We start from the raw sequence: 71,711 nt of genomic DNA, 5'->3' as shown, positions 1-71,711 counted from the left end.
TTGAAAGATTTGGCCGCTTGGAGAAATTTTTGGAGGTTGTTGTCGTGATCCTGCCGGTCGTGGCCGCAGATGGTGATGTTATCCAGATATGGGAACGTGGCCTTCAGTTGGCACTGGTCCACCATCCGGTCCATTGCCCTCTGGAAGACAGATACACCATTCGTGACACCAAAGGGGACGCGCAGGAATTGATAAAGCCTGCCGTCCGCCTCGAAGGCAGTGTAAGGGCGGTCCTCCCGGTGGATGGGCAGCTGATGGTAAGCGGATTTTAGGTCTATGGTCGAGTACACCTCGTACTGTGCTATCTGATTGACCTTATCCGTGATGCGGGTATCAATCGATCCCTGGAATCAATCTGGTGAACTTTCTTTGTATGTCCTCTATGGCAAGAATGCCTTTCCTCAGATTAGGGGACCAAAACTGCACAAAATACTCATGGTGTGGTCTCACAAAGGCCTTGTACAACTGCAGTAGTACCTCCCTGCTCCTGTACTCGAATCCTCTTGCTCCCAATGCCAGCATACCATTCGCCTTTTTCACCGCCTGCTGTACCTGCATGCCCACTTTCAATGACTGGTGTATAATGACACCCAGGTCTCGTTGCACCTCCCCTTTTCCTAATCGGCCACCATTCAGATAATAATCTGCTTTCCTGTTTTTGCCACCAAAGTGGAAACCCTCACACTTATCCACATTAAATTGCATTTGCCATGAATTTGCCCACTCACCCAATCTATCCAAGTCACCCTGCATCCTCTTAGCATCCTCCTCACAGCTAACACTGCCACCCAGCTTCGTGTCATCCGCAAACTTGGAGATGCTGCATTTAATTCCCTCATCCAGGTCATTAATTATATTGTAAACAACTGGGGTCCCAGCACTGAGCCTTGCAGTACCCCACTAGTCACCGCCTGCCATTCTGAAAAGGTCCCGTTTATTCCACTCTTTGCTTTCCGTCTGCCAACCAATTCTCTATCCACATCAATACCTTACCCCAATATCGTGTGCTTTAAGTTTGCCCACTAATCTCCTGTGTGGGACCTTGTCAAAAGCCTTTTGAAAATCCAAATATCCCACATCCACTGGTTCTCCCCTATCCACTCTACTATTTACATCCTCAAAAAATTCTATGAAATTCGTCAGACAAGATTTTCCTTTCACCAATCCATGCTGACTTTGTCCGATGATTTCACCGCTTTCCAAATGTGCTGTTATCACATCTTTTATTAGTGACTCTAGCATTTTCCCCACCACCGATGTCAGGCTAACCTATAATTCCCCGGTTTCTCTCTCCCTCCGTTTTCAAAAAGCGGGGTTACATTAGCCACCCTCCAATCCTCAGAATCTAGTCCAGTGTCTAAAGAGTTTTGAAAAATTATCACCAATGCATCCACTATTTCTTGGGCTACTTCCTTAAGCACTCTTGGATGCAGACAATCTGGCCCTGGGGATTTATCTGCCTTTAATCCCTTCAATTTACCTAACACCACTTCCCTACGAACATGAGATTCCCTTAATTCCTCCATCTCACGAGACCCTCTGTCCCCTACTATTTCCGGAAGATTATATATATTCTCCTTAGTGAAACCCGAACCAAAGTAGTTATTCAATTGGTCTGCCATGTCCTTTTTCCCCATAATCAATTCACCTGTTTCTGTCTGTAGGGGACCGACATTTGTCTTTACCAGTCTTTTCCTTTTTGCATATCTATAAAAGCTTTTACAGTCAGTTTTTATGTTCCCTGCCAGTTTTCTCTCATGATCTTTTTTCCCCTTCCTAATTAAGCCCTTTGTCCTCCTCTGCTGAACTCTGAATTTCTCCCAGTCCTCAGGTGAGCCACTTTCTCTGGCTAATTTGTATGCTTCTTCTTTGGAATTGATACTATCCCTAATTTCTCTGTAGGGGAATGAGGGTGGCGGGTCACCAGGATGTCTGTGGGGGGGTGGGGGGAGGGAGGGTTCAGAGTCACAGGTATTTCTGAGGTGGAGTGAGGGAGGGAGGGAGGAGGGTCACCGGGATGTCTGTAGGGGAGGGATGGAGGGAGGGTGGAAGGTCACAGGGATGTCTGTCGGGGAGGGACGGAGGGAGAGAGGAGGGTCACAGGGATGTCTGTAGAGGAGGGAGGGAGGGAGGGTGGAGGGTCACAGGGATGTCTGTAGGGGAGGCAGCGAGGGAGTGTGGAGGGTACGTGGATGTCTGTAGGGGAGGGAGGGAGGGTGGGAGGGAAGGAGGAGGGTCACAGGGATGTCTGTAGGAGAGGGAGATAGCATCTCTGAGGATTTATACTGGGCAACACATTGTCCCGCTGCGCTCTGTCTCTCTCCACAATAGGACTACAGCGGCTGCAAACTCACTCGCTCTCCACCGGGCTTTGGACCAACTGGGAAAAAACAATACCTACGTCACGCTGCGGTTTATTGACAGCAGCTCAGCGCTCAGCACAGTCACGTCCTCAGTTCTATCCAACAGGCTGCAAAGCCTGGGACAGGCTATCTCCCTCTGCAACAGAACGTTTGAATTCCTCATCGGGAAACCGCAGTCAGTGCAGGTCGCTCGTAGCATTTCCAATCTGCAGGTGGTGTTGAAGACAGATTAGGGAACTGAGCAAAGCAGTAGCAGATGGAGTGCAGTGTGGGGAAGTATATTGTCACGTACCTTCTTAGAAAAGAAAAAAAAAATTATAAACGTTTTTTTCTAAACGGAGAGAAAAAAAATAGCTGAGGCGCAAAGGGACTTGTGGATCCTGTTGCACGATTCTCTGTTGGTTCACTTACAGGAGTCGGTGGTGAGAAAAGCAAATCAAATGCTCGCATTCCTTTCCAGAGGGCGAGATTATAAATGCAAAGGTTTGATTGTAAGGTTTTAAAAGACACTGGTGAGGCCTAAGTTGGGGTATATTGTGAGTCAATTTGTGCTCCTTTGACGAAAAGGATGTGCTAACTTTCGATGCTGTTCCATGGAGGTGAACGAAAATGATTGCAAACGTAGAAACATTGAAAACCTACAGCACAATACAGTCCCTTCGCCCACAGTGTTGTGACGAACATATCCCTGCCTCAGAAATTACTAGGCTTACCAATAGCCCTCTATATTTCTATGCTCCATGTATCGATCCAAAAGTCTCTTAAAATACTCTATCCTATCGGCCTCCACCACTGTTGCCGGCAGCCGATTCCACGCACTCACCACTCTGAGTGAAAAACTTACTACTGACATCTCCTCTTTACCTGCTCCCTAGCACCTTAAACCCCTGTCCCCTTGTGTCCCTTTGCCCGCTTTCAGCCCTGGGAAAAAGCCTCTGACTATCCACGTGATCAATGCCTCTCATCATCTTATACACCTCTATCAGGTCACCTCTCATCTCCGTCGCTCCAAGGAGAAAAGTCCGAATACACTCAACCTATTCTCATTATGGATGCTCTCCAATCCAGGCAACATCCTTGTAAATCCCCTCTGCACCCTTTTGTTCCGGCATTGAAACACTTTTCACAGGAGGAGCATTTGATCTGGATCTGTACTCAATGGAATTCTGGAAAATGAGTGGAGACCTCACTGAAACCTATCAAATGTTCAAGATCCCCAATAGATTAGCTGTGGAGATAAGGCTTCCTACGTTGTGAGCGGAGGCGATAATAAAACTAGTCAACACGGCCTCAGGATGGAGGAATGTCCGTTTAAAAAGGAGATTGGCTCTCTTGGTCTAGTCCGTGAAGTCCACATTCCGCTTCACAGTCCGGTTCATCGTTCCTTATTCCAGGTTTTCTGGTTTTCCCTTTTTCTGTTTGCTGCTCTGATTGAAGAAGCTTATTCTAATTTTGGACTGGCTACATGAATAGCTCCTGGGTTCAGCTTCATTTAGACATAGACATAGAAGAGTACAGCAGAGTACAGGCCCTTCGGCCCACTATGTTGTGCCGACCATCAAACGCTGCCTCCCGTATAAACCCCGACTTAAATTTCATCATGCACCTGTCTAGCAGTCTCTTAAAGTTCAGGTGTGTATCTGCCTCCACCACTGACAGTGGCAGCGCATTCCACGGACGAACCAATCTCTGAGTATAAAATAAAAACTTCCTCTAATATCCCCCTTGAACTTCCCACCCCTTACCTTAAAGCCATGTCCTCTGGATTGAGCAGTTGTGCCCAGGGTAAAAGGCGTTGGCTATCCACTCTATAAATTCCTATTATTATCTTGTACACGTCGATCATGTCACATCTCATTCTCCCTCTCTCCAAAGAGGAAAGCCCTAGCTCCCTTAATCTCTGATCATAATGGATACTCTCTAAACCAGGTAGTATTTTGGTAAATCACATCTGTACCCTTTCCCATGCTTCCCCATCCTTCCAACAGTGAGGCGACCAGAACTGGACACAGTACTCCAAATGTGGCCTAACCAGAGTTTTATAGAGCTACATCATTACATCGCGAATCTGAAACTCTATCCCTCGACTTATGAAACATAACACTTCTTAAGCTTTCTTAACTGCCCTATCTACCTGTGAGGCAACTTTCAGTGATCTGTTGTCATGTAGCTCCAGATCCCTCTATTCCTCCACACTACCAAGAATCCTGCCATTTTCTTTGTACTATGCCTTGGAGTTTGTCCTTCCAAAGTACACCACCTCACACTTCTCCTGGTTGAACTCCGTTTGCCACTTATCAGCCGATTTCTGCATCCTATCAATGTATCTCTGCAATCTTCGACAACCCTCTACACTATCTATAGCACCACCGACATTTGGGTCGTATGAAAACTTGCCAACCCACCCCTCTACCCCCACATACAGGTCGTTAATAAAATGACGAAAAGTACAGGTCCCAGAACAGATCCTTGTAGGGCACCACTAGTCACAATCCTCCAATCTGAATCTACTCCCTGTACCACGACCCTCTTTCTTCTGCAGACAAGCCAATTCTGATTCCATCTGGCCAAACTTCCCCGGATCCCGATTCATGCCTGGCAACTGAAAACAGAACAGGCTTCCAAAACGATAAATGCAATTAGAACAAGTGCAAATAAAATTACTTATAAACCTTTAGAAATTAATGAAACATTTAAAAGTTTTTACTCTGAATTATATCAATCGGAGTCACAAAATGATGGTAATGAGATAGAAAGATTTTTATCACAAATAACTCTCCCACATTTGAATTCGGAAAAAACAGAAGTGATTAGATTTGCCTTTTACATTAAAAGAGGTTGAAGAAGCTTTAGGTTCACTTCAGAATAATGAATCTCCGGGAGACGATGGTTTTCCGCCTGAATTTTACAAAAAAAAATTAAAGCTTTATTAATTTCTCCTTTTATGGAGTTAATACGTCAAGCGGAAAGAACACATAAACTTCCAGAGTCTATTTTGACAGTGATTTTAATAGTATTGTCAAAAAAAGAGAGAGAGATCCTTTAAAACCAGCATCGTACAGGCTTTGTGTAATACGGATTATAAAATAATAGCAACAATTTTATCTAGCAGATTATTTAAATATTTACCAAAATTAATACAAACTGATCAAACAGGATTTACTGAAAATAGGCAATCGGCAGATAATGTAACTCGGTTACTCAGTATAATTCATTTGGCACAGAAGAGGGAGGAAATGAGTATGGTAGTCGCTTTGGATGCAGAAAAAGCGTTTGATAGATTGGAGTGGGATTTTTTTTTTTATTTAAAATATTAGAAAAATATTGGTTAGGAGTACCTTTTACCAATTGGGTTAAAACCTTAAATACTGATCCCAACGCTAAAGTAGTGACAAATGGCCTAATTTCAACACCATTCCAGTTAAAAAGGTCAACTGGACAAGCTTGTCCATTATCACCTGCTTTACTTCTATTGGCGATAGAATCATCAGCTGAATTAATTAGAATTGATTCAGATTTTAAGGGTTTTAGAGTAAATCAGGAGGAATATAAGACTAATTTATTTGCTGATGATGTTTTGATTTATTTAACAAACCCATTGCATTCGTAGCGGAAATTATCTTCTAGGTTAGAAGAATATGGGAAAGTTACTGGCTATAAAATAAATTGGGAAAAAATTGAAATTTTACCCCTTACTAATGGAGACTATAGTCAATGTGGATTAGCAACTCAATTTGGATGGCCGATAAATGGCATAAAGTATTTAGGTATTAGAGTTGATAATGATATAAATAAATTATATACATTAAATTATTTATCACTGTTGAAAAAATTTCAAGAAAATCTTGACAATTGGATGATCTTACCAATAACATTAGTAGGTAGAGTTAATGCTATAAAAATGAATATATTTCATAGATTACAGTCTTTATTTATTAGGGTTTCTTTATTAGAGTTAAATAAATGTGTGAAGAAATTTCTTTGGAAAAGTAAGATGTCAAGTTTATCGTTGGGAAACTTGACATGGAAATTTGACTTAGGAGGCTTACAACTTCCAAATTTTAAAAATCAACAATCAACTTTTATATAATTGGTATCAAAAAGGGGTTAGATGTATAGGAGACTGTTATGAAGGAGGTATATTGATGTCATTTGAACAATTAAAGAATAAATATAAAGTATAAAATAACACTTTTGTTACTTTCAATTAAGAGCTCATTTACGAGAGAAACTGGGTCAAACAATGTTATTATCGAAACCTAATTTAATTGAAACTATAATTCAAAAAGGAAAAAATTTTAAAAAAACTTATTTTATGTATAATCTGATTAAACAAGGAATCCATGCGTCAAGACAAAAATGGGAAAATTATTTGAATATTAATATTGATGAAGCAAGTTGGTCAAGACTATGTCTTGACAATATGACAAATACAATAAAACTTCGACTCAGATTAGTACAATATATTTTTTACAACAATTATATACTACACAGCAAACAAATAAGTAGATTAAATACAAACTTATCTGATCAATGTTTTCGGTGTAATCAAGAAATTGGTACTTTTTTACATTCTACTTGGTCTTGTTTCAAAATTCAACCTTTTTAGATAAACTTAAGAGTTTTATTGGAACACATTATTGGAACAGAATTTCCACATAATCCAATATTATTTTATTAGGTGACATTGAAGGGATAAAACCGGAACTTAAATTGAATGAAATTCAGAAAGAATTTATAAAAATTGCATTGGCAGTAGCCAAAAAGGCTATTGCAGTTACATGGAAATCGGATTCGTATTTAAGTATGGATCGTTGGAATAATGAAATATTTGGCTGTATTCCACTTGAAAACAAATTATTTATAATTGAAGGAATAAATATGATACATTTTTGAGTATTTTGCGCCCTTATTTACAAAAGATAGGATTATATATATAGGTGCTCTGATGATAAAGATGTTGGTCCATTGGGGAAATAAACAAATACATATATGAAATTTATTTCGAATCCCATGGAACATGTGGAGACCTTCCAATATCCAGGCAGTCTGTCTTTCTTTCTTTTCATTTTTTTCCTGTTTTTTTGTCTCTCTTTTTTTAGGTAGAGGTATGTAACGGGGGAAGGGTTAAGGGGAGGGGGAGGGTAGATATTATTCTATGTAGTCAAGTTTGAAATTGAATAAAAAAAAAGATGCGTTACCTGGAGAAGGCGGCATTCATCACTGAAGCCGCTCACCCCGGGACAAGCTCCTATTCGTTACTACCATCGGACATGAGGCACAGGAGATGAAAACTCAACGATTCAGGAACACCTTCTTCCCCTCCTCTATCATACTTTTGAACGCATGAGCACCACCTCGGCATTCTTTGTGGTATTTTTATCTTTTGGCATTTCATATTAATTTTACATATCTGTGCCCTACAGATCATTCAAAAAGATCAAATCCCAGGTGGTACAAGTCCCAGATAATAAAACAGACCGTGAATCCGGTGAAAAACCTGCGATACAGGTGGACAGGACATTGGACACGCTGGACGTCATCAGTCAGGACACTGAGTACGGGAGTCGGACGTTACGTTGCAGTTGTACAAGACAACGGTGAGTCTACCCTTGGAGTACGGTCTTCAGTTCTGGTCGCCCTGCTGTAGGAAAGATGCCTCTAAGCTGGAAAAACTGCAGATGGGGATTTCCGAGGATGCTGCCGGAACACGACGGACTGAGTTATGGAGCGAGGCCTAGAATGTTTAGGTTTTATTCTGTGACATTACAGAGGTGTATAAAACCACCAGCGGCACAGATAAGGCACTCTATTTCCCCAGGGATGGGGAATCAGCAACATTAGGACACATGATTTAGGTGCGAGTAGCTGAAAAGAGAAAAGGGAGGTGGAGAGGGATAAATCAAATGACAGAGTGGGATGGGGAGAGAGGGGTAGAGAAGGAGTAGAGAATCGGGAGAGAGAGTGTGAAGAGAAGAGTTGGAGAAGAGGGACGCAAAAATGCGAGAGGAAGGAAAATGCGGATATAATAGGTCAGGTGGGAGGGGAGGAGAATGGAGAGAGAGTTTGGAGGAACGAGGGTAAACGGAACGCGAGATGGCGAGTAACAGAGCGATAGAAGGAGGGAGGAGAATAGGACAGGGAATTGGAGAAGAGAGGACGGGTTTGTGAGGTGCGGAGAGGGAGATGGGGGAGAAAGAGGGTGTTGTCATCTGATTCAAGTCGGCCCCTCGGACTGATGACAGAGATCCTGGATCTTTTCACGAATATTTGGGCACAAAGGTGCCGACTTCTCACAGATGAAACGGTGCTGATCGTTTTTGCAACGGTCCCGTTTACATTCACTGCATTGGAAATTTCCAGCTTTATTCTTCTGCACGACATAAGAGGCCACTTTCCTGTCAAGGGAGGCGGAGGGGGTGGTGAACAAGTTGAGAGGGACTACTCTCCCGCAGCAGACAGCCCTGTGTTAGTACCCAAAATCACTGACACATTCCCTCACCATTGACCTGTGGCAGACACCCAAATCACCCACTTCCCCAATTTCCCAGCACAGACCAGTTTCAGTCTCCAGAGTACTCCCACTGGCCCATCCTCTCCCTGCAGCACTGAGTCAGCCCTAAAATTAATCCCTTGCACCAATCTCACCGCACAGACCGGTGTCAGACCCCAGAATAATCTCAGTACTCCAGCTGCTCCCCATAGGTCGCAAAATACACACATAGCGACACTCGCTCCCGAAGGCTCCAGGTCAGACCCTAAAATACTCCAACTGCTACACAGTCTCCCCACAGGCCTGATTTTACACCCCAAAGGACGCTGACTTCTCATTCTCACCCCACAGATCAGTGTCAGTTCAAAGTCCACACACTGCCTCGCTCTGTCCGCACGACCCCGTGTCGGTCCCCAAAATACTCGCACTTCACACTCTCTCCCTACAGCCCCGTGCGAGTCCCGGAAATAATCCTGCTGCCCAGCCTTCTTGTTCCAACCCTGTGTTAGAAACCAAAACACCCCCACTTTCCACTGTTTTTCCACAGACCGCTGTCAATGCCCACTCTAATCCCACTGAAAAAATTCTGTATCCACAGAACTGTGTCTGTCCCCAAAGAACTCCCGCTGCCGAACTCTCTCTCACAACCTGTGTCAGTTCCCAAAAGAGCTCTACAGATCCACCCACTCCCCACGGCCCCGTGCCTGTTCCGAAAATGATCCCGCTGCCTAACCTTCTCCCTACAGACCTTTCCCAATCACCAAAACACTCCCACTTCACGCTCTCTTCCTACATTCCACGTCAGTCCCCAAACGCATTCAACTACACACACTCTACCAATAGCCCGTGCCGGTGCACAGACTAAACCAATTGCCCACTCTCCCCCCACAGATGTATGTGCCCCACATTAATCCCAGTGCCTCACTCCCTCCCCACAGTGTCCGTCCCCAAAATACTCCTACTGACAATTTTCCTTCCCAGAGCTCTGTGTCAGTCACTGAACAAATGCAAACACCCCACTCTCTCCCCGCAGACCTTTCCCTGTCCGCAAAATACTACCAAATCCCACACTCTCCCCACAGAACCCGTCAGTCCGCAAAATAATCCCCCTGCTGGCTCCGTCTCGCCACCTGTGTCAGTTCCCAAACTAATCCCATTGCCCACTCCCTTCTTGCAGTTTACATCAATCCCCAAAATAATCCCACGGCCAACTTTCTCCTCAACAACTTTCATGACACCAACTCTCACCCGCTTTTGCATTTTCCAATCCAGTATGAACTACGTTGGTCGTTGATAGCTTTCTTGACTAGTCTCTGTGAAATTAAATTGCTATGATTAATGATTGAATTCCAGCACAATTTAAGGTTTGTCACGTTCTGTCTGACCCCGCGGAAGTCTGATGGGATGGTGCAGAAGGGGATTCACACTCTGCCTGATACAGGAAATGTTGATGGTAGGGATTGGAGGGAGCTGCACTCTGTGTCTGAATCCGGGAGTGTGTTATGACACCGTATGGAGGAAGCCTGACTCTGTCTCACCCCGGGAATGTGTGAAGGGATGGTGTAGAGAGAGATCCACTCTATCGGAACCCGAGAGTGTGTGATGGGACGGTGTGGAGGAAGCTTCACTCTGTGTCTGACCCCGGAAGTGTGTGATGGGACGGTGTGGAAGGAGATTCACTCTGTGTCTGACCCCGGGAGTGTCTGAAGGGACGGTGTGGAGGGAGATTCACTCTGTGTCTGACCCCAGGAGTGTGTGATGGGACGGTGTAGAGTGAGATTCACTCAGTGTCTGACCCCGGTAGTGTGTGATGGGACGGTGTGGAGGGAGAATCACTCTGTGTCTGACCCCGGGAATGTCTGAAGGGACGGTGTGGAGGGAGATTCACTCTGTATCTGACCCTGGGAGTGTGTAATGGGATGGTGTAGAGGGAGATTCACTCTGTGTCTGACCCCAGGAGTGTGTGAGGGGACGGTGTGGAGTGAGATTTACTCAGTGTCTGACCCCGGTAGTGTGTGATGGGACGGTGTGGAGTGAGATTCACTCTGTGTCTGACCCCGGGAGTGTCTGAAGGGACGGTGGGGAGGGAGATTCACTCTGTGTCTGACCCCAGGTGTGTGTAATGGGATGGTGTAGAGGGAGATTCACTCTGTGTCTGACCCCGGGAGTGTGTGATGGGACGGTGTGGAGTGAGATTCACTCAGTGTCTGACCCCGGTAGTGTGTGATGGGACGGTGTGGAGGGAGATTCACTCTGTGTCTGACCCCGGGAATGTCTGAAGGGACGGTGTGGAGGGAGATTCACTCTGTATCTGACCCTGGGAGTGTGTGATGGGACGGTGCGGACGGAGATTCACTCTGTGTCTGACCCCGGTAGTGTGTGATGGGACGGTGTGGAGGGAGATTCACTCTGTGTCTGAATCCGGGAGTTGTGATGGGACGGTGTGGAGTGAGATTCACTTTGTGTCTGAACCCGGTAGTGTGTAATGGGGTGGTGTAGAGGGAGATTCACTCTGTGTCTAATACTGGGAGTGCGTGAGGTGACGGTGTCGATTGAGCTTTACTCTGGTGTTGATATATCTCTCCTCGAACTGACACGTACCTGTTCTTCTGCTGAATTTATTTCAAGAAGATTTGAATCAGAATTTTCACAATGCAGCTTCGCCTCATCGTAGGATTGTTCAATTCTGGATATAAAATAACACCTGTCTTCATGTCTGAACCAGTCCTGGGAAAACGTTTGCTCTGAATATTCGGAACAAGTCACAGTGAATCTCCTTCTGTCCGTACATTGCATCCGCCGGGAGACAGACATAGAATAGGGATCCAAGCAACACGCACAGAAAATGCTGGTGAACCCAGCAGGCCAGGCCGCATTGCAATGAAGAGGTACAGTCGTCTTCTCGGGCCGAGAACCTTCGTCAGGAATAACCGGAAGAAGAGATTGTAATACGTTTAAAAGTGGGAGGGGGAGGAGGGATCGGAAATGATAGGAGAATACAGGAGGTGCAGGGATAGAGCTACGAGCTGGAAAGTACATTGGCAAAGGGGTACGAGGCGGGAGAAGGGAGAGGATCATGGGACGGGAGGCCAAGGGAGAGAGAAAGGGGGAGGGGAACCTAGAGGATGGGTACAGAATTATACTGAGAGGGACAGAGAGAGAAAAAAAAGAGAGAAAGAAAAAAAAGGCAACATCATAGTAATAACAAACAAACAAACAAATAAATAAATAAAGGGTAGGGTACGAAAGGATAGTGGGGCCTTAACGGAAGTTAGAGAAGTCAATGTTCTTGCCATCAGACAACCCCGGTAGAAGACAGATTGAAGTTCTCTCCTCACTCTGCGAAGACACGTTCCTGGGGTCAGACACAGAGTGGGGCTTTGTGCATAGCACCCCATCGCAAACACAGTGCGTCAGACACAGAGTCAATCTCCCTCCACACCTTCCCGTCACACACTCCCGGGTTCAGGCACAGAGTGAATCTCCCTCCCCACCGTCTCATCACACACTCCCGGGGTCAGACACAGAGTGAAGCTCCCTCTACACCCTCCTACTACAAAATCGAGGAGTCAATCACAGAGTTATGCTGCTGTCGCAGTGTGTAATCGCACACACCAGGGATAAGTCACAGCGTATCTCCTTCAGCACCATCCGATTATTGACACCGGAGGAAGACATGAGGTGAAGCTCTTTCTCACTTTCCTGTGACACAGGCGCAGGGTCAGAAACAGTTCCATCACAGGCAGCGGGAGTCAGTTATACAGTGAAGGTCCCCGCATGCAATTTAGTCACACATTTCCTGAAGAGTCAGACACAAATTTGGGTTCCATCCACAATGTCCCGTCACACACTCTCGGAAACAGGGGGAGAATGAAGCTCTTGTCTCCCGGTCAATCATACTCTCCGGGTGTCAGACGCTAGTGATGCTCCTTCCGCACTCTCCCATTGCACACTCCCAGGGTCAGCCTCAGACTGGAGCTTTCTCTCCACCACGCTATCACACACTCCTTGGGTCAGACCTGGAGTGAGGCTCCCTGCAGACTGCCTTAACTGCGGCAAACAGAGAGTAAATCTTCATCCACACTACCCCATTACATCCGCCCATGATCAGACAGGAAACGAAACACTATCGGCACCATCCCACCGCATACTCCCGTGGTCAGACACAGTACGATACTGCTTCTACCCTGTCACTTCACACAACAGGGGTCAGCAAACAAGAGAAGCTTCCTCCGCACCGTCCAGTCACACACCGCTGTTATTAGACCCAGAGTGGAACACCATCCAGGCACGCGTCACTGTTCATGGTGTCAGACACACACATGAACACCCATCCAAACGCACTCCCCCAACCCCCCCCCCACCCTCACCATTGCTTCCCATCACACGCACACTGTGTCACAAAGAGAGTCCAAGCATACACAACCGGGGTGAGACACAAATTTAAGCGACCTGCACCCCGTCGGATCAGAAACTGAAACGGTCAGACGCAGAAATATTCTGCCTCCACAGACACATCAGACACTCCAGGGTTTAGAGGTGGAGTGAAGCTCCCGTCCACGTTGTCCCATCACACACTACCGGAGTCAGACACAGAGTTTAGCTCCCTCTACAAAGCCAGGTCACTACTGCCTGGGTCAGACACAGAGTGAATCTCTCTCCGTGCCTCATCACACATTCCAGCGGTCAGACGTGGAGTGAAGTTTCCTGCACACCATCCATTTACACTCTTCCCTCTTCTCCCGGAGTCAGACACAGACGCTCTCTCTCTCTCTCTCTACGATCCCATTACACACTCCGGGAGTCAGACGCAGAGTGAAGCTACATTCACACCTTCAGACACTCTCGGATTCAGACAGAGTGAAGCGCCCTCTGCACCGTCCCATCACTCAATCCCGGACTGGGACACAGACAAAGATGTCTCTCCAGGATCCCATCACACACTCGCGGATTTAGTCCCAGAGTCAAGCCACCTCTGCAACGTCCCATATCTCACTCCCGGATTCAGACACAGAGTGAAGACCCCGCTACACCGTCCCGTCACACACTCCCGGATTCAGAGTGAAACTCTCTCTCTCCACGGTGCCATAACACTATTCTGGGTCAGTCATGGAGTGAAGCTCTCTGAGCCCTGTCCGATCACACAATCCGCCTGTCAGACACAGAGTGAAGCTGGATCCATACTGTCACATAAGAGATTTCCGGAGTGAGGCATAGAGCGGAGCTGTAATGTTATGTCTAACAATCCCGTCGTCTGACACAGAGCGAATCCACTTCCACAACGTCCCGTCAAGCTCTCCTGGGTTCAGTGATAAAGTGAATCTTCCTCCACGCAGCCCCATCACACACTCACAAGTCAAACACAGAGGGAATCTCATCCATACCATCTCTTCACACACTCCCGATGTCAAGCACAGTGTGACGCTTCCTCTCTCTCTGCCTGCCCTGTGATGAGGAGCGGGTTAAGGTGGGGGATGATGCCTCACCTCTTCTGCTGGTCAACAATTCACAGATTTGAGCCTTGGTTTCGTTGACAGATCTGAACTTCGTTTCCATTTCAGTGAACTGGTGACGGAGTTCAGTGTGCATTCGTGTAATAACGGACAGATTGGAGTTGAGCCCAGAAAGATTCCTGAGACAGGCTTTATGGGAGATATTCAGGTGGGAAATCTCAGATATCTTGGATTGAAGGGTTGAGTTTAACTCATGGTTGTTTCGGTCGAGGGTGAGCTTGGACTGACGAACCTGTAATACTGAGAGAGATGGTGAAGGATGTTTAGCGTTTACAGTGACACGGGAGTCAGCATCCCGCGACCGAGTGGGTCGCAGAGAATGTTGTGTGAAAGTCACGATGAAAGATGTCACAGTGCAAGGCGTCGGCGTGTCTGGTCACGCTGAGGGGTACATCAATGTCCCGGTGAAGTTCTTGTTGTTGTTACAACGGGGGTCTGCCTCAGCATCGTGCGGGTCATGTTCGAGTTACCGTGCAGGACGTGTCGGTGTCACTGTGTTGGGTGTTCCTGTGTCCCGGCGAGAGTTGTGCCGGGTCACAACGAACTGTATCTCGATGTCATGGCGAGAGAAATGCCAGCGTGAGCGATCTTGTGATGTCACGGTTAGTGGAGTATCTGTGTCATGGTGTGGGGTGTGCTAGTCTCACAGAGAGGGGTGTGTCTGTGTCACGGTGAGAGGCATGTCATTGCCACGGTGGGTGTAACAGTTTCAGGCTTGGATGTTTTGGTATCACGTTAAGAGGTTTGTCTTTGTCAGAATGAGGTGTGGGTAATTGCCTCAGTGAGCGGTGCATCGGCGTTATGTTCAGCGGTGATACTGTATCAGTAAGGGGTGTTACCGTAACTCCTGAGTCTTTGGACGGTGCGGTGCGGAGCGATCACGTTGAGGAGTGTGAAGGTGTCACGGTGTACGGTACCTCAGTGTCACGGTGAAGAGCGTGTCAGTGTTATGGTGTGGTGTGTTTCGGTGTCGCCTTGAAAAGTTTATCAGTGACGCGGTCAGGGGCAATTTACTGTTACAGTGAGGGGTACGTTGCGGTTAGTGTGACTGCCACGTGTGTGTCACGGCGATATACCCTGTCTGTGTTGCGGTTAGCAGTGTAGCTGTGTCGTGACCGTGCTACGGTGACAGCATTATTCATGTTATGGTGAATGGCGTGTCGGTGTCAGGATGAGTCTTGATTGTGTTACGGTGAAGGTCGATCTTTATCACAGTTAGGGGTGTGTCCGTGATATCGTGGTCGGTTTTAATCGGTGTTACGGTAAGGGACGTGCCGGTGTCGCTGGTGTTTTACAATAACAATTTATTCCACTCTCTTTATTTATGGTCTGACTCCACCCGGAGACCGTTCCACTCACCATGGATCGAGAGTCCGATCACTATCACGATGAGCGCGGACGTAACTAGGCAGAGTAGGCAGATCAGACGGAGCAGTCTATTTCCGATCTTCAGTTTCGGCTCCTGTTCATGCGCACCTGTGGAGCGACCATACGGCCATGAGACCATAAGGTATTGGAGCAGAAGTAGGCCATTCGGGCTATCGAGTCTTCTCGGTCATTCAGTCATGGGCTGATCTAATTCTGCCAGTCATCCGCACTCGCCTGCTTTCTCCACATACCGTTTGAAACGCTTATCTGTCCTAATGTATTTTACCACCTCCAAAAGCTCCTCTCCTTTAATATCAACATGCTCCAGAACATCAACCTCACTCATATTGTCCTCACCGTCATCAAGTTCCCTCTGATCGGTGAATACCGAAGAGATGTATTCATTGAGGACCTCGCTCACTTCCACAGACACCAGTAACATCTTCCCACCTTTATCTCTAATCGGTCCTGTCATCCTGTTGTTCTTCATATCACTGAATCTTCGCATCGTGTGCAACTCATGAAACTCAGCAACGCACCCATCTACAAACTCATCCAGATCATTTAGAAACCGCACAGGCTGGAGGCGGAATGAGATCCCAGAGAAATGGTCGAGGCCGATGAATTATTCCAGTCAAATGTAAAAGAATAGAATAGAAGAGAATAGAGTAGAATAGAAGAGAATGGAATAGAATAGAATAGAATAGAAAACTTACAGCACAATACAGGATCTTCGGCCTACAAAGTTGTGAGGTACATGCCGCTCCCTTAGAAGTTACTGGGCTTACCTGTACCCGACTATTTTACTGAGCTCCATGTACCTGTCTAAAAGTCTATAGAAAGACCCTATCGTATCCGCCTCCACCACTGTTGCCGGCAGCCCATTCCATGCACTCACCACTCTCTGAGTGAAAAACATACTCTGATATCTCCCCTATACTTACCCCCCAGCACCTTAAAACTGTGTCCTCTTGTGGCAACCATTTCAGCCCTGGGAGAAGCCTCTGACTATCCCCACCATCAATCCCTCTCACCATCTTATACACAAGAAACGAAAGGAAACGCTGACAAAGGGTAGAGAGCTCGGTATTGTTAGAGCACGAGAAGATATAAGTCTAATAGGAAGCAACTTAAATACAAAATTAGGCCAGCCAGAGGGGGCCATGAGAAGGCGTTGGCGGACAGGATTAAAGAAATGCCCAAGGCATTCTCCAAGCATGTGAAGAGCAAGGCGATAAGACGAGAAGGGAAAGGACCTATCAACTGCGACAATGGGAAAGTGTGCATGGAACCGGAGGAAACAGCAGAGGTACTTAATGAAAATGAGTAAATATGCAGATGATACTAAGATAGGTGGAGTCGTGGATAATGAAGTAGGTTTTCAAAGCTTGCAGAGAGATTCAGGCCAGTTAGAAGAGTGGGCTGAAAGATGGCAGATGGTGTTTCATGCTGATAAGTGTGAGGTGCTACATTTTGGTAGGATTAATCAAAATAGGACATACATGGTAAATGGTAGGGTATTGAAGAATGCAGTTGAACAGAGCGATCTAGGAATAATGGTGCATAGTACCCTGAAGATGGAATCTCATGTGGATAGGGCGGTGAAGAAAGCTTTTGGTATGCTGGCCTTTATTAATCAGAGCATTGAGCATAGGATTTGGGATATAATGTTGAAATTGTAGAAGGCATTGGTAAGGCCAAATCTGGGGTATTGTGTACAGTTCTGGTCACCGAATTATAGGAACGATATCAATTAAATTGAGAGAGTACAGAGGAGGTTTACTAAAATGTTGCCTGGGTTTCATCTCCTAAGTTACAGAGAAAGGTTGAACAAGTTAGGTCTTTATTCTTTGGAGCGTAGAAGGTTGAGGGGGGACTTGATAGAGGTATTTAAAATTATGAGGGGGATAGATAGAGTTGATGTGGATAGGCTTTTTCCATTGAGAGTGGGGGAGATTCAAACAAGAGGACATGAGTTGAGAGTTAAAGGACAAAAGTTTAGGGGTAACATGAGGGGGAACTTCTTTACTCAGAGAGTGGTAGCTGTGTGGAACGAGCTTCCAGCAGGAGTGGTCGAGGCAGGCTCGATGCTGTCGTTTAAAGTTAAATTGGACAGCTATATGGACAGGAAAGGAATGGAGGGTTATGGGGGTGATTTCACGTCGGTGGGACTAGGTGAGATTTAGAGTTCGGCACGGACTAGAAGGGCCGAGATGGTCTGTTTCCCTGCTGCCATTGTTATATTGTTGTATGGTTATATAAAACTTTACTTCAGTATACACTCCGGGAAAGGATCTTTTTGATTGTAGTGATGACTTGCAACAGAATGAAAAGCTTGAACATGTGGATATTAAGAAAAGCGGATGCGCTGGAGCTTTTGGAGAACGTCAAGTTTGGATAAATAGCCGGGACCGGATGAGATGAACCCCAGGCTACTGTTGCAGGCGAGGGAGGAGATTGCTGACCCTTGGTTCCGGAGGATTAGAGCGTTGCGGATATTGCTCCTTTATTCAAGAAAGTGAGTAGAGATAGCTCAGGAACTTATAGACCAGTGAGGTTCACCTCAGTGGTTGGAAAGTTGATGGAGAAGGTCTCGAAAAGCAGGATTTATGAGCATTTGGAGAGGTATAATATGCTGAGAAGTAGTCAGCATGGCTTTGTCAAGGGCAGGTCATGCCTTACGAGCCTGTTTGAATTTTTTGAGGATGTGACTAAACACATTGATGAAGGATGAGCAGCAGATGCAGTGGAAACGATATCAGTAAGGCATTTGATAAGGTACCCCATGCAAGGATTATTGAGATAGTACGGTGGGGGATCCAAGGGGAAATTGCTTTGTGGATCCAGAACTGTCTTGCCCACACAAGGCAAAGAGTGGTTGTGGACGGGTCATATCCTGCATGGAGGTCGGTCACCAGTGGTGTGCCTCAGCGAAATGTTTTGGGTCTCCTTCACTTCGTGATTTTTATAAATGACTTGGATGAGGAAGTGGAGGGAAGGGTTAGAAAGTTTGCTGATGACACAGAAGTTGGAGGTGTTGTGGATAGTGTGGACGGACTGTCAGAAGTTACAGTGAGGCATTGATAGGATGCAAAACTGGGCTTAGAAGTGGCAGATGGAGTTCAACCCAGGTAAGTGTGAAGTGGTTCATTGTGGTAGGTCAAATATGATGGCAGAATATAATATTAATGTTATGACTCTTGGCAGTGTGGAGGATCGGAGGGATCTTAAGGTCCGAGTACATAGGACACTCAATTGAGCTGCCCAGGCTGACTCTGTGGTTAAAAAGCCTATGGTGTATCGGCCTTCATCAATCGTGGAACTGAATTTAGGAGCTGAGTGGTATTGTTGCAGCTATATTGGACCCTAGTCAGACCACACGGAGTACTGTGCTCAGTTCTGGTGACCTCACTACAGGAAGGATGCGGAAGCCATAGAAAAGGTGCAGAGAAAATTAACAAGGATGTTGCCTGAATTGGAGAGCATGCCTGAAGAGCGTAGGTTGAGTGAACACGGCCTTTTCTCCTTAGAGTGCCGGAGGATGAGAGGTGACCTGATAGAGGTGTATAGGATAATGAGAGGCATTGATCGTGTGGATAGTCAGAGGCTTTTTGCCAGGGCTGAAATGGTTGCCACAAGAGGACACATGTTCAAGGTGCTGGGGAGTAGGTATAGAGGATATGTCAGGGGTAACTTCTTTACTCAGAGAGTGGTGAGTGCGTGGATTGAGCTGCCGGCGACGGTGGTGGAGGTGGGATACGACAGGGTATTTTCAGAGACTTTTGGATAGGTACATGGAGCTTAGTAAATTAGACCGGTGTAGGTACGCGTAGCAATTTCTAAGGTAGAGACATGTCCGGCACAACTCTGCAGGCCGAAGGGTCTGTATTGCGCTGTAGGTGTTCTATGTATCTATGTTTCTAATTAGAAATTTGAAAATCTTGAGGGAATGACACCTGGCGCTTCCAGAATGGCGTCACTACTGTGAACTCTGACCTGTTTGTGCATTAGTTGGCATCCCTCCGGGTCCCGAGGCAATGGGAGGATCCTCGTCCTCATCGATGACGGGTTCGTTTTTCGGGAAGTTCAGCTCTGAGTAGATGGAGGTCAGGCCGTCTAAGAGAGGAAGTCAAACAGGCAGATCAGTGAGTGATTGAGACGCGGTAGAGAATGGGGGAGAGAGTCGCGGAGACAGAGAAGAGACAGCAGAAAAGAGAGAGCGGTAAGCGAAGGGGATGGGGGCTACAGACAGCGAGACAAATGGTTTGTGGGAGATCGAGGAGAGAGAGGAGGAGAGACGGTGAACGCGATGGACAGTGACTGGGAGAGACCGATGGGGCAATGGGTGGGAAAATGCGACAACAATGAGGAAAGAGAACGAGGTGAGAAAGGGGAGAGAGAGTGAGATACAGAGGGGAAGGGGAATGCGTGCCGGGGGAGTCTGCAGAAAGACGGGAACAGTGAGACGGGAGAGAAAGGTGCCAGTGAGAGCGAAAGAGAGGGTGATTGAGATAGGAGAGTGTGCGGAGAACGGTGGGCGAGGGACGGGGAAGAGAGAGAAGATAACTTTAGAGCGGCGAAAGCGTCGGGGAGAGGGAGGTAGAGGTGGATAGGGAGGAGCAGAAGGCGTGGAGGGGAAATGATCGGAAAACAGGCACAGAGTGAGGTGGGAAGAACAGGTGGGGTTCAGGAAGGGAAACAGTGAGCGGAGAGGGCGAAGATAAGGGGGACAGTGGGAGACAGTAGGAGAAAGAGTTTGAGAGAGGGACAGCGTGATAGAGAAGGGGAGAGACGGAGAGAGCGTAGCGAGAGAGAGAGAGGGAGAGAGAGAGAGACAGAGAGACAGAGACAGAGAGAGACAGAGGGAGAGGGGAGACGGGGTGAGAGAAAGGGAGTGAGGGGAGAGAAGGAAAAGAGCAAAAGACAGTGAGGTTAGAAAAGGGAGTGAGTGGTTTAAGTTTATACTGTGCTCCCTCCTCACCGTCTCTACCACTGTCCTCACTCCTCACCATCCCGGCATATACATCACAGACAGAAGAGGTTCCAGATGAATGCCACAGATACAGATCCCTTCATTGGAGTAGAACAGGGTAAAAGAGTAACGGAGTGCAGAGTGAAGTGTCACAGGGAGGAAGTGCAGTTCAGGCAGACAACAAGGCGCAAGGGTGACGGCGAGGTAAACGTTGACGTCAAGAGTACAACTTATCGGAATAGTGGACTATTTATTTGTCTGATGAAGCAGGTTAGAAACTGTCTTTGAGGCTGGTGAAACGGGATTTAGTATCTTCCACCGATAGGAGGTGATGGAGGGTAATACAATTATCCAGGGTGGAAGGGGATCTTTATTAGTCTGTCTGCTTTAGCGACGCAGCAGGAAGTGCATAGACAGTCGGTGGAGGTGAGACTGGTGCCCCTGATGTACTGAGCTATGTTCACGACTGTCTGCAGTTTCCTCCGGTCAGGGACGGAGTATTTTCCCTCAAAGTTGAGCTGCATTAAGATTGGATGCTTTCGGTGGTGCATCGGGGAAGATGGGCGAGGTTCCATAGGAACATGCCAAGCTGACTGAGGAACCAAGAGGCTGACGAGGGCAGAGCAGTACACATGAATTATAGGGACTCCAGTAAGTCTATTTAATTCCTCCATCTGGGAGGCTACTCTGTATAATGGTGTGGAGCCCGGGGAGATTTGACTGACTAAATTGTTTTCATATTCCAGGAAGACAAATAAGGGTAAACGTTCACAGTAAACTGGAGGGTCGCTGGAGAGAGTTGTGGAGCAAAGAGACACGGGTCTGCAGGTACATGGACCCCTGAAAGTGGAGTCACAGTTACACAGGGCGGTGAATGAGGCGTCTGACGCGCCGTTCTTCATCAGTAAGGACACCGAGTAGAGCAGTGGGGAGGACCCGCTGCAGATGAACATGGTGTCGGCGAGGCTGCACTTGGAGTACCGGGTCCAGTTTTGGTCGCCCTGCTGTAGGGAGGATATTATTTGTTGGCCAGAAGGATCTGCAGTCTGAAAATTAGTGAAATCGAATGAATCAGGGACTGAGGATGCAGCTGCCCTTGCTCCTGCCGTGAGGGAGGAGAGGCAGGCTACCATTTTATGAAGATATTGTGTTCTCCATTTTGTGTGTTAGTCGCTTAGTTGATCCGTGATTTAAAGTCGACACAGTGATGCCACAGGCAATCTGCTGAACTGGGGATCATTTCCAAATAAGATGTTATTTGTGGGGTGTTCTTTGGTTGGGTATAACATGCGGAATTATGAATGTTGTTCTGTGTGCCATGAATTACAGTTTGTGAGTTGCTGCTAAGAGGACAATAAATGGAGCAGAGCCAATGAAAATGTGTTAAAGTTCAGACACGTGACCTCTAGCCAATGACACAGGAATGAAATGGATGATATGGTGAAGAAAAAACATCAAAATAGACGTTTCAACTGTGTTGCCGGAGGTCACTCTGAAACAGAACATCTAAATCTCCGACATGTGGAAACTCAAAAGGCGGGACCATGAGGAACACGTGGCCAGTGGCAGAAACTCATTTTTAACTGCTCACAACTTTTCTGCACCGTGACTGTTCATGAAAGGTCGGGAATATTCTAGCTGATGCGGAGACACTTTAGTTCGTGAATGAATTGACCTACTTGGCATATTAGACAACACGGGTAACTGTCGGTAAAGCTGATTGTCCTGTGTCTCCCTGATCGTTATTAAATGGATCTTGGAGCACTTCGAACAGGAAAGGGTGCAGACGGAGATTTATGAAGGTATTGACTGGACTCGAGGGACTGAATTACTGGGAGAAGTCAGGCAGGTTGGGACTTTATTCCTTGGAGCGCAAGGATAACCTTACTGAGGTGTACAAAACACCGAGGTCACTGACGGGGTGAATGAGCACAATCACATTCTCCAGGCTTGGAGAATCGAAGACCAGAGCGCAAAGGCCAAAGAAGAGAGGGGAAAGAGATTTACTTGGGCAGCGAGTGACAACCTTTTGTTACCCAGATGGTGGTCCGTCTATGGAAGGAGCTGCCAGAGGAAGTGTTTTATTCAGATGCATTAGAAACTTGGAGACTCGGGTGCATGACACGGGAAACCCACCAGAATGACGTCATTACGGCGAGCACCGACCTGTCTGTGCAGTGATTGGCAGCGCGCCGGGCCTCGAAGAGGTGGGAGGATCCTCAAACTCATCAATGAGACGTTCGTCTTTCGGGAAGTTCAGCTCTGAGTAGGTGGAGGTCAGACCGCCTGGAGGAGAGAGATAGATAATTTGTGCGTTTGTGTGTGTGTGTGTGTGAGTGTGTGTGTGTGTGTGTGTGTATGGGTATGAGAGAGAGAGAGAGAGAGAGAGAGAGAGAGCAGTAAGGAATGAGGAGAGAGACAGAGTGTGAGATGGGGAAAAGGGAAGGGTAAGAGAGTCGGGAGAGAGCGTGAGGGAGAAAGAGCGGATGAGAGAATAGAGAGTGTGGAGTGGTGAATAAGTGGAAAATCTGGGGACAGGGAGGGGGATGAACAGGGAGATGGATTGAGAGATATAGCAGGGAGTGAGAAGGTGATTGGAAGCAAAGAGTAGGCGGACAGAAAGGGAAAGGGGGCGCGGGAAACGGAAGAGCGGGAGAGGGGTGGTGGATTGGAGGGGAGAGGGTACAGCATTTGGGCAGTGAGAGAGTGAAAGACAATGAACGGGAGAATGGGGAGAAGGAGGGAGCGGAGGGAACGAGCGGAGAGAGAAGGGGTTGTGAGAGGAGGGAGGCAAGACGGAGTCAGGCGAAAGTCGAGAGAAAAAAGGAAAAGAGGGAAAGAGGGTCTGAGCGAAGTGGATAGAGAGGATGAAAGAGAGGGAGGGGCGAGAACGTGGGGAAAGAGGGAGAGGGAGAAATAGTAGGAGAAAGCGAGGAGGGAGCGGGGGAAGAGAGAGGCTGAGAGGAAGAGAGAGAATAGAGAATGGGGTAAGAAAGAGTAGAGTGATGCTAATATTTTACACACCTCTCCCACTGTCCTCTATCCATATCAGTCCTCCTTCGGTGTTTCCTACACTCCGCCCATCCCCACAGCGCTCCTTTCTCAATGCCGCCTGCTCAGCACCCCTCCCACGGTACTACCTCCACGCCGGCCTGCCTATGACAATCTTTCTTCACTGACACCTCCGACAGCACTCTCTCTTAACCCTATTCCATAGCTCTCCCGCTATGCCGCCCCTCCCCGGCGCTGCGTCCACGCCACTCCCGCGAGTACAGTCTCCTCACCAACCCGCCAACAGAGCTCCCTCCTCATCGACTGTCCTATCCGTTCATTTGGGGACAGAACAGTGAGAGTCAGCGATGTTCCCTCCACCCGTCCGATCACATACACCCGGGATCAAACACAGAATGGAGCTCTCGTCCTCCGGTTTCCTGCCCCACTCACCGTCGGAAGGAGACTCTGGGCCCGTGTTTGCGAACTTCACATTCACGTAAGTCTTGCCCTCGTCCATCTTGTTCAGGACTCTCTGCGTCTCTGAGCTGACGAAGGGGAAGGAGCAGTTGGCAGAGGAAACCCGTGTTGAGAAGGCGGTCAGACCGACACCAACAAACACCAGATGGACAGCTGATAAAGAGAGGAACCGAGAGCAGGGAGAGGAAGTGCGGGGAGCAGAGAGAATGAGGACGTGGGAGTGCCTGGTCGAGAAAGATTAGAGTGGCGGGTGTTGGGAGAATATTGAGCGGGGGGAGAAAGACAGGGAGGGCAGAGAGGGGACGATTAGGGATCGGCGGAGAGAGCGGAGCAGCAGTATAGAGAGGGTAGAGCGGGTAAGAGAATGGGAAGTGTGTGGAGAGAGATGGAAGGTAAGCGTGTGGGAAATGGGGACACGGGAGTAGGGAGGAGGGAAATGGAGAATAGAGGGTGAGGAGTTTTTGCGAGATATTGGGAGAGAGAGGGAGTAAAGAGTTGGTGAACGGGAGAAAGAGAGGGAGAGAGAGAGCCGGAATGACAGGGGACAGAATGTCGGAGAGGGAGGAGGAGAGGAGCGCTACAGAGAGAGCAAAGAGTTACGTGGGGAGCGATGAAGGAGAGGAATATAGACGAAGGATGTAGAGAGGAAGATAAATAGGAGGAGAAATAGAAAAGTTATGGAAGGAAGGGAGAAGATATTGAGGGCAGGAGGGAATTAAAGTGGGAATATCCGAGGAATTTGTGTCACTCATGCAGTGCCTGTACATTCCGGGAGATATGAATCCACCTTTGGTTCCTGGTTTGCGCGTTAGACTGTTCCTGCTCATCGCCGAGGCTCCAGGTCTTCTGTCCGCGAGAAGCCACAACCCCAGGTCAAAGCCGAACACACACCGAAGTGAGGGAGCCTCACCCGCGAGTGAAGTAAAACCTCCCCTCAAAACTCGTTCCATCCACAGGGTTACATCGCCTTATAACCATATAATAATATAAAAATTACGGAAAGAGGCCTTCTTGGCCCTTCTAGTCCGTGCCGAACACTTACTCTCACCTAGTCCCACCGACCTGCACTCAGCACATAACCCTCCATTCCTTTCCTGTCCATATATCTATCCAATTTAACTTCAAACAACATCGAACCTGCCTCAGCCACTTCTGCTGAAAGCTCGTTCTATACAGCTACCACTCTCTGAGTAAAGAAGTTCCCCCTGATGTTACCCCTAAACTTTTGCCCTTTGAATCTCACCTCATGTCCTCTTGTTTGAATCACTCCACCCTCAATGGAAAAAGCCTATCCACGTCAACCCTATCTACACCCCCCCCCCCATAATTTTAAATACCTCTATCAAGTCTCCCCTCAACCTTCTACCTTCCAAAGAATAAAGGCCCAACTTTACAACCTTTCTCTGTCACTTAGATAGTAAAACCCAGGTAACATTCTACTAAATCTTCTATGTACTCTTTCTATTTTGTTGACATATTTCATATAATTCGGTGACCAAAACTGTACACAATGCTTCATATTTGGCCTCACAAATGCTTTGAACAATTTCAACCGTACATCCGAACACCTATACTCAATACTCCGATTTATCAAGGCCAGCATACCAAAAGCTTTCTTCATCACCCTATCCACAGGAGATTCCACCAGCAGGGATCTATGCACCGTTATTCCTAGATCCCTCTGTGCTACCTTCCTTGTCCGGTGCGGGCCCTCTCATTCCTTGTTCCATGGCCATCTCTCTCTTTCTGTCTCTCTCTCTCTCTCTCGTTCTACTTCCCCATTCTTCCCCTACCCCTCGTACTCCTCTATCACCACAGATGGACAGGCAGGTGAATAGACAGGATAATTGATTGTGCGATGGAACTATAGTAAAATCGGTAGCAGATACTGATCTAAATGTACCGTACCTAAATGCACGCAGTATTAGAAATAAATGGATGGCCTTGTTGTACAACTACAGGTTAAAAGATATGACATTGTGGCCATCACCGAGTCATGACTAACGGATGGATGGGATTGGGAACTGAATGTCCGAGGGTACACAGTGTACAGGAAGATAGGAAGGTAGGTAAAGGGGGAGGCATGGCCCTGATGGTAACCAACAATATCAAATCACGAGAAGAAGGGACGCAGGATCAGAAGAGGAAGGATCCTTATGGGTCGAGTTAAGAAATGTCTACGGGTATAACACCCTAATAACACTTACACACAGGCCTCTAAACAGCAGCCGGGATGTGGACTACAAGTTACCGCTGGAAATAGAAAAAGCCTGTCAGAAGGATAATGTCAAGATGATTATGGAGGATATAAATATGAACGTGGATTGGGAAAGTCGGGAAGGTACTGGATCCCAGGACAGTGAGTTTGCAAAATGCCTACGGGGTGTTTTTTTGTTTTGTTTTGTTTTGTTTTTTGCAGCAGCGTGTTCATAATCCGGTAAGGAATCGGCTGTTTTGCATTGGGTGCTGTGTAATGAATCTGAGACGATTGGAGAGCTGGAGGTAATGAAACCCGTTGGAAGTAGTAATCATGATATGAATGAGTTTAGTTTCAAATTTAAAAAGGAGAAGCTGGTATCAGGTGTATCGCTATTTCAGTGGATCAAAGGAAATTACACTGGTAAGAGAGAGGAACTGGCCCAAGTCAATTGGAAAAGTAAGCCGGAAGGATGGACGGTAGAGCAGATATGGATGAAATTCCTAGAAGAAATCAGGAAAGTGCAGGAAAAATATATTCCAAGAAAAAAGAAAATCATGAGTGGAAAAATGGCAAAAATGTGGCTAACGAGAGAGGTTAACGCGAAAATAAAAGCAAAGGAGGCGGAGTACAAGGAAGCAATAATAGTGGGAAAATTGAGGATTTGACGACCTTGAAAAACTTACAAAAGGAAACTGAGAAAGCCATTAGGAAAATAAAGATGAGTTATGAAAGGAAGTTGGCAATTAACATAAAAAAGGACACGGCGAGTTTTTTTCTTTTTTTTTTTTACCTATGAAGCGTAAAGAGTGACACGGGTGGATATAGGACCGATTGAAAATGATGCTGGTAAAATTACAATGAGTAACAAAGAGATGGCAGAGGAAGTAAGTGATTATTTTGCATCAGTCTTCAACGTGGAAGACATTTGGACTATACAAGATAGCCAAAGGTCTCAGGGAATGGAATTACGTATAGTTAAGATTACTAGAGAGAAAGTAAATGAACTAAGAATAGATAAGTCTCCCGGACCGGATGTGGTACACCAAGGGGTTCTGAAGGAGGTGGCTTTGGAGATTGTGGAGGCATTGGAAATGATCTTTCAGGAATCAATAGACTCTGGCAAGGTTCCGGAGGACTGGAAGGTCGCAAATGCAGTTCCTCTGTTTAAGAAAGGAGGGATGCAACAAAAAGAAAATTGCAGACCTATTAGTCTGTCATCGGTAGTTGGACAGCTATTGGAGTCGATCCTCAAGGACGAATGTGTAGAACCCTATATGGGTTTATAGATGTTTCACAACACGGAATACAAGCATTTATGACCAACTTCTTTCTCTCCCTCTTCTTTAGAATGGTACAATTAGCCATAATATGACTAGTTTTCTTACAATACTGACAAGCAAGACTAGAATATTTCTCCATCACTTGCTTTCCTTCATCCTTACTTTTGTCACTAGTCCCGGATTTAAGTTCCGGTTTACCCAGACTATCCGTGCTACTATTTTGGAAGCTCTTACTCGGGGTAAATTTAACCTCGTGGGTTAAAGCTAATTCAAATGCTAATCTAGCAGACTCCTGCAAAGTGGCAGCATCCTTTTCATTTAAATATACCCTTATGTCATTAGGGTCATACCTCTTAAATTCTTCAATTAAGACCAAATCTTTCAAGCTGTTGAAATCATTATTCACATTTTTAGATGTGTACCACTGGTCAAAACACACAAACTTTGCATGAGCAAATTGCACGTAAGTCTAGTTCACAAATTTCCTCAAATTTCTAAAACTTTCTCTATAGGCTTCTGCAACCAATTCATAGGCTTTAAGTACAGTCCGTTTCACTCTGTCATAATTAATTGCATCTCCAATTGATACGGCAGAGTGAACTTTATGAGCCTTACCCTTAATTACATTCTGTAACAAAAGAGACCAGCTTTCTTTCGGCCACTTTTAACTCTGAGCGACTTTCTCAAAGTGCTGGAAGTACTTATCAACCTCAGTCTCATCAGATGGAGGGACCAGTTTAACTTCCTGGCTGGTAATAAACGGTACAACCAGCCGCTTAAAGCCAACAGCTTCTTGCTCGGGCCTTAACACATCCATTGCAAAATGCCTTTGGCTTTCTGCTTCCTCCGCTTCAAAGCACCTTTGCTTGGCTGCTCCTCCCTCTGTCTGTCTGCCTCTCTAGCATCAAATATCCTGTGTCTCAACTTTTCTTCAGCCTCTCATTTAAGCATATCAAACTTCATTTGTTCGAGTCGTAACTGGATCTCCTCTTTCCTTACAGGAAACCTTTTTAACACCTTCTCATCAAACAGCTTCGTAGGTGTATAGTGCTCAAATAGTTTCAACTGAATTTCTGGCTTTCTCATACACCACTTTACCTCCTTAATCGTCAGCCTATCATCAATAGTCACCCTTCATCCTTTCTGGCTTTTTCTCATGCCGCGGGGTTGGTTCTTTCAGAATTGTATTAATATCCATTTTTGCTGATTTGCACACACAGGTAATTCAAAAGAGAAATAGCCGATACGATCGTTAATCAATCGAACAATAAGCTTCATTTTTTATTCTGTTCGCGGACCGGCACTGAACTTGTTACGAACTGTAACGTTTCAGAAATAGACCAGCAGCAAGAGATTTCACACGGAGTCAGGTTTCAATGTTAAAACCACTATCTTTATCACTATCTACTTATAATGTCGTAACTCTGATGGTGTGAAGGGGTAGGTAAATAGGGATATAGACTAGAAACAATGATTACTTAATGATCAATCACCTTGACGGCGCCTTACCTTACTGTTTTGGACAGTCAAAAAGAGACTTTACCCAGCAACCGGTGACGTCATAGTCATTGTTCTCTACAGATAGGCAAAGGCTCAAATAAGGAACCATCCGATCTTGCAGAAGCAGCTCAAGGTATAACTAAATATGGGAAGTATTGTGGAGAAAAGGGGAAGAGTACGAATGAGGAACTGATGGGCTAGCTTTGGCTTAAAATAATTATAACTAACTGACCAATGATTATTTCACATCTAACTGTATCTTAGCATGCGATTGAACTGATTCCCAATATTATCTAAACTTCTAATCGTAAGATTTCCTGCTACCTGATCAGTGTTATAAATTGTGGATAATTCTGTAATTCGTGGGCAGTGTCTGGACTGACTCTTTTGGGAGATCAGTCTGTAACTACCCCCATAGGGTGCTATGAGTACAGAATAAAGGTTTGAAAAAGAATTACGCGTGTTAGTGTTTTTTGTGGTGCTTTCTCTTTGCATCGGTCTGTCCAGTACGACAACTCAAGCAAGATAAAAAAAAATGTTATCAGTGTTATGTGTATATATGTGTAAATATAGCTCCCAAAGTAAGTTGAGCTTGGGGAAACAAAGGCTTAGAGTCTTGAGATGGTAAAGTAGGAAGCTTAAGTTCCTCCACGGAGAGGGATTTATGAGAGAGATATTTGTAACGCTGGAGAAACTCAGAAAAAAGGTGATTACGTCGAATTTCACAGGTGAACGAAATTATCGTCGTCGAAGATGTTGTCTGTCGTATTGTTCGAAATCCACGGAGGAGTCATCACAGAAAATGATCTGTCACAGAGATATCGTATTTAAGTGGATGCCACACAACATACGTAGGTAAGGGTTAACACAATAGTGGTCTCCACAAGACATTCCAAACAAAATCCACCCCTTTTGATGATACGAAGTGACAGTCCCACATTCGATGTGCACCGTGTGTCGATATTTAACCCAATCATTTGGGCTTAAAAGAGTTTCAAACCATCGCAGTGACCAGCTGAAGTTTCATCAGCGGGTCTGCTCTCTCTCTCTCTCTCTCTCTCTCTCTCTCTCTCTCTGTCTCTCTCTCTCTCTCTCTCTCTCTGCTGCTGCTGCTGCGACTGCTACTAACGATAAAGTCTCTCTCTCTCCCTATGGTTAAGCTCAAGGTTCGTAGTGTCAGCCTGTGACTGACGTCATAGTCTCGCCTCACTTAGGCGCTCTTAAAGTGACAGTCCACAGTAAACGAAACCGGTGGGTTCGTAACAACTGCATTTCTAAATTACATTACGAGCTGAGGAAACGTCTCACTGAAAACGCTTTGCTATCTTCTTATAGCCTTCTCCAGCTTTGTGGGCATCATTTATTTTAGTTTTTTTTATGTGCAGGCAGCTGCTTAGAGGAGTTAATTGCTGCTAAATGTTGGGATGAGTTTTGCGAAGTCAGGGCAGGTATAAAGCTTTGAAATTTGTATCACCTGGCCTTTCGTGACGATGACTGTGAACAAGCCATGGCCCTAAGAAGCTAATTAAGGTCTGAGACCGTGGTGAAAATTATTTGAGAACTCAAATATCTTGGGTGCCCAAACTTTTACATGGTGCTTTTTTCCTTTTTCACTCTAAAATTTTACAAAACAAAAATAATACTAGCTTAAAAAGAATACTAATCTTGCTTAAAATGTTGAAAAAAATGTTTTATCTTTAACGTTATGCCTTTTCGAGTTCAGTTCATCGTTTACTCACGTAAGTATTCACAGTAACAGAAATTTTGACCAGGCTTCCCAAACGTTTGCATGTCACTGTGTGTATCTATTCTCAGGCTGTGTCTTCAGGTCCCCTCATTACTCTGACTCCCAGCAAGTACAGGACAGGGACGTAAACGCAACGACGTCATTCTAAGGCTGAATAAGGCGCCAGTGAGGCCACATTTGGAGTTTTGTGAGCGGGTTTCTATCGCTTATCTCACAAGGGATGTGAGACATTGGAGCGGGTTCAAAGAAGCTTCCCGAGAATGACAAGACGTCTTGTTATAGGAGGAGAATTTGATAGCTCTGAGAGACAGAGCACCCACCCACAACGCTTCAGAAACATCTTCTTCCTCTGCGCCATTACATCCGTGACGGGGTCCTGAATTACCCCTATGAACTTTTGCTTTTGAAAAGAGAGAGAAAGAGTATTTAACACTGACACGCATCAACGTTGCTGGTGAACGCAGCAGGCCAGGCAGCATCTAGAGGAAAAGTTACAGTCAACGTTTCGGGCCGAGATCCTTAGTCAGGACGACCTGAATGAAGAGTTAGTAGGAAATTTAACACCGACATGATGTTTCGCAGAGAGAGAGAGAGAGAGAAAGAGAGAGGGAGCTACATGACCAACTGTTGACTATCACTTTAAGGCACGAGAAAAAAAAACTGGCTAACATTTGGATTTCCGCTGAGTTAGAGATGGCACCGAGCTGCTCGTAAGTTGGCATGGTGACCGAGGGCAGCGTTATTTGATGGACAATCGATGTTACGATTTTTCGGCAGCGTGCTAATAATTCTGAAGGACATTTGCCTGCTTGCATTTCTTGCACAGTCAAAGAAAGGAGGGGTTATTTAAATGACAGTTGGTAACCGGTACTGTGAGATAAATGGGAAGTCAGATGGTATGGGCGGGGGGGGGGGGGGGGGGGGAGTGAATTTGAGGATTTCCATGCAGCAGGCGGCGGTGGAGACCAAGTCACTGGTTACATGCAACACATCGGTAGATCGAGGAAAAGGACTCTTCTGAGGGAACTTGAGCAGCTACGGACTTAAAAAGCAGAACCAAAAGGGAGGCGATCTCCTTGTTTCGAAGATTAGAAAGTTAAATGCGTGGCTCAATAAATGTTAGAAACATAGAAACATAGAAAATAGGTGCAGGAGTAGGCCATTCGGCCCTTCGAGCCTGCACCGCCATTCAGTATGATCATGGCTGATCATCCAACTCAGAACCCTGTACCTGCCTTCCCTCCATACCCCCTGATCCCTTTAGCCACAAGGGCCATATCTAACCCCCTCTTAAATATAGCCAATGAACTGACCTTAACTGTTTCCTGCTGCAGAAAATTCCACAGATTCACCACTCTCTGTGTGAAGAAGTTTTTCCTAATCTCGGTCCTAAAAGGCTTCCTCTTTATCCTCAAACTGTGACCCCTCGTTCTGGAAGAAGGAGTTCCGGGAGATGCTGTGGGAGGAGTGGTCTTGAATTCATGGGAAATTGGCACCAGTATTGGGGAAGTAGGGAGCAATTCCAATGGGACGGGCTCCAACTGAACCGTGATGGTACCTGGATCCTAGCGAGTTGCATAACTGGAGCTGTGGATTTAAATTAAATAGTAGGGGGTGTGATCATAGAGGGGAGGAATGGATAAAATAAAAGAGAAAAGTGTGGATAAAGATAAACTAAAATCAAAAGATAAAGAAAAGAGAAAGGTAAGAGTGGAGTCAAGTGAAGCGAAAAAAATTCAAGAATAAACAGAGAAAGATGGCATGATTTTAAACGCACAATGAGTATGAAGGTTCTTTATTTGAATGTCCATATTATTCCAAATAAGGTCAGTGGACTTGTGGCACAAATCAGTACAAAGGGGAATGATTTAATGTCCATTATGGAGACGTGGGGAGGTTTGGAAATTAAATATCCAATGATACCAGGTAATAGGGAAAGATAAGCAGGAAGGTCAAGGAGGTGGGTTAGCGCTCTTAATTAAGGATAGGATGACAGCGATAGTGAGAGGCGATGTAAGATCTACGGAGCAGAATGTTGAATCCATCTGGGTGGAGATAACGCATTCATTCAAACAGAAGAAGGTGCCATGCTCCTGACTGAACAGCGACAGGCCTCCAGGTTTCGACGCTCTCATTCCCCGGAGTGTGCTCAGCTGTCACCTTCCCTTTAACACTCAGACTACCAATTATTGCCTGTCAACATTGCTTCCTGGAATGTCTGTCAATAAAGGCCTCTCGCCGAGCACTCAGTGCTCAACCGTAGGAGATCCGTTTCTAGTACGGCAGTTGGTAATTTAGTCTTTGGACTTCTTCACTGTCCTCTTGTTTATTTGGAGTCTGGGTCGGACTGTACTCGAGATCTTTCTCGGCTGTTGTCTTCACCACCATCAATATCTCTCTCGTTACAGAAGACATTACAGCGTTAGGAGTGTGAGGAGATGTGGTCTCTCATTGAAGACTAGCACATTTCTAGGGATGCACGGTGGAGAGCATTCAGGCTTTGCACATGGCCGCATGGTTTGGAGACTGCAACGCAGAGGGTCACCACGGGCTACAGAAGGTTCTAGATTCAGCCAGCCCCATAACCGGCAGCACCCTCCCCTCCATCGAGGACGTGTTCAAGAAGGAATGCCACGGGAAAACAGCATCCATCAGCGAGGACCCTCTCCCGCCGGGAAATGCCCTGTTCTCATCGGTACCATCGGGGTACAGGAGCCTGAAAACTCAATAATTAACGGACAGTTGCTTCTCTTGGACTATTACAACAGGAATGTGTGAAGGCAGAGTGCGGAGAGAGCTGCACTCTCTGTCTGACCACCAAATTCTGTGATAGGACGGTCTGGAGAGGGCTTCATTCTGTGTCTGACCGCGGGACTGTGTGTTGAGACGGGGTGGAGGAAGCTTCACTCTGTGTCTGACTCCAGTAGTGTTTGATGGGAAGGTGCGGAGGCAGCTTCACTCGATGTCTGACCCCGGGAGTGTGTGCTGGGACGTTGTGGGCGGAGATTCACTCTGTGTCTGACTCTGGGATTGTGTGATGGGACGCTGTGGAGGGAGGTTGACACTGTTTCTCACCCCGGGACTGTGTGGCCAATCCGTGTTGTGGAAAATTCGCTCTGTGTCTGACTCCGGGAGTGTGTGATGGGACGGTGTGGAGGGAGCTTCACTCTGTGTCTGACCACGGGAGTGTGTTGTGGGTCGGTATTGTTCCGAACTCGCAGGTTTCGTTTACTGTGGATTGTCGCTTTAAGAGCGCCAGAGGGAGGCGGGGCAATGATGTCAGTCACTGGCTGCCGTGGTTTGTGAAGATTAAACACAGTGAGAGAGAGAGAGAGAGAGAGAGAGAGAGAGAGAGAGAGAGAGAGAGAGAGAGAGACGGAAACACTGGAAGCCGATACCTCAGCTTGTCGCAGCTAAGACTTCGAGCTTTCCTCTGCCCACAAGAGGGGTTTAAACATTGGAACACGATGCACAACGAATGTGTGACCGTCACTTTGTTCGATCCATAGGAGTGGATTTTAGGTTGCCTGGGTATGCTGTGTGGTAATCTCTGCAAGACGATATTCCCGTGACAGGTCACTTTCGGTGATAATTCGTATGTGCATTTGGAACGTCATGTCAGACAAGACCTACGGCGACTGTCATCTCGTTTTACCAGCGTGAACCCTGTGGAATATTTTGTACTTAACTTTTCTATACGTTTTACCTTGGATTACAAATGTCTCTCTCCCATAATTTATTTCGTAGATTACTGAACATTCCTACTTTACCACCTGAAGACATTAAGACTTCCCACGCCCCACGCCCCTTCCAAGCTCAATAGTTATATTTACACACACACCTACACATAATACCGTTAACTTTTGTTCATCTTGTTAAAGTTACTATATTATAGGTAGCTACTAATAAAGATAGTGATTTTAATATCAAAACCGGACTCGCACATTTCTAGGGATGTACGGTGTCGAGCATTTTGTCTTGTCGCATGGCCGCCTGGTGTGGAGGCTGCAACGCAGAGGGTCGCCATGGACCATAGAAGGTTCTAGACTCAGCCAGCTCCATCACGGACGCGACCCTCTCCTCCATCGTGGACATGTTGAAGAAGGAATGACTTGGGAAGACCGCATCCATCAGCGAGGACCATCTCCCGCCGGGAAATGCCCTGTGCTGATCGGTACCACCGGGGAGGGGTACAGGAGCCGGGAAACTCAACAATTTACAAGCAGTTGCTTCCCCTCCGACATCAGATTGCGAACGCTCCCTGAACACTTAAACACTCCCTCGGTATTCACCTTTTTGCAGTATTTATTAATTTTCCCAATTGTCGTGAATTTTATATCTTTGTACCGCGCTGAAGCTACGTTGTGGTTGTACAAAAGGTCGGTGAGGCCGCGCTGGGAGTTTGGTCTTCAGTTCTGGTCGCGCTGCTGTAGGAAAGATGTCACTGAGCTGGAAAGAGTGCAGAGGGAGATTTACGAGGATGGTGCCGGGACTCGAGGGTCTGAGTTATGGAGAGAGAGCAAGAAGGACGGGACTTCGTTCCTTGAAGCGTAGGTATGAAGCCAGGAGAGGCACAGACAGTGTGAATGTGCACAGTCTTTTTCCTTTGTGTTGGTGAACTGAGGGCCAGTGCGCACAGAATTGAGGCGAGAGCGGGTGGAGGGAACCGAGAGAGGAGAGGCGGAGAATGTGGTCCGAGGAGGAGAGGAAGAGGGAGAAAGGGAATGAGTTAGAGAGAAGAAAGGGAAGAAGAGAAGAGGAGTAGAAAGGGGGTGTAACTGGGCGGGAGCGGGGGAGAGCGGCACAGGGAGGGGAGAAATGTGGAGTAGTGGGGGAGAATGGCGATGCGAGTAGAGGAGGAAAATAGGATAGGAGGGAGGGTAGAGAGGGAGGGAATGGATGAAATTATGGGGGAGTGAGAATGGGGTAGATTGAATGCGGAGACGTGGAGTGTCGTCACATGATTGAAGTCGGCCAGTCAGGTTCTGGACAGAGACGTTGGATCTCTTCAGGAATATCCGGGTATAAAAGTGCAGACTTCTCGCAGATGAATCTGTGTTTCCTTTCGAAAATGATATTCTGTTGGTACGAGTGGGACTTACTGCAGTTGGGCGATCCATGGGACATCTCGTAGAGAAGATAAGAGGTCACATTCCTATCAAAGAGGGTTAGACAGTTTCAACAGAGACAAAACAGATCTAGCAGACAACCGGAGACCGTTGCCAAACTAATCCCATTAATTTGTGCTATCCCCACAGCTCCATGTCAGTCTCTAACTAATCTCATAACACCGCGCTCTCCCCACAGCCCCGACTACATCGCCGTGCGAATCCCACTGCATCACTCTCTCCGACAGTACCGAGTCAGTTTCCAAACTAATCCCACTCTACCACCCTTTCCCGCCCACCTTGCATCAGTCTCCAAACTTCTCTCACTGACCCACTCTCTCCCCACAGATCTGTGTCAGAACTCAAACTAATATCAGTGCCCGACTCTCTCCCCACGGACCTGTGTCAGTCTCCAAACTTATCCCACTGACCCACTCTCTCCCCGCGGCCTTGTGTCAGTCTGAAAACTAACCCCACCGTCCGACTCTTTCCCTACGGCCTCGAGTCACTCCCACACTAACGACCCGTAACAGTCCAAACCTCACCCGTCTGCGCATTTTCCAATCCAGTAGGAGCCGTGTTCATCGTCGATAAAATTGGAAACAAAATCCTGTGAAATAAAATCCCTTCGATTACTGTGCATGTAACGCCCTGGGAAATGTTACTGCTGATGTAATGGTTTCTCTGCAGCAGCAGTGTTTTGGGGTTTTATTGTTGATTAGTGCGATCGTGAACAATAGCCAGATCAGAAATGCTGCTCAAGTCAACTAGTTCCCAGAGAGAACTCGGAAAGGCCAAACAGGTGGTTCACTGCTGCTCAACGATAAAACATAAAAATATCATATATACTCTTGAGAAGCATTAAAAAGTAGTAGAAATACTGGAGTCATGATGATTATGATGGCCTCCGCTGGACAGAGGGAATTATGTTGTTCTCCTGTTAAGGATCCGGCCTGGACACTGGGTCGAAGGGCCTCTGCTGGTAGCTCTGGATCACGACAGTCTTTAACTTCTGTTATCTTTTACCTGGCCATGTGGGTTCTGGCCCAGCCCCTTTCCTTTTTTTGGAATTCCTCCAATTACCTGCTCGTCTCCTCATTTGCGCCCACCTGTTTCTAATTTTCACTCATTACCCCGCTCATTTCAACCCCGCCTTGACTAGCATTCTCTGCCAGTTCGTCCCAGTTCTGACCTGTGTCGTTCGAGTCCGTCATCACGGCCTCTGCCAACCGATTTTGCCTGATTCTGTGTCTTGGATTTTGCCCGTGGTTGCACCTAATTTTTGCCTGTGCGCTCTGGATTTGTCTGCCGTCGCCTGACTGCCTTTCCTGGTTAAGACCTCTGCCTGCCATTTTGGATTCGTGTCTTCATTCTGTTTTTGAAAGACTGTTGCCTTTGTGGTCGCTAATAAATCCTGGTGAAAAAGTATTCATTGGTCTGCACTTGAGTCCCACCGAAACCCGACACCTCCATAATTCAAAGAAATTGAAGGATAAGTTTTTAGGGCGACAAAACGTGACGGGAGCACTTGGAACTAACAACTAATCCCTATCGGGATAAAACAGCACCTGTTTTTTTTTTTTTTTTCCCCGCACTTTTTTCCGGCAGTTTAAGGATTAAGTCCAGCCGGAACATAACTCACAAGCGCTCTTGAAAGTCAGGTATTAACCCTACCTGCGAAAAACCAAGCATTGCCATCCGGGTCCCCTTCATGATCGCTTATGAAGAAGCATGTGACTTCCCTCCCAGAGAGGATAGGAGTTTGTGCACCCGGCTCTTGAAGGCTTGGACCCATCGTCGCAGTTGTTTCCAACCACAGCATCTGGAAGGCTGTTCCACATTCTGATCGCACAGTGAAGGAAGCTTCTATCCAGTGTCTCGCATCAGGCATAGAAAGAGCATGAACATGCATCGATAAACTAGATCGTGCGGTGCGCCGTCTCTCAGAAGCTGAAGACAGCATGACGCGAGGTTCTGCAGGGCTGTGGCTGGTCTGCATTTTGTATAACAGAGTAGCTGCAGCAGGCTGTCGTCTGTGCTGGAAGCTGCTGACAGATAGATTCTCTCGAGCTGTTCTGACTAGTGATAACGGACCCTTGGGACTGTGTGGCCTCCCACGATGGGGATGGTTTAATTTCTTGTGTGTCCGGGAGCCTGGGTTCGATGGCTTTTGTTCGAGAAAAGATGCCGAGAGACGATGCCAGAACGGGGAAGTCGGAGACTGCAGGCTTGAGCGGACTTGGAATGGCGTCGAGAGGTGACGACGCCCGTGGGAAATCGATGGAGAACGAACGGACGGGAAAAGAGTGAGCTACAGCGAGCGCTTTAGACTGTTTCTTTAAAATGGGCCCTTTTTCTCTTTGTTTTCGATGCTAGCCCTACAGTTAAATTAAGAACCCTGAAGCTCTATAGTTTAATTGCATACGGTGCACTGCTCGCTATTTCGTGGGATTGATTTGTAACCGGGCAACACATCACGGTACATCCACACAAACGAGATTTCTCAGTTTGGACGGGCCGGAGGCAGTGTTCCCCCCGACCCCCAGACAAACGCATGCTGGTCGAACCTGAGGGTAACAATTACCCTCTCTCCATGCCTGACGGCAGGAAAAAGTGAAGAGATGAGACAGAGATGGAATGACCCAGCGTCTGATCCTTGGACTGCGTGATGGGACTTTGTGGAGGGAACTTCACTCTGTGCCTGATCTCGGTACTGTGTGATGGGGCGGTGTGGAGGGACTTAATTCTGTCAGACTCAAAAAGCTCTATATTTGTACCGTGGAGAACATTCTGACAGGCTGTATCACTGTCTGGTATGGAGGGGCTACTGCACAGGACCAAGAGAAGCTGCAGAAGTCCATAATTCTAGTCAGCTCCATCTTGGGAATTAACCTGCAAAGTACCCAGGACATCTTCAGGGAGCACTGTCTCAGAAAGGCAGCGTCCATTATTAAGGACGTCTACCACCCTGCGCATGGCTTTTCTCACTGTTACCATCAGGTAGGAGGTACAGAGGCCTGAAGGCACACACTCAATAATTCAGGAGCAACTTCTTCCCCTCCACGATCCGATTCCTGAATGGACTTTGAGGATTTGGACATTACTTCACTTTTTACAACATTTTTTCTACACAGTTTAAATAATTAATATACGTGATTGATTTGTTGTTGTTTTTTTCATTATGTTTTATATTTTTATTATTCTCTCTCTCTCTCTCTTTGCTGGATTATGTGTTGCATTGAACTGCTGCTGCTAAGTTAACAAGTTTCACGTCACATTCCGGTGACAATAAACCTGATTCTGATTCTGATTCTGGAGGGAGTCCCAATCCGTGTCTATCCCCGGGATGTGTGAGGGACGGTGTGCAATGATTGAATCTTTGTTAAACCCCGGGAGTGTATGATTGTTCTCCATATCGCTTCTCACGGTGTGACACATACCTTTTCCTTGTTTGAATTGATTTCGAGGAGACTTGCATCAACGTTTGAACAATGATTCCTCGCTGCATCATAAGATTTCTCCAAGGTGGATATGAAATAACACCGATCTGCGTTTTCGGTCCAGTTCCCAGGACACCTTTCCTCTGCAAATCAGGAACGAAGAACAGTGAATCTCCCTCCATTGCTCCCATCGCACACTCCCGGAGTCAGAGGTGGAGTGAAGCTCCTTCCACAGCATCATTTCACAGCCCACAGAGGTTAGACGCAGATTGACACTCCCTCCGTACAGTCCCATCACACTCCCAGGTGTTGAATACAGTGTGAGCATCGCATTGCACTGTCCCATCAGACACTCCCGGTATAATACAGAGTGATTTCCCTCCGCACTCTCCCAAGACAAATTACTGGGGTCAGAAACAGAGTGATGTTCCCAACATAGCATCCCATCGTAAACTCACTATATCATTCACAGAGTAAAGTTCACTCCACACTGTCCCGTCTTGCATACCCAAGTTTAGACACAGAGTGAAGCTCTATCCACACCGTCCCATCACACACTCCCGGGGTCAGACACAGCGTGAAGCACCCGTTCGCATTGTCCCATCACACACTCCCGGGGTCTGACACAGAGTGATGCTCCCTCTGCACCGTCCCATCACACACTCCCGTGCTCAGACACAGAGTGAATCTCCCTCTGCACCGTCCCATCACACACTCCTGGGGTCAGACACAGAGTGAAGCCCCCTCTGCACCGTCCCGTCGCACACTCCCGGATTCAGAGTAAAACTCTCTCTCCACGGTGTCACAAAACCATTCATTGATCAGACATGGGGTGAAGCTCTCTGGATCCTGTCATATCATACAACCCGCCTGTCAGAAACAGGGTGAAGCTGGATCCATACCGTCACATTAGTGATTCACGGAGCCAGACATAGCGTAAAGCAGTAATGTTACGTCTCACAATCCCGTGGGGAGACACAGAGTGACACCACCTCCACAACGTCCGATCACACTCTCCGGGGTTCAGTAATGAAGTGAAACTTCCTCCACGCAACACCATCACACACTCACCGGTCAAACACAGAGTGAATCCCCTTCCATAACATCTCTTCACGCACTCCCGATGTCAAGCACAGAGTGACGCTTCCTCTCTCTATGCCTGGTCTGTGATGAAGAGCGGGTTAATAAGGGGGATGACGCCTCACCTCTTCTGCTGATCAAGAATTCACAGATTTGAGCCATGCTGTTCTTGACGGATCTGAGCTTCGTTTTTATCTCAGTGATCTGGTGCCGGAGATCGTTGTGCATTCGTACAAGAACGGACAGATTGGTTTTGAGCGCAGTAAGATTCTTGAGACAGGTTTTCTCGGAGTGATTCAGGTGGGATATCTCAGAGACCTTGGTTTGAAGGGTTGAGTTTAACTCATGGCAGTTTTGGTCGAGGGTGGTCTGAGACTGACGAATCTGTGATACTGAGAGAGATGGTGAAGGATGTTTAGCGTTTACAGTGACACGTGAGTCAGCATCATGCTACCGAGCGGGTCACAGAGAGTGTTATGCCAGTGTCACGGTGAATGGTGTCACACTGAGAGGCGTCGGCGTGTCGTGTCACGCTGAGGGGTTTATCAATGTCCCAGTGAAGGTTTTGTTGTTATATTGGGTGTCTGCGGCAGTATCGTGAGGTGCATATTCGAGTTGCAGTGAGGGACGTGTCGGTGTCACTGTGATAGGTGTTTCTGAGCCCCGGCGAGAGTTGTACCGGGTCACAATGAAATGAATCTCGATGGCACGGCGAGGGAAATGTCAGAGTGAGGGACCTTGTGACGTCACGGTGAGTGGAGTAACTGTGTCATGGTGTGGGGTGTGCTAGTCTCACAGAGAGGGGTGTGTCTGTGTCACGGTGAGAGGCATGTCATGGCCACGGTGCGTGTGACCGTGTCAGAATGAGGTGTGGGAACTGTGTCCAGTTCTGGTCACCTCACTATAGGAAGGATGTGGAAGCATTGGAAAGGGTACAGAGGAGATTTACCAGGATGCTGGCTGGTTTAGAAAGTATGCATTATGATCAGAGATTAAGGGAGCTAGTGCTTTACTCTTTGGAGAGAAGGAGGATGAGAGGAGACATGATAGGGGTGTACAAGATAATAACAGGAATTGATAGAGTGGATAGCCAGCGCCTCTTCCCCAGGGCACCACTGCTCAATACAAGAGGACATGGCTTTAAGGTAAGGGGTGGGAAGTTCAAGGGGGATATTAGAGGAAGGTTTTTAACTCAGAGAGTGGTTGGTGCGTGGAATGCACTGCCTGAGTCAGTGGTGGAAGCAGATACACTAGTGAAATTTAAGAGACTACCAGACAGGTATCAGGAGGAAATTTAAAGTGGGGGCTTATATGAAAGGCAGGGTTTGAGGTTCGGCACAACATTGTGGGCCGAAGAGCCTGTACTGTGCTGTACTAATCTGTGTTCTATGTTCTATGTTCTGTGTAATTGCCTTAGTGAGCGGTGCATCGGTGTTATGTTGAGCGGTGATACTGTCTCGGTAAGGGGTGTTACAGTGACGTGTGGGTCTTTGTCATGAGGCGGTGCTGAGAGGATCACGTTGAGGAATGTGAAGGTGTCACGGTGTACAGTACCTCAGTGTCAGAATGAAGAACGTTTCGGTGTCATTGTGAGGTGTGTTTCGGTGTCGCCTTGAGGAGTTTATCAGTGAATCGGTCAGGGGTATGTCGATGTTAGAGTGAGTGTTACGTTGCGGTCAGTGTGACTGCCACGTGTTGTCACGGCGATGTTCCGCATCCGTGCTGCGGTCAGCAGTGTATCTGTGTCTCGTGGATGGTCGTGACAGTGCTACGGTGACAGCATTGTTCATGTTATGGTGAAAGGCGTGACGGTGTCAGGGTGTGTCTTCATTGTGTTCAGGTGAAGACCGTGTCTTTATCACGGTTAGGGATGTGTCCGTGATATGGTGGTCGGTTTTAATCCTTGTTACAGTAAGGGGCGTGTCGGTGTCGCTGTGGTGTTTTACAATAACAATTTATTCCACTCTCTTTATTTATGGTCTGACTCCACACGGAGACCGTTCCACTCACCATGGATCGAGAGTCCGATCACTATCAAGATGAGGGCGGACGTGACTAGGCAGAGTAGGCAGATCAGACGGAACGGTCTATTTCCGATCTTCAGTTTCGACTCCTGTTCATGCGCACCTGTGGAGAGACCATACGGCCATAGGACCATATGATATGGGAGCAGACGTAGGACATTCGGACCTTCGAGTCTTCTCGGATATTGAATCATGGGCTGATCTAATTCTACCAGTCATCCCCACTCGCCTGCCTTCTCCCCATACCCTTTGAAACGTTAGCTAATCAAGAACGTATCTATCTCTACCTTAAATGCACCCAATGACTTGGCTTCCACAGCTGCTTGTGGTAAAGAAAATCCACAGATTACCACCCTCTGACGAAACGAATTTCACCGCATCTAAGTTCTAAAAGGACGCCTTTCAATCCTGAAGTCGTGCCCTCTTGTCCTAGACCCCGCTACCATGGGAAATAACATTTCCATATCTAATCTGTTCAGGCCTTTCAACATTGGAAAAGTTTCAATGAGGTCCCCCCTCATTCTACTGAGCTCCAGGGAAGGCAGCCCAAGAGCTGCCAGATGTTCCTCATCGAGATCTTTTCTGAACCATGTCTTATGGTTTTTGATGCCTCAACATCACATTGCAGTTCTTACATTCTAGACCTTTAGAAATGAATGTCAACATTTCTTTCGCTTTTTCCACCACCCAGTGAACCTGGAGATTAACCTTTAGGGTATCTTGCACAAGTACTTCCAAGTCCCTTTGCCTTTCGGCATTTTGAATTCTCTCACCATTTAAATAGTAATCTGCGTGCTTATTTCATCCACAATAGTGCATGATCATACAGTTTCCAGCATCGCATTTCATTTGGCACGTCTTTGTCCATTCCCCTAAACTGTCTAAGTCTCTCTGTTTCCTCAACACCACCTGCTCATCCACATATCTTTTTATCATCGGAAATTTATACAAGAAATCCATGAATCCTATCGCCTAAATCATTGACAAACATCGTAAAGATCAGCCGTCCCAACACCGACCCCTGTGGAACTCCTGATGCCTCGGCAATCTCTCGGCCCAATTCCTTCACAGCCCGAGGGTGTATTCCATCAGGTCCAGGAGACCACAAGATTATGATACATGCGATCTACGGACTATTGGCCGTCTGGATTCAGAGATGATTAATTGTTCACGGTTCTATAATTGTTTGCCCGCTTTGTTCTTTTTTTCACACTTTGGATACATGACGGACTTAACTCTGTCATTTCTCCAACCGTATCTGTGACTGATTTATGTCCCATTGAATATTTTTGCCAGTTTTCAACACGATCCACAATGACACCCATAGAACATAGAATAATACAGCACAGTACAGGCCCTTCGGCCCACAATGTTGTGCGACTCTCAAACCCTGCCTTCCACATAACGCTAAACATTAAATTCCGCCATATATATGTCCACTAGTCTCTTAAATTTCACTACTGTCTGCCTCCACCATTGACTCAGGCAGTGTATTCCACGCACCAACCACTCTCTGAGTAAAAATACTTCCTCTAATATCCCCCTTGAACTTCCCACCCCTTACATTAAATCCATGACCTCTACAATTGAGCAGTGAGGCCCTGGGGAAGAGGCACTCCATCTATTCTTCTTGATATCTTGTATACGTCTTTCCTATCTCCTCTAATAGTCCTTCTCTCCAAAGAGTAAAGCCTTAGCTCCCTTCATATCTGATCATAATCCATACTCTCTGAACCAGGCAGCATCCTGGTAAATCTTGCCCGTACCCTTTCCAATGCTTCCACGTCCTTGCAGTAGTGAGACGACCAAAATTGGACACAGTACCCCAAGTGTGGCTTAGCCAAAGTTTTATAGAACTGCATGGTTACCTTACGACTCTTAAAACTCTATTCCTCGACTGATGAAAGCTAACACCTCATACGCTTTCCTAACTACCCTATCTACCTGTGAAGCAACTTTCAGGGATGTCTGGACATGCACCCCCAGAGCCCTCTGCTCCTCCACACTATCAAGTTTCCTGCCATTTACTTTGCACTCTGCCTTGCTGTTTGTCCTTCCAAAGTGTATCACCTCACACTTCTGCGGGCTGAACTCCATCTGCCTCTTCTCAGCCGACTTCTGCATCCCATAAATGTCTCTCTGCAATCTTCGACAATCCTCTACACTATCTACAGCACCTCCAACCTTTGTCTCGTTTGCAAACTTGCCAACACACCCTTCTACCCCAACATCCATATCGTTATCACGAAAAGTAGAGATCCCAGAACCGATCCTTGTGGGACACCACTAGTCACAACCCTCCAATCCGAATGTATTCCTTCCATTATGACACTGTGCCTTCTGCAGGCAAACCAATTCTGAATCCACCTGGTAAAACGTCCTTGGATCCCATGTCTTCTGACTTTCTGAATAAGCCTACCGTGTGGATCCTTGTTAAGTGCCTTACTAAAATCCATATAGATCACGTCCACTGCACTACCCTCATCTATATGCCTGGTCACCTCTTCAAAGAACTCTATCAGGATTGTTAGACACGATCTATCCTTCACAAAGCCATGCTGACTGTTCCATGATTCTCTAAATGCCCATAGATCCTTTCTCTAAGAATCATTTCCAATCGTTTTCCCACCACCAACGTGAGGCTCACTGGTCTACAATTAACCGGACTATCCATACAACCTTTTTTGTACAAGGGGACAAACCTCATTGCCTCCAATCCTCCGGTGCCATTCCCTTAGACAACGAGGACATAATGTTCCTCGCTAAAGGCTCAGCAATCCCTTCCCTCGCCTCGTTAAGCAGCCTGGGGAATATTCTGTCAGGCCCCAGGGACTTATCCGTCCTAATGGATTTTAACAACTCCAACACCTCCTATGCCTTGATATCTACATACTTCAGAGCATCAACCTCCCTCATGTTGTCCGCACCGTCATCAAGTTCCCTCTCATTGGCGAATACCGTCGAGAAACATTCATTGAGGACCTCTCTCGCTTCCACAGACTCCAGGAACATCTTCCCAACTTTATCTCTAAACGGTCCTGTCATCCTGTTGTTCTTCATATCACTGAATCGTCGCATCGTGCAACTCATGAAACTGAGCAACGCACCCATCTACAAATTCATCCCGATTATTTATAAATAGCACAGTCTGGAGGTGCAATGAGCTCCCAGGAAAGTGGTCGAGGCAGATGAATTATTCCAGTCAAAGGGAAAAGAATAGAACAGAATAGAATAGAAAACCTACAGCACAATACAGGCCCTTCGGCCTACAAGTTGTGACGTACATGTCCTCCCTTAGAAATTTCTGGGCTTACCGATACCCCTCTATGTTACTGAGCTCCATGTCGCAATCCAAAGGTCTCTTAAAAGACTCTATCGTATCCGCCTCCACCACTGTTGCCGGCAGCCCATTCCACGCACTCACCACTCTCTGAGTGAAAAACATAGCCCTGACATCTCCCCCGTACTTACTCCCCAGCACCTTAAAACTGTGTCCTCTTGTGGCGACCATTTCAGCCCTGGGGGAAAAAGCCACTGACTGTCCACACCATCAATGCCTCTCGTCATCTTACATACAAGATAATAAAGGGAACGATTACAAAAGGTTCAGAGAGCTCGGTAATGTTAGAGCTCGAAAAGATTATAAGTCTGATAGGAAGAATCTTAAGAAGGAAATTAGGAGACACAGAAGGGGGCATGAGAAGGCGCTGGCGGGCAGGATCAAGGAAACGCCAAAGGCATTGTCCAAGCATGTGAAGAGCAAGGGGTAAGACGCGAAAGAAAAGGACCTATCAAATGTGACAGTGGGAAAGTGAGTATGGAACCGGAGGAAATAGCAAAGGAAGTTACTGAAAACTTTATTTCAATATTCACTACGGAAAATGACCTCGGTGATTGTAGTGATGACTTGCAACAGGCTGAAAGGCTTGAGAATGTAGGCATTAAGAAAGAGGATGTGTTGGAGCTTTTGGAAAACACTAAGTTGGATAAATCGCCGGGACCAGATGAGATGTACCCCAGGCTACTGTGAGGCGGGGGAGAAGATTGCTGAGCCTCTGCCGATGATCTTTGCATCATCAATGGTGAGGGAGAGATTCCGGAGGACTGGAGCGTTGCGTATATTGCTCATTTATTCAAGAAATTGAGTTGAGATAGCTCAAAAAAATTATAGACCACAGAGTTTGACCTCAGTAGTTGGTAAGTTGATGGATAAGATCTTGAGAGTCAGGAATTATGAACATTTGGAAACGTACAACATGATTAGGTGTAGTCAGCATGGATTTGTCATAGGCAGTTCATACCTTACGAGCCTGATTGAAATTTTTGAGGATGAGACTAAACACATTGATGAAGGAACAGCAGTAGGTGCAGTGGAAATGGATTTCAGCAAGGCCTTTGATAAGGTACCGCATGCAAGGCTTATTGAGATAGTATGGAGGCATTGTATCCAAGGGGGCATTGTTTTGTGGATCCAGAACTGGCTTGCCCACAGAAGGAGAAGTCAGGTTGTAGACGGGTCACATTTTGCATGTAGGTCGGTCACCAGCCGTGTGCCTCAGGGATCTGTGTTGGGTCCCCTGCTATTGGTGAATTATATAAATGACCTGGATCAGGAAATGGAGGGAAGGGTTAGAAAGTTTGCTGATGTCACAAAGGTTGGAGGTGTTGTGGATAGTGCGGACGGCTGTCAGAAGTTACTGCGAAGCATTGATATGCTGCAAAACTGGGCTTAGAAGTGGCAGATTGAGTTCAACCCAGGTAAGTGTGATGTGGTTCATTGTGGTAGGTCAAATATGATGGCAGAATATGATATTAATGTTATGACGCTTGGCAGTGTGGAGGATCGGAGGGATTTTGGGGTCCGGGTCCATAACAAACTCCAATGAGCTGCGCGGGTTGACCCTGTCGTTAAGAAGGCGTATGGTGGATCGGCCTTCATCAATAGTGAAATTTAATTTAGTAGCTGCGAGGAGTTGTTGAAGCATGTATTGGACCCCGGTCAAACTTGGAGTACTGTGCTCAGTTCTGGTCGCCTCAATACAGGAAGGATGTGGAAGCCCTAGAAAGGGTGCAGAGGAAATTTACAAGGATGTGGCCGGGATTGGGAAGCATGCCGTATGAGAATAGGTTGAGTGAACACGACCTTTTCTCCTTGGAGTGACGGAGGATGAGCGGTGATCTCAGAGAGGTGTATAGGATGATGAGAGGCATTGATCGTGTGGATAGTCAGAGGCTTTTTTCCAGGGCTGAAATCGTTGCCACAAGAGGACACATGTTCAAGGTGTTGGGGAGTAGGTACAGAGGAGATGCCAGGGGTAACTTCTTTACTCAGAGAGTGGTGAGTGCGTGGATTGGGCTGCCGGCAACGGTGGTGGAGGAGTATACGACAGGGTATTTTTAGAGACTTTTCGATAGGTACATGGAGCTTAGTCAATTAGAGGGGTATAGGTAAGCGTAGTAATTTCTAAGGTAGAGACATGTTCGGCACAACTCTGTAGGCCGAAGGGTCTGTATTGCGCTGTAGGTGTTCTATGTATCTATGTTTCTAATTAGAAATTTGAATATCTTGAGCGAATGACATCACTACTGTGAACTCTGACCTGTTTGTGCAGTGGTTGGCATCCCTCCGGATCCCGAGGCAATGGGAGGATCCTCGCGCTCATCGATGTCTTCCCCAATGTTCAACTCTGGGCTGGTGGCGGTCAGGCCGTCTGGGAGAGAAAGTCAGACAGGCAGATTAGGGAGAGATTGAGAAAGGGGTAGAAAATGGGGGAGAGAGTCGCGGAGAGAGAGAAAAGACAGCAGAAGAGAGAGGGGGTAAGCGAGGCGGATGGGGGCTGAAAGAGAGGGTGATTGAGAAGGGAGAGTGTGCGGAGATCTGTGGGAGAAGGATGGAGAAGAGAGAGAAGATGGTATTAGAGAGGGGAAAGAGCGAGAGGAGAAACCATCGGGGAGAGGGAGATAGAGCTGGATAGGGAGGAGCGGAAAGCGTGGAGGGGAGATGAGCGGAATACAGGCACACAGAGAAGTGGGCAGAACGACTGTGGTTCAGGAAGGGATGACAGTGAACGGAGAGGGTGAAGATAAGGGAACAGTGTGAGACAGTAGGGGAAAGAGTTTGAGAGAGGGACGGGGTGATAAAGGAGGAGGAGAGGGAGGGAGGGAGAGAGGGTAGAGAGAGAGAGGTGAAGAGTGAGAGAAAGGGACCGTGGCAAGTGAAGGAGAGAAAGAGAATGAGGTTTGAAAAGGGAGAGAGTGTTTTAATTTATACTGTGCTCCCTCCTCACCGTTTCTCCCACTGTCCTCACTCCTCACCACCCCGGCATATACATCACAGACAGAAGAGGTCCCAGCGGAATGCTACAGCTACAGATCCCTTCATTGGAGTAGAACAGGGTAAAAGAGTAACAGAATGCAGAGTAAAGTGTCACAGTTACAGAGGAAGTTCAGTTCATGCAGTCAATAAGGTGCAAGGGCGACGGCGAGGTAAACTTTGAAGTCAAGAATACAACTTATCAGAATAGTGGTCTATTAAATTGTCTGATGAAGCAGGTTAGAAACTGTCTTTGAGGCTGGTGAAACGTGCTTTACTATCTTCCACCGATAGGTGGTGATATAGGGTAATACAATTATCCAGGGTGGATGGGAATCTTTATTCGGCTGTCTGCTGTAGCGACGCAGCGGGAAGTGCCGAGAGAGTCCGTGGAGCTGAAACTGGTGCCCCTGATCTGCTGAGCTGTTTCCTGGACTCTCTGCAGTTTAGTTGCGGTCACGGACGGAGTAGTTTCCCTCAAGTCGAGCTGCATTGTGATTGGATGCTTTCGGTGGTGCCTCGAGAAAGATGGGCGAGGTCCTACAGGAACATACCAAGCTGACTGAGGAGCCAAGAAGGCTGACGAGGGCAGGGCAGTGGAGATAAAGTATAGGGACTCTAGTAAGTCTAACTAATTCCTCCTCTTGATAGGCTATTCTGTATAATGGTGTGGAGCCCAGGGAGATTTGACTGACTAATTTGTTTTCATATTCCAGGAAGACAAACAAAGGTAAAGGTTCACACTGAACTGGAGGGTCCCTGGAGAGAGTTGAGGAGCAAAGAGACACCGGTCTGCAGGTACATGGATCTCTGAAAGTGGAGTCACAGGTACACAGGGCGGTGAATGGGGCGTCTGACACGCCGATCTTCATCAGTAAGGACACCGAGTAGAGGAATGGGGAGGCCCCGTTGCAGATGAACATGGTGTCGGCGAGGCTGCACTTCGAGGACGGGGTCCAGTTTTGCTCGCCCTGCTGTCGGAAGGATATTATTTGCTGGCCAGAAAGAAATGCAGTTGAAGATTGGTGATATCAAATGAATCAGGGACAATAGATGCAGTTGGCTTTGCTCCTGCCGCGAGGGAGGAGAGGGAGGCTGCCATTTCAAGAAGAGATTGTGTTCTCCATTTTGTGTGTTAGTCGCTTGGTTGATGCGAAATTTAAAGTAGACACAGTGATGTCACAGGCAATCTCCTGAACTAAGGGATCATTTCCAAATAAGACGTCATTTGTGAGGCGTTATTTGATTGGGTAGAACACGCGGAATTGTGAATGTTGGTCTGCGAGCCATAAATTACAGATTGTGACTTGCTGCTAAATGGAGATTAAATGGAGTAGGGCCAATGGAAATGTGTTAAAGTCAGACACGTGACCACTAGCCAATGACACTGGAATGCAATTCATGATTTCGGAAAAAAAAGACGTTTCAAGTTTGCTGCCAGAGGTCACTGAGAAACAGAACAACTAAATCTTGGACATGTGGAAAGTCAAAACGCCTACGAAGAACATGTGGCCAGCAGCAAAAACTCCTTTGTACCTAGTAATAACTTTTCTGTACTTTGACCGAGCATGAAAGGTCAGGATAACTTAGCTGGTACGGAGGCCGGCTAGTGACGCAATAGCATCAGCGCCGGATCCGGAGCCAAAGTTCTCGAGTTCGAATCCAAGACGGGCCACATCCACCAACACCCCACCCCCCGGACACGCTTTCCATCCGTGCCGGGTTGAGGGTGAAAAAAAAAGGCTCGAGGCCTGGTTAATCTGAAAGGAGACCAATCCTGACACTACGCCAAACAAGAATGGCTGACTGCCAAACAAGAATGGCTGGCTGAAAAATAAGCTGGTGCGGAGGCAATATTTCGTACTTTATCTATTTGTCAGATTAGACAATACGGGTACTTGACGGCAAATACAGATCGCCCTGTGCCTCCCTGATCATTATTAGCTGAGTCTTGCAACACTTTGAGCTGAAAAGAGTTGCAGATATTGACTGGACACCAGGGACTGAATTACTGAGAGAAGTCGGGCAGGTTGGGTCTTTATGTTGAGCTCAAGGATGACCTTACTGAGGTGTACAAAGCACGAGGGGCACAGATCGAGTAAATGAGCACAATCACATTCTCCAGGCCTGGAGAATCGAGGACCACAGCGTCCAGGGCGAAGATGAGAGGGGAAACAGATTTACTTGGGCAGCCGAGTGACAACCTTTTGTTACCCAGATGGTGGTCCGTCTATGGAACGAGTGCTCTGTTCAGAAGCATTAGGTATTGGAGACTTGGGTGCATGACTCGTGAAACGCTCCAGAATGACGTCATTACTGCGACCTCTGACCTGTCTGTGCAGTGATTGACAGTTCGCCGTGCCCCGGGGCGGTGGGAGGATCCTCGAAACCGGGGAATTATAGACCGGTTCGCCTAACATTGATGGTGGGGAAAATGCTAGAGTCAGTTATCAAGGATGTGATAACAACACAGTTGGAAAGCGGTGAAATCATCGGACAAAGTCAGCATTGATTTGTGAAAGGAAAATCGTGTCTGACGAATTTATAGAATTTTTTTGAGGATGTAACTAGTAGAGTGGATAGAGCAGAAGCAGTGGATGTGGTATATTTGGATTTTCAAAAGGCTTTTGACAAGGTCCCACACAGGAGGTTAGTGTGCAAACTTAAAACACACGGTATTGGGGGTAGGGTATTGATGTGGATAGAGAATTGGTTGGCAGACATGAAGCGAAGAGTGGTAACAAAAGGGACCTTTTCAGAATGGCAGGCAGCGACTAGTGGGGTACCGCAAGGCTCAGTGCTGGGATCCCAGTTGTTTACAATATATATTAATGTCTCAGATGAGGGAATTAAATGCAGCATCTCCAAGTTTGCGGGTGACACGAAGCTCGGCGGCAGTGTTAGCTGTGAGGAGGATGCTAAGTGGATGCAGAGTGACTTGGATAGGTTGGGTGAGTGGGCAAATTTATGGCAGATGCAATTTAATGTCGATAAATGTGAGGTTATCCACTTTGGTGGCAAAAACAGGAAAACAGTTTATTATTTGAATGGTGGCCGATTAGGAAAAGGGGAGGTGCAACGAGACCAGGGTGTCATTATACACCAGTCATTGAAAGTGGGCATGCAGGTACAGCAGGCGGTGAAAAAGGCGTATGGTATGCTGGCATTTATAGCAAGAGGATTCGAGTACAGGAGCAGGGAGGTACTACTGCAGTTGTACAAGGCCTTGGTGAGACCACACTTGGAGTATTGTGTGCAGATTTGGTCCCCTAATCTGAGGAAAGACATCCTTGCCATAGAGGGAGGACAAAGAAGGTTCAGCAGATTGATTCCTGGGATGTTAGGACTTTCATATGATGAAAGACCGGATCGACTAGGCTTATATTCGTTGGAATTTAGAAGATTGAGGAGGGATCTTATTGAAACGTATAAAATCCTAGAGGGATTGGATAGGCTAGATGCAAGAAGATTGTTCCCGATGTTGGAAGTGTCCAGATCGAGGGGTCACAGTTTGAGGATAAAGGGGAAGCCTTTTAGGGCTGAGATGAGGAAAAAACTTCTTCACACACAGAGTGGTGAATCTGTGGAATTCTCTGCCACAGGAAACAGTTGAGGCCAGTTCATTGGCTATATTTAAGAGGGAGTTAGATATGGCCCTTGTGGCTAAAGGGATCAGGGGGTATGGAGGGAAGGCTGGTACATGGTTCTGAGTTGGATGATCAGCCATGATCATACTGAATGCCGATGAGGCTCGAAGGGCCGAGTGACCTACTTCTGCACCTATTCTCTATGTTTCTGTGTTTCTATGAATACAGAATGGATCTATCTCTCCACACCCCCCCCCCCGCCTCCGTTTTACTGCCCCACTCACCGTTTGAAGGAGACTGCGGGCCCATTTCGGCGAGCTCCACATTCACGTCCATCTTGTTCAGGACTCTCTGTGTCTCTGAGCTCACGAAGGGGAAGGAGCCGTTATTAGAGGAAGTCCGTGTCGATAAGGCGGTCCGACTCCAGCAAACACCAGATGGACAGCTGACACAGAGATGAAGGCAGAGCAGGGAGAGGAAGTGCGGGGAGCACAGAGAAAGAGGATGTTGGAGAGGGAGGCCGAGCGATATTAGACTGGAGGGGAGTGGGGAGTGTTGAAAGTGTGGAGTAAGGGGAGGGAAGGGAGGAGACCGATTGGGAATCTGCAGAGACAGAGAGAAGTGGGCGGCAGTGTACAGATGCTACAGGAGCTGAGAGGAGGGAGACTGTGGAGTGAGAGATGGGAAAGAAGGGAAAGTAAGTGTGTAGAAGATGGTAAACGGGAGGAGGACGGAGTGAGGTAGAGAAATAGAGGGTGAGGAGATTTGGAGAGATTGGGAGAGAGAGAGAGAAAAGATGGCGGTGAACTGGAGAACAAGAGGGAGAGAGAGAAACGGAATGAGAGGGAGCGGGGAGGAGCAGAGGGAGGGGCAAATGGAGCACTAAAGAGAGGGCAGAGAGATGCGTGGGGAGGGTTGAAGGAGAGAAATGTAGACGAAGGACGTTGAGAGGAAAAAAATGTGTAGGGAAGGAGAAAAGAAATGGAAAGGAGGGATAAGATAATAAGGACAGTAGGAAATGAAGGAGAGACTTGTGTCACTCATATCGAACCTGTGTTTTCGGGGAGATGTGCATCCACCGTTGGTTCCTGGTTTACGCGTCCGACGCAGCCACTGCTCCTGCTAATCGCCGGACCGTCAGATCTGCAGTCTGCGAGAAAGCACGGCCCCAGGTCAAACCCCCACCGTGGTGAATAAGCCCTCCTCCTCCGAGTGGGGTAACATCTCCCCTCGAAACTAGTTCCCTCCACAGACTTTCTCCGCCTTCCTTGTCCAGTGGCGCACTCTCTCTTTCCTACTTTATACCATGGCATTCTCTCTCTCCCCTCTCTCTCTCTCTCTCTCTCTCTCTCTCTCTCTCTCTCTCTCTCTCTCTCTCTCTCTCTCTCACTCTCTCTCTCTCTCTCACTCTCTCTCACTCCCTCTCTCTCTCTCTCTTCTTTTTCTGTCCTCTCTCTCCTTCTCCTGTATCTCACTCTTGTTCTTCTCCAACATCTCCTCACTCTCCGCTTTCCCTCCCAGCATTCCTCCCTCTCTCTTTCCCTCCTACCTCTCTCCCCTCCTGAGTGAATGAGTGAATACAGTCCCAGGTGACTCAGTCTCCCCTTATTGTCTTATCCCCTCATCTCTGGAATTAACCTGGTGAGCTTCATCTGCACCGCCTCCAAATCCGCTACATTGTTCCGCAAGTACGGCGACTGGTACTGCACGCATACTACAGGTGTGTCCTCAGTAGTACCGTGAACAGTTGCGGCATAACGTCCCTGCTCTTAAATTCAGCCCCTCTCGCTATGAATGCCAGCATTCCATATAACCATATAACTATATATGGTTATCTGCCTTCCTGACAGCCTGCTGCACCTGCAAACCAGCCCTTTGTGATTCATGCACAGGAGCTTGTGAGTCCCTCTGCACAGTAGCAAGCTGCAATTTTTACCATTTAAATAATAAACTGCTCTCCCATTTTTCCTTCCAAAGTGGGTGACATCCCTTTTACCAACGTTGTACTCCATCTGCCAGACCCTCACCCACGCAGCTTAGCGATTAATGGGTCCCTTTCGGAATGGCAGGCGGTTACCAGCGGGGTACTGCAGGGTTCAGTGTTGGGCATGCAGCTGTTTACAATATATACTAATGATTTAGATGAAGGGATTAAAAGTAACATTAGCAAAATTGCTGATGACACAAGCTGGGTGGTAGTGTGAAATATGAGGAGGATGTTCTGAGAATGCAGGGTAGTTGGACAGGCTGGGTGAGTGGGCAGGTGCGTGGCAGATGCAATTTAATGTGGATAAATGTGTAGTTATCCACTTTGGTGGTAAGAACAAGAAGGCAGATTATTATCTAAATTGAGTCAAGTTAGGAAAAGGGGAAGTACAACGAGATGTACGTGTTCTTGTACATCAGTCACTGAAAGCAAGCATGTAAGTACAGCAGGCAGTGAAGAAAGCTAATGGCATGCTGGCCTTCATAGCAAGGGGAATTGAGTACAAGAGCAAAGAGATCCTTCTGCAGCTGTACAGGGCCCTGGTGAGACCACACTTGGAGTACTGTGTGCAGTTTTGGTCTCCAAATTTGAGGAAGGACATTCTTGCTATTGAGGGAGTGCAGCGTAGGTTCACAATGTTAATTCCCGGCATGGCGGGACTGTCATATGCCGAAAGATTGGAGCTACTGGGCTTGTATACTCTGGAATTCAGAAGGCTGAGAGGGGATCTTATTGAAACATATAAGCTCATTAAGGGATGGGACACGCTGGAGGCAGGAAGCATGTTCCCACTGATGGGTGAGTCCAGAACCAGAGGCCACAGTTTAAGAATTAGGGATAGGCCATTTAGAACGGAGTTGAGGAAAAAACTTTTTCACCCAGAGAGTGGTGGATGTATGGAATGCTATGCCCCAGAAGGCTGTGGAGGCCAAGTCTCTGGATGCTTTTAAGAAAGAGATGGATCGAGCTCTTAAAGATAGCGGAGGCGAAGTATATGGGGATAGGGCAGGAACTGGATACTGATTGTGATTGATCAGCCATGATCACAGTGAATGGCGGTGTTGGCTCGAAGGGCCGAATGGCCTACTCCTGCACCTATTGTCTATTGTCTATTGTCAACCTATCTATATCTCTCTGCAGACTCTCAGTATCTTCTACACACGTTGCTTTTCCAATCAATTTAGTATCATCAGAAAACCCAGATTCACGACACTGGATCCCCTCTTCCAGACTATTAATGTATATCGTGAACAGTCGCGTACCCAGCACCGACCCTCGCGCACACTGCTCATCACTGATTGCGAAACAGAGTGACACCCATGTATCCCATTCTCTGTTTTCTATTGGTTAAGCAATCCGATACCCATGGGAATCGCTCCTGCAGCCATCATTCAGTAATGCATGCAACATCATATTTCCCAGTCTGCAACAGCGCTAAATTCATCTTCTTATTCCGTGTACCGTGTGCATTCAAATATAACACCTTCAGTCCTGAAATCATCCGCGATTGTGTCCACCTTCTACATTGCAACTCATCCTATTGACTGCAAATTTGCCGTCAATAGCCTCTCCTCACGACACAAAGCCTCTGTTTGTAAACAGTTGCCTCATCTTCAAACCAATTATCCGCCTCTCCTGCCGCCTTCATTTATTGAAATATATGCAGCTCGGCACACTATTGAGAACATGTTTAACCGTTCTATTGCTAACTGTGTATTAGTTCTGACCACCATGATTCTGTAAGCCTCTCTAATAAAGTCTCTTACATTTCCCGGGTGATAGCATCTCTGAGGATTTATACTGGGCAACACATTGTCCCGCTGCGCTCTGTCTCTCTCCACAATAGGAAGACAGAGGCTGCAAATTCACTCGGTCTCCACCAGGCCTTGGACCAACTGGGAAAAAACAATACCTACGTCACGCTGCGATTTATTGACAACAGCTCAGCGCTCAGCACAGTCACGTCCTCAGTTCTATCCAACAGGCTGCAAAGCCTGGGACAGGCTATCTCCCTCTGCAACAGAACGTTTGAATTCCTCATCGGGAAACCGCAGTCAGTGCAGATCGCTCGTAGCATTTCCAATCTGCAGGTGGTGTTGAAGCCAGATTAGGGAACTGAGCAAAGCAGTAGCAGATGGAGTGTAGTGTGGGGAAGTATATTGTCACGTACCTTCTTAGAAAAGAAAAAAAAAATTATAAACGTTTTTTTCTAAACGGAGAGAAAAAAAATAGCTGAGGCGCAAAGGGACTTGTGGATCCTGTTGCACGATTCTCTGTTTGTTCACTTACAGGAGTCGGTGGTGAGAAAAGCAAATCAAATGCTCGCATTCCTTTCCAGAGGGCGAGATTATAAATGCAAAGGTTTGATTGTAAGGTTTTAAAAGACACTGGTGAGGCCTAAGTTGGGGTATATTGTGAGTCAATTTGTGCTCCTTTGACGAAAAGGATGTGCTAACTTTCGACGCTGTTCCATGGAGGTGAACGAAAATGATTGGAAACGTAGAAACATTGAAAACCTACAGCACAATACAGTCCCTTCGCCCACAGTGTTGTGACGAACATATCCCTGCCTCAGAAATTACTAGGCTTACCAATAGCCCTCTATATTTCTATGCTCCATGTATCGATCCAAAAGTCTCTTAAAATACTCTATCCTATCGGCCTCCACCACTGTTGCCGGCAGCCGATTCCACGCACTCACCACTCTGAGTGAAAAACTTACTACTGACATCTCCTCTTTACCTGCTCCCTGGCACCTTAAACCCCTGTCCCCTTGTGTCCCTTTGTCCGCTTTCAGCCCTGGGAAAAAGCCTCTGACTGTCCACGTGATCAATGCCTCTCATCATCTTATACACCTCTATCAGGTCACCTCTCATCTCCGTCGCTCCAAGGAGAAAAGTCCGAATACACTCAACCTATTCTCATTATGGATGCTCTCCAATCCAGGCAACATCCTTGTAAATCCCCTCTGCACCCTTTTGTTCCGGCATTGAAACACTTTTCACAGGAGGAGCATTTGATCTGGATCTGTACTCAATGGAATTCTGGAAAATGAGTGGAGACCTCACTGAAACCTATCAAATGTTCAAGATCCCCAATAGATTAGCTGTGGAGATAAGGCTTCCTACGTTGTGAGCGGAGGCGATAATAAAACTAGTCAACACGGCCTCAGGATGGAGGAATGTCCGTTTAAAAAGGAGATTGGCTCTCTTGGTCTAGTCCGTGAAGTCCACATTCCGCTTCACAGTCCGGTTCATCGTTCCTTATTCCAGGTTTTCTGGTTTTCCCTTTTTCTGTTTGCTGCTCTGATTGAAGAAGCTTATTCTAATTTTGGACTGGCTACATGAATAGCTCCTGGGTTCAGCTTCATTTAGACATAGACATAGAAGAGTACAGCAGAGTACAGGCCCTTCGGCCCACTATGTTGTGCCGACCATCAAACGCTGCCTCCCGTATAAACCCCGACTTAAATTTCATCATGCACCTGTCTAGCAGTCTCTTAAAGATCAGGTGTGTATCTGCCTCCACCACTGACAGTGGCAGCGCATTCCACGGACGAACCAATCTCTGAGTATAAAATAAAAACTTCCTCTAATATCCCCCTTGAACTTCCCACCCCTTACCTTAAAGCCATGTCCTCTGGATTGAGCAGTTGTGCCCAGGGTAAAAGGCGTTGGCTATCCACTCTATAAATTCCTATTATTATCTTGTACACGTCGATCATGTCACATCTCATTCTCCCTCTCTCCAAAGAGGAAAGCCCTAGCTCCCTTAATCTCTGATCATAATGGATACTCTCTAAACCAGGTAGTATTTTGGTAAATCACATCTGTACCCTTTCCCATGCTTCCCCATCCTTCCAACAGTGAGGCGACCAGAACTGGACACAGTACTCCAAATGTGGCCTAACCAGAGTTTTATAGAGCTACATCATTACATCGCGAATCTGAAACTCTATCCCTCGACTTATGAAACATAACACTTCTTAAGCTTTCTTAACTGCCCTATCTACCTGTGAGGCAACTTTCAGTGATCTGTTGTCATGTAGCTCCAGATCCCTCTATTCCTCCACACTACCAAGAATCCTGCCATTTTCTTTGTACTATGCCTTGGAGTTTGTCCTTCCAAAGTACACCACCTCACACTTCTCCTGGTTGAACTCCGTTTGCCACTTATCAGCCGATTTCTGCATCCTATCAATGTATCTCTGCAATCTTCGACAACCCTCTACACTATCTATAGCACCACCGACATTTGGGTCGTATGAAAACTTGCCAACCCACCCCTCTACCCCCACATACAGGTCGTTAATAAAATGACGAAAAGTACAGGTCCCAGAACAGATCCTTGTAGGGCACCACTAGTCACAATCCTCCAATCTGAATCTACTCCCTGTACCACGACCCTCTTTCTTCTGCAGACAAGCCAATTCTGATTCCATCTGGCCAAACTTCCCCGGATCCCATGCCTTCTAACTTTCTGAATAAGCCTACCGTGTGGAACCTTGTCACATGCCTTACTAAAATCCATATAGATCACATCCACTACACTACCCTCATCTATATACCTCGCCACCTCCTCAGAGAACTCTATACGGCTTGCTAAACACGATCAGTCCTTAACAAAGCCATGCTGCCTATCCCTGATCAGACCATGTTTCTCTAAACGCTCACAGAAACTATCTCTAAGAATCTTTTCGAACCGCTTTCCCACCGCAGTCGTAAGGCTCACTCTTCTATAATTACCCAGACTATCGCTACTACCTTTTTTGAACAAGGGGACAATATTCGCCTTCCTCCAATCCTCCGGCACAATTTCCGTGGACAACAAGGACATAAAGGTCCTAGTCAGAGACTCAGCAATCTCGTCCGTCACCTCATGGAGCAGCCTGGGGAATATTCCGTCAGGCCCTGGGGACTTATCCGTCCTAATATATTTTAACAACTCCAACACCTCCTCCCCCTTAATATTAACATGCTCCAGAACATCAACCTCACTCATATTGTCCTTACCATCATCAAGTTCCCTCTCATTGGTGAATACCGGATAGAAGTATTCATTGAGGACCTCGCTCACTTCCACAGCCTCCAGGCACATCTTCCAACCTTTATCTGTAATCGGTCCTACCTTCACTCCTGTCATCCTTTTTTTCTTCACGTAATTGAAAAATGTTTTGGGGTTTTCCTTTACCCTACTCGCCAAGGCCTTCTCATGCCCCCTTCTTGCTCTTCTCAGTCCCTTCTTAAGCTCCTTTCATGCTTCCCTATATTCCTCAATAGACCCATCTGATTCTTTCTTCCTGAACATCATGTATGCTTCCTTCTCCCACCTGACTAGATTTCCACCTCACTTGTCACCCATGGCTCCTTCACCCTACCATTCTTTATCTTCCTCACCGGGACAAATTTATCCCTAACATCCTGCAAGAGATCTCTAGACATCGACCACATGTCCATAGTACATTCCCCTGCACAAACATCATCCCAATTCATACTCACAAGTTCTAGCGTTATAACCTCATAACTTGCCTTTCCCCAATTAAACTTTTCCCTGTCCTATCTGATTCTATCCTTTTCCATGATTATGCTAAAAGCTAAGGTGCGGTGGTCCCTGTCCCCGCGATGCTCACCCACTGAGAGATCTGTGACCTGACCCGGTTCATTACCTAATACTAGAACTAGTATGGCATTCCCCCTAGTCGGCCTGTCCACATACTATGACAGGAATCCGTCCTGGACACACATAACAATCTCTGCCCCCATCCAAATCTCTGGAACTAATCAGGTGCCAATCAATATAAGGGAAGTTAAAGTCACCCATGGTAACAACCCTGTTATCTTTGCACTTTTCCAAAATCTGCCTCCCAATCTGCTCCTCTGACTCTCTGCTGCTTCCAGGGGGCGTAGTGAATACCTCGAATAGAGTAACTGCTCCCTTCCTGTTCCTGACTTCCACCCAGACTGACGCAGAAGAGGATGAGGTTACATTACGCACTCTTTCTGTAGCTGTAATAGTATCCCTGAATAGTAATGTCACCCCTCCTCCCCTTTTCCCACATCTCTATCCCTTTTAAAGAACTGAAATCCAGGAATATTGCGAATCCACTGCTGCCCTGGTGCCAGCCAAGTCTCTGTAATAGCCACTACATCATAATCCCATGTATGTATCCAAGCAGTCAGTTCATCACCTTTGTTCCTGATGCTTCTTGCATCGAGGTACACACATTTCAGCCCTTCTGCCTCACTACCTTTACACCGTTTATTCTGCTTCTCTTTCCTCAACGCCTCTCTGTATGTTAGATCTGGCTTTACTCCATGCACTTCTTTCACTGCTCTACCGCTGCGGGTCTCATCCCCCTCGCAAATTAGTTTGAACCATCCGAAGCCATGCTGGCAAAGCTACCTGCAAGGATATTGCTCCGCCTCGGGTTCATGTGCAACTCATCCCATCTGCACAGGACCCACCTTCCCCAGAAGAGATCCCAATGATCCAAAATCTAAAACCCTGCTCCCTCCACCAACTCCTCAGCCACGCATTCAACTGCCATCTCCTCCAATTCTTACCATCACTATCACGTAGCACTGGCAGCAATCCTGAGAACGCCACCCTTGAGGTACTGTTCTCAGCCTTCTGCCTAGTTCCCGAAACTCACACTTCAGAACCTCATCCCTCTTCTTGCCTATGCCGTTGGTCCCAACATGTATCACGACTTCTGGTTGCTTACTCTCTCGTACCAGGATGTCGTGCACCCGGTCAGAGACATCCCGGACCCTGGCACCCGGGAAGCAACAAACCATGCGGGTGTCCTTCTCACGTCCACAAAATCTCCTGTCTGCTCCCCTGACTATAGAGTCTCCAATGACGACAGCTCTCCTCTTCTCCGTCCCACCCTTCTGCACCACAGGGTCAGACTCAGTGTCGGAGGCCCTGCCAATGTGGCTCACACCTGGTCGGTCGTCCGCGCCTACAGTAACCAGGACGGTAAACTTATTATTCAGTGGAATGGCTACGGGGATGTTCTGCGCTACCTGTCTGCTCAGTTTCGCTTTCCCCCCTCTGACTGTTACACAATGACCTGCTTCCGACAGCCTAGGTGTGATTACCTCCCTGTAGTTCTCATCTATGACTGCCTCATTCTCCCTTATGAGTCCAAGGTTATCCAGCTGCTGATCCAGATTCCTTACATGGTCTTCAATATCGCCCAGCCGTTTGCACTTCTGGCAGATGTGACTCTGCGGGAGATGGGCGTCCCCGCAAACTACCACATCTCACATGAGAGGCACATCACCATCGCAGAAGACATTGTAAAAACTAACTGCGAGCAAACTTGTCCTCCGTCTCTTCATTGCTTTAAGTATTGCACGTTGGAAGGACAAGCCAGGGTAGAACATACAGGGTTAATGGTAAGGCACTGAGGAGTGCAGTGAAACAGAGGGATCTGGGAATACAGACACAAAATTCCCTAAAAGTGGCGTCACAGGTAGATAGGGTCGGAAAGAGAGCTTTTGGTACATTGGCCTTTATTAATCAAAGCATTGAGTATAAGAGCTGGAATGTTATGATGAGGTTGTAAAAGACATTCATGAAGCTTAATCTGTAGTATTGTGTTCAGTTTTGGTCACTAAATTACAGGAAGGATATTAATAAGTTGGAAAAAAGTGCAGAGAAAGTTTACAAGGATGTTGCCGGGACTTGAGAAACTCAGTTACAGAGAAAGGTTGAATAAGTTAGGACTTTATTCCCCGGAGCGTCGAAGAATGAGGGGAGATTTGATAGAGGTATATAAAATTATGATGGGTATAGATAGAGTGAATGCAAGCAGGCTTTTTCCACTGAGGCAAGGGGAGAAAAAAACCAGAGGACATGGGTTAAGGGTGAGGGGGGAAAAGTTTAAAGGGAATATTACGGGGTGCTTCTTCACACAGAGAGTGGTGGGAGTATGGAATGAGCTGCCAGACGAGGTGGTAAATGTGGGCTCTGTTTTAACATTTAGGAATAAATCGGACAGATACATGGATGGGAGGTGTATGGAGGGATATGGTCCGTGTGCAAGTCAGTGGGACTAGACAGAAAATGGTTCGGCACAGCTAAGAATGGCCAAAAGGCCTGTTTCTGTGCTGTAGTTTTTTCTATGGTTTCTATGGTTTCTTCTAAATACTATTAGTTAATAGCAATACTGGACTCCGAGGTGTTTTCCATTTCTGCTGATTCTTTAACCCGTCGCGGGTTACGTGACCGTAGCCACATTCAGGGAGCTTCCAACACGGACCGCAAGATCCGTCTGCTCATCAAAGCTGCTTCAGCTTTAACAGCAAGCTATCTCTTAGTATTTAACCGGTCTAAACACCGTCTGCTGTTTATCCACCACCGTCTGCAAGGGATGACATCAAAGCCGCAATGACGTGCGTTTCTCAGGAAAATAAAAATGAGGAAGGTGCAGGACATGTGTATTCCAAAAATGAAGAAGTTCGCAAATAGTAAAATAGTACAGCTGTGGCTGACAAGGGAAGTCAAGTCGATAGTAGAAGCAAAAGAAGGTGGGGGGGGGGGTGTGAAGGGACGGTGTGGAGGGAGATTCACTCTGTGTCTGACTCCGGGGGTGTGTGATGGGATAGTGTGGAGGGACATTCACTCTGTGTCTGACCCCGGGAGTGTGTGATGCGACGCTGTTGAGTGAGATTCACTCTCTATCTGACCCAGGAGTGTGTGATGGGATGGTGTTCAGGAAGCTGCATTCTGTGTCTGACCCAGGGAGTGTGTGATGGGACGGTGTGGAGGGCGTTTCACTCTGTGCCTGGCTCCGGGAGTGTGTGATGGGAAGGTGTTGAGGGAGCTTCATTCTGTATCTTACCCCGGATGTGTGTGATGGGACGGTTTGGAGGGAGATTCACTCTGTGTCTGACTCCGGGGGTGTGTGATGGGATAGTGTGGAGGGACATTCACTCTGTGTCTGACCCCGGGAGTGTGTGATGCGACGCTGTTGAGTGAGATTCACTCTCTATCTGACCCAGGAGTGTGTGATGGGATGGTGTTCAGGAAGCTGCATTCTGTGTCTGACCCAGGGAGTGTGTGATGGGACGGTGTGGAGGGCGTTTCACTCTGTGCCTGGCTCCGGGAGTGTGTGATGGGAAGGTGTTGAGGGAGCTTCATTCTGTATCTTACCCCGGATGTGTGTGATGGGACGGTTTGGAGGGAGCCTCGCTCTGTCTCTGATTCACAGACATAGGTTCGGGGATTTTGGCGTTTAAACAGACTCCAGACAGAAATGGGCGGCAGGAAAATGTGTACAAGTTAATAAGAGGAATAGATAGAGTGGATAGCCAGTGCCTCTTCCCCAGGGCACCACTGCTCAATACAAGAGGACATGGCTTTAAGGTAAAGGTTGGGAATTCAAGGGGGATATCAGAGGAAGGTTTTTTACTCAGAGAGTGGTTGGTACGTGGAATGCACTGCCTGAACACTGGTGGAGGCAGATACACTCGTGAAGTTTAAGAGACTACTAGACAGGTATATGGAGGAATTTAAGGTGGGGGGTTATATGGGAGGCAGTGTTTGAGGGTCGGCACAACATTGTGGGTCGAAGGGCCTGTACTGTGCTGTATTATTCGATGTTCTATGTTCTATTTAAATGGTGTCTCACACGTTCTGCTCCAAAGGCGGCAAGCTGAACACCCTTTCTGTGGCCTCCACTCTCCTCTCCTTCCTTCCTCTTCCCTCAGCACACCATTCCTTTCCTATGATTCTTAAGTGGGTGAGTGAGCGGGGGCGTTTCCTGGTCCATATACAGAGACGTACAAAAGTTTGGGAACCCGTGGTCAAAATTTCTGTTCCTGTGAATAGCTAAGGGAGTAAGAGATAACTTGATTTCCAAACGGCATCAAGTTAAAGATGGCAGTTTCTTTAATATTTTAAGCAAGACTACTACTTTTATTTCATCTTTTACTGCTTCTAAATCACAAAAAAACGAAAAGGATCCGAGGCAAAAGTTTTGGCTCACAGTATGGTCAGTACTTGGCAACACCCCCTTAGGCAAGTATCACAGCTGCTCAATACAAGAGCACAGCACAGCACAGCATCGTACCAGGGGTCGGGGTGAGGAAGCTTTAATTTGAGTCTTGACCATTGGAGTGTGTGATGAGATGGTGTGGAGGGAACTACCCTCCATGCCTGACCCAGGCAGTGCGTGAGGGGACGGGGTGGAGGGAGCTTCATTTTGTGTATCACTCCGGGTGTGCCGGAAGGGACGGTGTGAAGGGAGCTTCACTCTGTGTCTGAACCCCGCAGTCTGTGATGGGTTTGTGCGGAGGGAGATTCCCTCAGTTTCTAACCCTGTGAGTGTGTGATTGTGCAGTGTTGAGGGAGATTCACTCTGTGTCGTTATGGGAACCAGTGGCATCGATAGGAAAGGGAGGCGAATTTGCAAAGTTATGTATCTGCAGGTGTGGCCGGAAATACAAAGAACATCCAGGTTAACACGTGGCCAAGGAGTTGGGATCGGAACGAATGCTTCAGGTATGTGGAGCATTGGGCTGTCTTCCAAGGAATGTGCGACCTCTACAGAGAGACGGTTGCATTTCCTTTCAATTCAATTTAATGTAAGTTTAATTGTAATTCCACCATACGTGAATACCCATGAATACAGCCAGGACGAAGCTGATAAACACAACGCCAACAATCACACACGGCACAGTGCACTCAAAATGTGTATAAGAGAGAAAGATAGCAATCACATGTAGTATATCAGTTAACCACATTCACGCAATATTTACACATGCGCGCGTGTTCACACGCACGCACACACATATACACTTGTGTATACACACACACACACACACACACACACACACACACACACACACACAGACACACAGACACACACACACACACACACACACATACACGCGGTCGCGGGCATATATATAAACAGCTTGAGGACTTGGGCAGTTTGCATGTCACCAAAATCGGCTATCTACAACAGAGCCTGTCTTCTACTGAGCGAACACTAGGGGGCAGTATAGACTCCAGCCTCGAAGCCGCGCAGCACCGCCGCACGTTGTGCACCTCCATCAAATTCCAGCATCTGCAGATTTCCTCCTGGTTGTGCACCTCTCTCTCAGTTTATGCCTGAACTGCAGTGGAACTAATATCCCAGTGGGAAGGTTTGTCATAAAAAGGGGTCGGTGTGGTGTTTAAACTAGAGTTGCGGGGGGAAAAGAATCAGAATGCCTTAACAGATTGTGGAGTCATTGTCGGGACAGATGTTGTTCAGACCTCAGACAATGTCAGGAAGCAAAAGGTTGAGCCTGCCGGGATTCATAATCTGATCTGCGTACGTCTCAATACAGAAAGTATTGTACGAAAAGCAGGTGATCTCAGGGCAGGGTTCAACGCCTTGAAGCATGATATTTTAGCCATTCGTAAGACTTGGGTGAAGGAGGGGCAGGTCTGTTAGCTCAACCTTCCTGTTTACCGCTGTTTATAGTCGAGCTAAGGCATATTTCACTTAGGCTGAGGAGCTGCTTTACTAGTCAGGGAAACCATCACAGCGGTGCTCAGTTAGGGTACACTGAAGAACTCGTCTAGGTGAGGCTTTAGATAGATAGATAGATATACTTCATAAATCCTAAGGGAAATTTGGTTTCGTCACAGCCGCACCAACCAAGAACAGAGTGTAAATATAGCAATACAAAATCCCCAACAATAAAACAACAAAATGCAAACTATGACAGATGGAAAATCAGTCCAGGACCAGTCTGGTGACTCAGGGTGTCTGACCCTCCATGGGAGGAGCTGCACGTTCCATGGCAATAGGCAGGAACGGCCTCCCGTGCCGCCAGCGCTGTATGACGGTGGAATGTGGCCGAAGTCCAACAGTAAAAAGTTCAATATCCAGTTTGCAAACACGTTCCTCGATCGTAATATACCCCGGATGACACTATCCGTTGTTAGCCAGAACAGTAAGCACCCAGCTCCTTAACCCTTACCACTCTCAGTGCACTCTCGGTCAGCCGGAACGGTAATGCCCACCGAACTCCTCTTCTCCAAAAGTCTCCGTTGTCTCGACCCGATCCTCTGTCCTCGGCTTTGCGATCCCCCTCTGCATCTTCTGCGTGTTTCCCTCCGGATTTCAGCAGGGGTGTCCGCCGCTCTGCTCGCTAAACTGGCCGGCATTTGCTGGTCCGTGGAATACACAATGCGACCTTGCTTCTGTCCCGCGTGTCGGGATGCAAACCGCAACCATTTCCAGCGCCAAAGAAAACCCAAATAAAACTCTCTCTACCAGCATGTTAGAGAGGGTGCAACTTCGACGTGTTACCGTGAGAAAAAATATAAAATAACGTAAATTAAAAAGTAAGAAGAAGAAAGTAAGAATAGATCGGAACGGCTGGACCAAGCTGCATGCAGGACCGGCGCATGCGCACTAGGATGTGTGGAGCTGAGGATTAAGAAAAGTATGAACTCACTCATGGGGCTACATTAACTACCACCTCAGATTCCCAGCGATTCAGAGGAACAAATCTGCAGAGAGTTCGGAATCTGTTGAATGAACCATCAGGTTGTGATATTGGGTGATTTAAACTTTGTTGGTATTGACTGTGAGCCTCACACTGTGAAAGGACCAGTGCAACAGTTTGTCAAATGTTTTCAAGACAGTTTCCTTAATCAGTAGGTATAAAGTCCCAACGAGAGAGTGAAGTACTTGATATGCTCCTGCGGAATGGAACAAGGCACGGGACAGAAATGTGTGCAGATGGCCACTTTCCATCTAGTGATGGTAATGCCATTAGATACAAGGTTATTATGGAAAGGGACAGACATGACTTGAGGTTTAGATCCGTATTGAGTTTTAGAACAATACGTGACGCAAATAGACCAGATAGCGTGTGTCTTTCACACCGGAATGGAAATGCCCTAGACGTGACATTAAAGAGGGGTATTCGCAGTATACCTGCCCGGGAGTATGCGCTTGCATTGGGCGGCGATGGTTGGGGTGTGCTGTGAGTGCTGGGAAGGCTTCAATATGAGCCGGGCACCGAGAATGTGTGATGGGACGGTGTAGAGGGAGCATCGCTCTGTCCTTGACTCCGGGATATTTTCATGGTTTGATGCGATGGGAGCATCCTTCCGTGTCTAACTTCGGGTGCGTGCAATGGGACGGTGTGGAGGGAGATTCACTCTGTGTCTGACCCCGGGAGTGCGTGATGGGACAGTGTGGAGGGAGCTCCACTCTGTGTCTGATCCCGGGAGTGTGTGATGGGACGGAGCGGAGGGAGCTTCACTCTGTTTCTGATCCCGGGAGTGTGTGATGGGACAGTGTGGAGGGAGCTTCACCATGTGTCTGACCCAGGGAGTGTGTGATGGGATGGTGTTGAGGGAGATTCACTATGTGTCTGACCCCGGGAGTGTGTGATCGGACGGTGTGGAGGGAGATTCACTCTGTGTGACCCCGGGAGTGTGTGATGGGACGGTTTGAGGGACCCTCACTCTATGTCTGACCCTGGGTGTGTGTCATAAGACGTTGTGAAGGGAGATTCAAACCGTATCTGATGCAGGATCTACGTGATGGTTCGGTGCTGATGGAGATTCACTTTATTTCTGAGAGTGGAATTATATGATGAGATGGTGCAGAGGGAGCAGCACCCTGTGAAGACCCCAGAGGTGCGTGATAGGACGGAGTGGAGTGAGTTTCACTCTGTGTTTGATCCCGGGAGTGTGTGATGGGACGGTGGGCGGGAACCTCATTCTGTGTCTACGCCGGTAATACGTGATGGGACAGTGTAGAGGGAGTTTCACTCTACCTAACACTGGGAGCGTGTGTAGTGACGCTGTGGAATCAGGCTTCACTCTGCGTCCTGTTCTGGGAATGTGTGCGTCGTGGGGCAGCGACACCTAGTGACTGAAATTGGGAATGTGCTATTCCTCGCGAGAAAGCTCGCTTCACTCTGAGGATCCTGACTGTGTGATGAGATGGTGCAGAGGGAGTTTGTCTCTGCATTTCCATCGGGTGTTTGTGATAGGACCCTGTGGAACCAGCTTTGCTCTCTATCAGACACTGAGTCTGTTTCACGTGACAATTAGGAGGGGTTTGACGTGACAATGACAAGGGGTTTGACATGACAATGAGGAGGGGTTTGGCGTGACAATGAGGAGGGATTTGACGTGACAATGAGGAGGGGTTTGACGTGACAATGAGGAGGGGTTTGACGTGACAATGAGGAGGGGTTTGACGTGACAATGAGGAGGCCAGTGATGTTGTGGGGATGGAACTGGACTCTCTGACGGTGGAGTCTGAAAGGAGGATGCTGTCTAAGTTGCATGCCATCTTGGACAATGTCTCCCATCCACTAAATAATGTACTGGTTGGGCACAGGAGTACATTCAGAGACTCATTCCTCCGAGATGCAACACAGAGCGTCATAGGAAGTCATTCCTGCCTGTGTCCATCAAACTTTACAACTCCTCCCTTGGGGGTTCAGACATCCTGAGCCAATAGTCCGGTCCTGGACTTATTTTAAAATTTACTGGCATAATTTACATATTACTATTTAACTGTTTATGGTTCTATTATTATTTATTATTTATGGAGCAACTGTAACGAAAACCAATTTCCCCTGGGATTAATAAAGTCTGACTATGACTAGTCGCACTGTATCTGGCCCCCTGTAGAGTGCACATGGATGCTGCAGCGGTGGTGGAGGGAAGGGGTGGTGTTGGGGGGCAGCAGCTTCAATCTGCATCTGACAACGAGACTGCGCGATGGGACAGTGTGCATGGAACTTCATTTTGCACCTGACTCAGGAAGCGTGTGATGGTTTGGTGCACAGAGAGATTCACATTTTTTTCTGACCCCCGTGTGTTTGTGATGGCACAGTTTGGATGGGGCTTCACTCTGTGTCGATACATGGAGTGGAGTGATGGGATGGTGTGGTGGTAGACGCTAGAAGTGTGTGATGGGACAGTATGGAGGGTGCTTCATTCTGTGTCATTCCCCGGGAGAGTGTGATGGGACGGTGTGGAAGGAGTTTTACTGTGTCGGACCCCGGGAGTGAGTGATGTGACGGAGTAAACGGGAGCTTTAATCTGTGTCTCACACCGGGAGTGTGTAATGATGTAGGTGTTTGAAAAATTCCCTCTCGCCAGACTCCAGGAGTGTGTTATGAGACGGTGTGGAGGGAGCTTCACTCTGCGTCTGACCACTTGTAACTTACTTTTGAGGGAATCCTGCAATTCCATAAATCCCTTTGCACCGTAGAATTTCGATGTTTTTTTTTCTGCATTTAGAAAGAAGTCTACACTTTATTTTCTTCTGTCAAAATGCGAGGTCACGCACCTCTAGACACGGTGTTACATCAGCCACTAGTTTGCCCATTTATCTCTGCTACTTCAGCACTGTCTGTAGATGGGAAATGTTATGACCGAGCTGCACTGACTGTGGTTTCCCGATGAGGAAGCAAAACATCTGCTGCAGAGGGAGATGCACTGCCCGGGATTTGGAGCTTGTGGATAAGAACTGAGGAAATGATTGTGCTGAACTCTGAGCTGTTGTCAATAAACCACAGCCTGATGTCGGTATTGCAATTGTACAGATGGTCCAAGACCCACTGGGGAGCAAGTGTGGTCGTGTTCGATTTGGCTACGAATAGCATGGGGAGGATACGTGACGAGGGATACAGGGAATTAGATTAAAGGGCAGGATCTCCACGTGTTGCTACACGTGCCACTGAACCCGGGGGGGGGGGGTTGCGATGCAGTGGAAGGGTCTTCACTGTCTCTAATCCTGGCAATAAGTGATGGGACTGTGAGTGGGGGAGCCTCACTCTCTGTCTGACACGAGGAGTCTGTGTTCAGACGGTGTGGAGAGAGCTTCAATCTTTTTCTGACCCTGGAGGATGTGCAGTGATGGTGTGGTGGGAGATTCACCGTGGATCTCACCACCGGCGTTTAGATTGGTGTGGAGGAAACTCAGTCTGTGTCTGACCAAGGAAAACTGTTTTGGGATGGTGTGGACGGACCTTCACCCTGAGCCTCAACTCGTGAATTTGTGATTGGTGTGGAGGGAGCTCACGGTGTGTCTGATTTCACAGAGTGTGTTGAGTGGTTGCTGAGTGAGCCTTACTCTGCCTCTGATCACGAGAGTGTGTGATGGCACAGCGTGGGACAGTGGACGGTCTACACTCTCCGTCTAAACACATGCGGGTGAGTTGGTACGGAGAGGGAGATTTACAGTTCCTTATTCCTGATTTCCACTACAAACGTGTTCGAAGGATTGGGTCAGATAGAAAGACCGGTTTTATTTCCTGTCCACGTTAGAAACATCTTACGCTGGAACGACGCAACAATGTTTAAACTTTAATTCAAGTCTCCTCGAAATGAGTTCAAAGCATGAAGCGATATGTGTCACACCACGACGAGAGATATCCACATGTCTCCCACGTCTACCAGGATGAGACAAATATTGATGGGTCACTCTGCGCCGACCCATCACACACTCCCGGGGTTCGACACAGAGTGAAGCCTCCTCCACACCGTCCCATCACACACTGCCGGGGTCAGACACAGAGTGAATCTCCCTCCGCAATGTCACAACACACACTCCCGGGGTCAGACACAGAGTGAAACTCCCTCCACACCGTCCCATCACACACTGCCGGGGTCAGACACAGAGTGAATCTCCCTCCACACCGTCCCATCACACACTGCCGGGGTCAGACACAGAGTGAATCTCCCTCCGCACCGTCCCATCACACACTCCCGGGGTCAGACACACAGAGTGAATCTCCCTCCACACCGTCCCATCACACACTGCCGGGATCAGACACAGAGAGAAGTTTCTTAATCACCGTTCCATCACATACTCCCGGGGTCAGGCACCGAGTGAGGCTCCCACCGCACAGTCCCTTCACTCTCGCCAGGCCTCATACTCTGAATAGAGCTACATCCACCCCTGTCCAGCACACACTCCCGGGGCTAGACATAGAGAAAACCTCCTTCCGCACCGTCCAATCACACACTTCAGGGATGAGAGACTGAGTGAATCTCCCTCCACACCGTCCCATCACAGACTCCCGTGGTTTGATTGAGAATGAAGCTCCTGCTAGGCAATAATACACTAATTTTAATTCAACAGAATTTTGTTTCATTGTTGTCCGCTGTCCATACGGAAATTACTGGAGTGGAAAATGAGAATGGGTGAGGTTTGCTCTGACAGGGCACCGCTTTGTTGGAGTGTGTCAGCGACATTATGTTGGAGACTGACGTAGATCT

General features: G+C 47.2%; 2 protein-coding genes across 2 annotated transcripts; both read right to left on the bottom strand.

Moving 5' to 3' along the window:
- Positions 1–8,627: 8,627 nt before the first annotated feature.
- Positions 8,628–24,220, bottom strand: LOC140208155 (uncharacterized). The gene is made up of 7 exons (XM_072276636.1): positions 24,154–24,220; positions 22,876–22,995; positions 19,734–19,853; positions 15,729–15,845; positions 14,343–14,609; positions 10,105–10,169; positions 8,628–8,761 (listed from the first exon to the last, which is right to left on the bottom strand). The coding sequence occupies exons 1-6, from the start codon at positions 24,218–24,220 to the stop codon at positions 10,135–10,137; spliced, it is 726 nt and encodes a 241-aa protein (XP_072132737.1). The 3' UTR covers positions 8,628–8,761; positions 10,105–10,134.
- An 11,007-nt stretch (positions 24,221–35,227) lies between these two features.
- LOC140208154 (uncharacterized) lies at positions 35,228–59,543 on the bottom strand. Its single transcript, XM_072276635.1, has 8 exons — positions 59,459–59,543; positions 53,511–53,609; positions 48,160–48,270; positions 42,546–42,662; positions 40,661–40,927; positions 39,456–39,598; positions 36,561–36,625; positions 35,228–36,062 (listed from the first exon to the last, which is right to left on the bottom strand). The coding sequence occupies exons 1-8, from the start codon at positions 59,541–59,543 to the stop codon at positions 35,864–35,866; spliced, it is 1,086 nt and encodes a 361-aa protein (XP_072132736.1). The 3' UTR covers positions 35,228–35,863.
- Between the last annotated feature and the right edge of the window lie 12,168 nt (positions 59,544–71,711).

Source organism: Mobula birostris, chromosome 13 (assembly GCF_030028105.1).
Source record: "Mobula birostris isolate sMobBir1 chromosome 13, sMobBir1.hap1, whole genome shotgun sequence".
NCBI lineage: Eukaryota > Metazoa > Chordata > Chondrichthyes > Myliobatiformes > Myliobatidae > Mobula > Mobula birostris.
Note: the sequence above shows the minus strand (reverse complement) of the source record. Positions and strands in the feature narration are given on the sequence as shown.

What these genes read in the sequence shown, in the direction of transcription:
- LOC140208155 (XM_072276636.1), bottom strand. Translation starts at nt 24,220, where the DNA reads ATGGACGAGGGCAAGACTTACGTGAATGTGAAGTTCGCAAACACGGGC. An exon ending in GCCAATCACTGCACAGACAG is followed by an intron (nt 19,854 to 22,875) that starts GTCGGTGCTCGC and finishes TTCCTCTCTTAG; the next exon opens with ACGGCCTGACCTCCATCTAC. An exon ending in GCCAACTAATGCACAAACAG is followed by an intron (nt 15,846 to 19,733) that starts GTCAGAGTTCAC and finishes GTCGCTCCACAG; the next exon opens with GTGCGCATGAACAGGAGCCG.
- LOC140208154 (XM_072276635.1), bottom strand. Translation starts at nt 59,543, where the DNA reads ATGTGCCTGGAGGCTGTGGAAGTGAGCGAGGTCCTCAATGAATACTTC. An exon ending in TGAGAGGGAACTTGATGATG is followed by an intron (nt 53,610 to 59,458) that starts GTAAGGACAATA and finishes GCTTTCTCGCAG; the next exon opens with ACTGCAGATCTGACGGTCCG. An exon ending in GATCGGACTCTCGATCCATG is followed by an intron (nt 40,928 to 42,545) that starts GTGAGTGGAACG and finishes CATCTCTCTCAG; the next exon opens with TATCACAGATTCGTCAGTCT.